The sequence below is a fragment of the Planococcus citri genome, chromosome 1, assembly GCF_950023065.1.
Source record: "Planococcus citri chromosome 1, ihPlaCitr1.1, whole genome shotgun sequence".
In the NCBI taxonomy this organism is placed as follows: Eukaryota; Metazoa; Arthropoda; class Insecta; order Hemiptera; family Pseudococcidae; genus Planococcus; species Planococcus citri.
The window spans coordinates 12,767,649-12,839,737 of NC_088677.1; the positions used below are offsets into that span (position 1 = coordinate 12,767,649).

General features: G+C 35.4%; 3 protein-coding genes across 4 annotated transcripts; all 3 read left to right on the plus strand.

Moving 5' to 3' along the window:
• Positions 1 to 23,376: 23,376 nt before the first annotated feature.
• LOC135847710 (fatty acid synthase-like) lies at positions 23,377 to 35,793 on the plus strand. The gene is made up of 11 exons (XM_065367382.1): positions 23,377 to 25,148; positions 25,318 to 25,455; positions 25,554 to 25,727; positions 33,192 to 33,386; positions 33,466 to 33,704; positions 34,248 to 34,478; positions 34,562 to 34,762; positions 34,836 to 34,964; positions 35,054 to 35,284; positions 35,350 to 35,539; positions 35,706 to 35,793. The coding sequence occupies exons 1-11, from the start codon at positions 25,001 to 25,003 to the stop codon at positions 35,735 to 35,737; spliced, it is 1,908 nt and encodes a 635-aa protein (XP_065223454.1). The 5' UTR covers positions 23,377 to 25,000; the 3' UTR covers positions 35,738 to 35,793.
• A 165-nt stretch (positions 35,794 to 35,958) lies between these two features.
• On the plus strand, positions 35,959 to 46,538 carry LOC135847695 (fatty acid synthase-like). 2 transcript variants are annotated; one of them, XM_065367362.1, is made up of 18 exons: positions 35,959 to 36,092; positions 36,166 to 36,470; positions 38,434 to 38,695; positions 38,829 to 38,937; positions 39,006 to 39,260; positions 39,382 to 39,561; positions 39,907 to 40,058; positions 40,136 to 40,303; positions 40,392 to 40,532; positions 40,607 to 40,759; positions 40,860 to 41,062; positions 41,140 to 41,379; positions 41,455 to 41,584; positions 41,756 to 41,935; positions 42,035 to 42,214; positions 45,748 to 45,946; positions 46,094 to 46,277; positions 46,379 to 46,538. In XM_065367362.1, the coding sequence occupies exons 1-18, from the start codon at positions 35,964 to 35,966 to the stop codon at positions 46,536 to 46,538; spliced, it is 3,330 nt and encodes a 1,109-aa protein (XP_065223434.1). In that variant the 5' UTR covers positions 35,959 to 35,963. The 2 variants fall into 2 exon arrangements, with proteins under 2 accessions (XP_065223434.1, XP_065223442.1); XM_065367370.1 differs by lacking the exons at positions 45,748 to 45,946; positions 46,379 to 46,538 and having other exon boundaries at positions 46,094 to 46,253.
• Positions 46,539 to 46,727: 189 nt separating this feature from the next.
• Positions 46,728 to 49,317, plus strand: LOC135847720 (fatty acid synthase-like). The gene is made up of 9 exons (XM_065367391.1): positions 46,728 to 46,861; positions 46,948 to 47,272; positions 47,362 to 47,511; positions 47,603 to 47,797; positions 47,881 to 48,033; positions 48,113 to 48,237; positions 48,352 to 48,624; positions 48,709 to 48,954; positions 49,050 to 49,317. Exons 2-9 carry the CDS (start codon positions 46,954 to 46,956, stop codon positions 49,161 to 49,163), a joined length of 1,575 nt encoding a protein of 524 aa, XP_065223463.1. The 5' UTR covers positions 46,728 to 46,861; positions 46,948 to 46,953; the 3' UTR covers positions 49,164 to 49,317.
• Positions 49,318 to 72,089: the final 22,772 nt, after the last annotated feature.

Consider the following 72,089-nt stretch of genomic DNA (forward strand, 5'->3'; position numbering starts at 1 on the left):
GATACCCTTTTCTTTGATCTGGAGAACTGAGTGGCCCTGAAAAAGTTATCTCTCTGAAATGCTGGGGATTTGTTCGGGGCACCCGGAAAAACATCTGCTCAAAATTGAAAAAAAAAAGATAAATTACTTACCTAAAATACCTAATAACCAATGTACGTGTATGTTAGTGTTTATAGTCTTCTCTGGATTCAGATCCTTGACAATTTTCCTTATCTCTGGTTCAATGATGTCTGGTATTTGTGTTTGGATCGGCAAGTTATGAAGTACAGTTGGTCCACAAAAATTCCCAACTTTGCTCACAATGCTTGGTTCTTGTACTGTTTGTTTTTTTTTTGACATTTTCAATCGCCATTTGTTTATAACTAGGTCTTTATTTAGCTACAGTAGTTGGTGTGCAGATACTTCTCTTGCACCAGGTAATAAATTCCAGATTTCTTGGTTAATTCGATGAAATTTTGATTTTGTCCCATTTTTGGTTGAAATTTGATTTTCAAACATCACTGAAACATGCGCCAAAAATTGTTAAAATTCTTTTGAGCGCCTGAAATTGTGGTTTGTGATGGATCTATTTTTGCTCTATTCGGCATGGCCTCGTTAAGTTCAAAATTTTCCTGCCTCATGGGATACTTACCATACTTTTCTTTCTTATTGCTAGAAACAAAAAAATCATCTTACCCCAGTTGAAGTCGCACAGGTACTTTACGAGTACACTTTTCTAGACTGTGTTGTTGTCTTCACATTTCTCTTGGTTTTTAAAGCGTATCATTACCGATGGTAATCACTTGCAGTCGTATAATTGACTCATGAATATTACGTTGGTCAGGACCGTGGAGCGAGGGCCTGGGGCAAAAAATTGAGGGCCCTATGTGAAATCTTCACCTCTCCACCACCAATACAATAGATTTGAAAAAGGTATTCATTATTATTTGTATAAAATGATGACAAAGTAATGTGATTTTTGAAGATTGTTTCGAAATTCAAAAACACAAAGAGAAGGTGAAAATATTGCCCGAGCGGAGCGAGGGCGAATTTTTGTTGGTAAATTACGTTTGAAAAATAGTGGTTTTTAACAATTTTGGACACAATTTACAAATTTCACTTTTCAGAGTTGACAGTTCATCACTGAACATTGCCAATTGTCAACTTATTAAGCTTTCTTAAAAAATGAGGGCCTTCTGAAAAACGAGTGCCCGGGGCAAATTGCTTCATTTGCCACCCCCCTCTCTCTACGGCCCTAACGTAAGTTTGAGTGTTTGGGACGCAATGGCATAAAATACTTAGATTTGTTTGAAGAAACAGCGCATTGCACATCTCAAAAGGACAAAGTTGAGAATTAGGGAGAAAAATTCACATTTCCATCTTTTCTTTTTGCTAGGTATCGATTTGAGAGATCGGGAAAATCATAAAAATTGATCTGGAGAACTGAGAATAGCCCAAAAATAGTAATTTCTCGCACATCTTTCCTGCCTCCAAAGTTGAAAGGTTTCCTAACGAGGGAACCTCTTGAGGTGTCCGCCTCCGATTTGAACGGGACCGCGATTTTTTTGAAGGAGCATGGTTTAAAACCCCCAAAAACCAAATTTTCCGCTGTACAACTTCATATCTCGATATTTTGGCGAACATTTGAAAATTCAGAATTGACTGTCTTTGGTGATTTATACTTTTTAAAAAAAAAAGTATACATGATCAGTAAAAATGATCAAAATAAATCCTAAAACTGATATTAATTCGCCAAATCCAAATTTCACCATTTCCAGCCATTCTGGAGCCTCCAACAGGTTTTTTTCTATTTATTTTGAATATTGAAATTTCCATAAAATTTTACCTGGTGGATGTTATTAGAAACCTCAGTTCTCTCTACATATACCTCACTTTCATTAAGTATATGCTGTGTCAATTGGGGGTGCTTGTTAGTGACTTCATGTACTAATTATACAGCACTTTTCCAAAATACTATACGTACTAAGCACCTGTCACATTCTCACTTTCTCACGTCATGCTAATAATGTTGATTTTTACCGTTTTTGAGGGCACTTTTGGAAAATCTGAAATTATCAAAATATATTTGGAGGCTCCAGAACGGTTGAAAACTACTTCCGGGAGGCCCAGCATTTTGAAATTCGAGTATGAAGTAAATTCTACGTAGCTATCCAACTTCATTATTGGTGTAATTTTGGTAAATTTCAATTTTCAAAAATTTCTTTAAGGCTGCAGAACTGCTCAAACTATTTCTTTCCCGTTTACAATTGATTTTAACAGAAGGACAAAAATAGAAAACGCACCGAATTTCAGCTTGCTAGGTTTATTTGATAAAATTTTGATTTTGTATCATTTTAGGTTCAAATTTTATAATCAAAAATGCGTCTGTTAAATTTCACTTCGAACAAATTTTCTCAATTTTGAAAGTAAATCAGCGTCAAAAATCGTAACATGCAGTAGAGCACCTGAAATGTTGGCTGATGAAGTGATGATGTACATACATATTTTGGCTCTATATTCGGCATGGCTTCGCCAAGTTCAAAATTTTGCAGCCGCTTGGGTTACTTTCCATTTATCTCTTGCCTGCTGAGTGTACATACTCGTACGCTTAGGTATAGTACATAAGTATCTAAACATAATTTCGAGATGTCATTATTTTGGCGTGTACTGAAATCTGAGCTCAAGAACTCATTTTGCTATTTGGAAACGTCGATTAAGAATAGTGTACTTTTTGGATTAGAGAAACAAAAAATCATCTTACCTACCACAGTTAGAGTTGCACCGGTACTAAATTATAGAGAATCTATCTTGTTATTTTATCGTCACGTTAGCTAGATTGAGATGCATTTTGCCACGTTCACTTTCATAATTATGTACTGGAATATCAAATTATCAAATTTCATCTTTAAAATTTCGAACACGTAGTCCAGCTTTTATCAACCTAAAAGAAAACGTTATCCGCTGGACAGCAGTGTTGTTGTCTTCACATTTCTTTCGGGTTTTCAAGGGTAACATTACCGATAGTAACCACTTGCAGTCGTACAATTGACTCGTGAATATTACGATTCCACTTAATCTAGGGTGACACATTTTTCTTCTTCTTTTGTTATTTTGCAATTGGTACCGATTTGAAAGATCGGGAAATATCATAAAAATTGATCTGGAGAACTGAGAATAGCCCTAAAACAGTCATTTTTCCCACATCTTTCCTGCTGATCTCCGAAGCTGAAACGTTTTCTAAGTAACTTTAAATTCAAAACTTGAAATGATGAAGGTTACACATGAATCTAACTCAAATCCTTCAACTTTTTTTCACAATCCATCCTTTCCCATAGGATGTTTAGTACCTAAGAAAGTGAATGTCCAGCGGTATTTGCATCATGAGAAATTCTTCAGTCACTGTTTTTCTTCCTCATCGTCTTTGAATTTTAATGACCTGTTGAGTATGAACTTGAGCAGAAATTCAATGACGACCAATGAGCTATAGACGATCGCGACCTTTATTTTGACACGCGCCGTTCAGTTTCGAAATCAAATTTATGCCTAATGATGATGACGATTGATGAATACTTACTTGAAGTTGCTTAAGATGATCTTAAAATTCATTGGAATAGTTCAATAGATATGTGAGGCCCATAGTCGTAACAGCTTTGCGTCTACTAATCCATGGCGTATAGGGTCTCCTATGCACATTACGTGTGCGCGGACCAGCGTTTTGAAATTCGAGTGAAATGAATTTTAGCCAGCCAACTTCATTTGGTGGAATTTTGTGGAAATTTCAATTTTCAAAAATTTGTTTTAAGGCTGCAGAACTGCTCAAAATCGTTTTTTTCTGTTTTCAATCGATTTTAAGAGAGGCAATAATGTACAGAGCGTACCGAATTTTAGCTTCCTAGGTTATTTTGATGATAATTATGTATTTTAATTATGTATAATATTTTGGTTCAAATTTCATTTTCTAACACATGCCAAAAATAGTGAAATGCACTTGAGCACCCGTAGTGGTGGCTGATGACGTACATATTTTAATTTTTGCTCCACTCGGTATGGCTCCTACAAGTTCAAAGTTTTTGTGCCACTTCAGATAGGCACCATACTTCTTGCTTGCCAAATGTACAGTATATTATTAAAAATTTTGGCGCGTATTCAAATCTGAGCTCAAGAACTCATTTTGCTAGTTTATAATGTCGATTAAGAATAGCGTAATACTTTTCAAACTGGAGGAAAAAAATCATGTTACCCCACGTTGTGGGAATTGTTCAAAATTTACTCATCAGCAATGACACTGAACATTTGATGAATAATCGTCAATTTTTTCCTCAATTTTGGATTGTATTTTGCGTAGTGATTTGAATCCAGTTCCGAGCAGCTTTCACTTCGGCTCAAGCTTATATCGTTACGGATGGTAACCACTTGCAGATTTATAACTCGCTGATGAATATTACTGGATAAGACCACGCCTCGATTAAAGCTGTTATAAGACACATTGGCATTGGCATGCGCCAAAAATTCTGACCAACTCAGATTTTTGCTGGTGATGTACATATTTTTGCTCTATAATCGGCGTGGCTCCGCCAAGTTCAAAATTTCGCTGCGACTTTGGATACTTTCCATACTTCTCTGATTTGCTAAATGTACGTACATAGGTACTGGAATATCTACTTGAGTAGAAATTCCATGCTGACCTATGAGCCAGACGATCACGATCTTCATTTCGACACGCGTCATTCAGTTTTGAAATCAAATTTTCTTCACACGATGATGATGATTGATGAATACTTACTTGAAGTTTTGAATATTTGAAACTGGATATCTTCATCGCCTGGTGGTCTATTGCACGTGTGCGCCGCTGCTCCTCAGCACGTTTTTTGGCAACGTTCATGAACTTTAAGATAGACGTACAGGACCTCATAGTCTCGTTAAACGCGAGTTTCCCACGCGAAACAGTACCAGTGGTATTTACCAAAGGATATTACCACTGGTACTTTCGTCAAGAACCACTGGTGACATTTCCACTGGTTACCACTGGTTACCAATGGTAATATCACCATTGGTAATGTCACCATTTTTTGGATTGCGAATTGTTTTGAAAATATATTTACGGCAACCCGGGTATTGTTTTTGATTGCAGAACCACAAAGGATTCTTCCTAAAAAAATTTAAAACGTTAAAAAAAATTTTATGCCTGAGGGTGGATTCGAACCCAGATCCCCTAGTTCTGTAGTCACCTGCCTTACCCATTGAGCCACTGGAGAAGTTGAAATAATGTGTGTTTAAAGCGTTTATATGCGCTTTTCAGCATTCTGGACTTGATAAAAATTTCAAGTTAGATGATTTTACCAAATAAAAACTGCCTGTACAGTGTACACATAATTAAATTTTTCGAATATGAGGCCAAATTTTGAAGGTCGGTAATTTTTTTACTTCATTACAAAAAATCGCATGTGTTACTTAAGAAAAAAAAATCACTTTAAAACATATAATTTTTTTTATTATCCTAAATTTTAAATTTGAAAGAAATTTCTTGAAGTATGATTAGGGGCTTTGTGAATATGCATTTGATTTATTCCCTTTCTAAATTTTTCTGTTTCTCATTAATTACATTGGAAATATCCAGCATGATGAATACCAATATCACCAGACTCGTAATGCATGGTAGACTAGTTAATACTTCACTGGTACCCACTGGTACCGAAATTCAGGGATCATGGAGGGAGGGGGTCAGTGCCTCCACCTCCAGCTCCGGCTCCCTTTGAAAAAAAAATACCTCCGGCTCCAGCTCCGGAGATTTTTTATAAGTACCTCCACCTCCACCTCCGGCTCCACTTGAAAAATTTCAAATACCTCTTGCACCGGCTCCGGCTCCCAGAGCAAGGCCAAAAAAGGGTACCATCCGGGGGGCTTCTGCCCTCCACCTCCGCCTCCGGAGGTCGTGGAGGGAGGGGGGTTAGAGCCTTCCCCTCCGGCTATTTGAAAAAAAAATACCTCTGGCTCCGGGGGTTTTTTGTAAGTGCCTCCGCCTCCACCTCCGGCTCCTGGAGCAAGTCCAAAAACAGGTACCCTCCGGGGGGCTCCTACCTTCCACCTCCACACCGCTCCGCGATCCCTGTCGAAAATCACCAGTGGAATAATAAGTGGCTTTTACCAGTGGCATATTTTCACCACTGGTACCAATGGTATCACCAATAGCAATACCACTGGTACCAGTGGTGAAAATATGCGACTGGTAAAAACCACTCAGTATACCAGTGGTGATTTTCGATACCAGTGGTACCAGTGAAGTACCACTGTTCTACCATACATTACCATTGGTGACCACTGGTACTGTTTCGCGTGGGTTGGCTACTTTGTATTTTGTCCGGTAGCAGCTGTGCTTTTTGAAAATCTGAAATTTTCAAAATTATATATCAGGAGGCTCCAGAATAGCCGGAAACTACCTCCGGACTTTTTAGCCAAATTTTTGTAAAAAATGATGGCTATTGCGGTAGGCCCAACTTTGGATAAAAAGGTCGGGGGTCAAAAATTTTGATAGTTCTCGACGTTTTGAGCTCAAACTAGACGATTCCCGGTGTGTCAGTTTTTATATATATATATATAGATATATATTTATATAGATATAAGTTTCACCGAAACTTGAATTTTTACATTTTATGACCTGGAACCTGTTCTAATTGATCAAATAAGGTCAAACTTGGGAAATGGGGTTCATTTAAGACCTAGAATTGACCCCCGAAGTTTCAAGGGTCAAAGTTGAAAATTACAGAAAGGTCATTTTTTTGGAGGTGCATAAAAAGGCCCCAAATGAACGAAAAGGGTCCAAAATCATACCACAGGTCACTACCTCCATTGTAATCAACATATCCAAATTTCAGCTTCCTAGGTCATCCCCACTCCATTTTAGTTGGGAAAAACCACATTTTACCCCTATTTTTGACCCCCTCACCCCTAAAATTGAGCTAGGGGGTCCAAATTCTCAGCATACAATAAGAGGGTGCCCCTTGAATGCTTTTTGCAGGATTCAACCTTCCAACCCCATTTGACCCCTCTCCAGGGTCAAAAAAGTGGATTTTTGCGTGTTTTTTGACGTTTAGCCAGACCTACAGCCCCTCCAAATTGACCTAGAGGGTCCAAATTTTCACAGTACATTGGGAGGGTGTACCCGAAGTGCCTTTTGCAGGTTTGAACCTTCCAACCCCATTTGACTTCTCTCCAGGGTCAAAAAAGTGGATTTTTTCATCGATTTTACGTGTTTTTTGAAAATTTTGACCTTTAGCCAAGCCTACAGCCCCTCCAAATTGACCTAGAGGGTCCAAATTTTCACAGTACATTGGGAGGATGTATCGGAAGTGCCTTTTGCAGGTTTCAACCTTCCAACCCCATTTGACCCCTCTCCAGGGTCAAAAAAGTGGATTTTTGCATGTTTTTTGACGTTTAGCCAGACCTACAGCCCCTCCAAATTGACCTAGAGGGTCCAAATTTTCACAGTACATTGGGAGGGTGTACCCGAAGTGCCTTTTGCAGGTTTGAACCTTCCAACCCCATTTGACTCCTCTCCAGGGTCAAAAAAGTGGATTTTTTCATCGATTTTACGTGTTTTTTGAAAATTTTGACCTTTAGCCAAGCCTACAGCCCCTCCAAATTGACCTAGAGGGTCCAAATTTTCACAGTACATTGGGAGGATGTATCGGAAGTCCCTTTTGCAGGTTTCAACCTTCCAACCCCATTTGACCTCTTTCTAGGGTCAAATGTGTTTTTTTGACATTTAGGAAAGCCTATAGCCCCTCCAAATTGACCTAGATGGCTCAAATTTTCACAGTACATTTGGAGGATGTACCCGAAGTGCCTTTTGCCAGTTTCAACCTTCCACCCCCATTTGACCTGTTTCAGGGTCAAGACAGGTTTGTTACCACATTTTTTGAAGGAGGAAGATAGGAAGAAGAGAGAGTTGGGCGAAGCCCGAGGGGGGTGCAGGGGGGACGGAGTCCCCCCGCGGATATAGGAAAGAAACAGTGGAAGGACAGAGTTGGGCAAAGCCCAAGGGGGGTGCAGGGGGGACAGAGTCCCCCCGCTAACATAAGAAAGAAATCGCGGAAGGAGTGATTTGGGCGAAGCCCATAGGGGGTGTAGGGGGGACAACGTCCCCCCAAACGCAGGCGAAGCACAGGAGCGAAGCGAGGGTGCGAGTAGTTCAAGGCGTCTTCAAGTGAAGCGCAGAACACGAAAAAAAGACAGCAGCAGGAGGTAATTGGGCGAAGCCCAAGGGGGGTGCAGGGGGGACAAAGTCCCCCCGCTAACACAAGAAAGAAATTGTGGAAGGAGTGATTTGGGCGAAGCCCATGGAGGGTGTAGGGGGGACAACGTCCCCCCAAATGCAAGCGAAGCACAGGAGCGAAGCGAGGGTGCGAGTAGTTCAAGCGAAGCGCAGAACACGAAAAAAAGACATTATGAGGAGGTAGTTGGGCGAAGCCCAAGGGGGGTGCAGGGGGGACAAAGTCCCCCCAAACACAGGCGAAGCACAGGAGCGAAGCGAGGGTGCGAGTAGTTCAAGAGCCCTCAATGTTTCTAGCACAAAAATTTGGCTCTTACGTAGCGGCAGACTGCTACGACTTTTTTTAAATTTGAGAAACAGAAAATTATCTTAGGTACCCCCAATTGGAGTCGCATATGTAGTAAGTCTGAAACCGTCTGAAGTATAATTTCAATCGTTTATGAAAATGTGTGGTTAGCTGGATTCAGATGAGGAATATCAATTTTTCAAATTTCATCCTTAAAATTTCGAACACAAAGTCGACTGACGAACCAGTTGTGTCCATGACTGACGGATTTTGATCCAGTATCATACTTTTCCACAAACTTAGGTTAAATGACGAGTGATTTTTGAAATTCAATTCACGATTTCAATTTTTTTTGAAATTGATTAGTGATTCCGAACCAATAAAATCTCAAGTGTTGAAAGTGCACTTTTCCATTTACTTATAGTGAATTTTCAGGAATAAAGAGTCAACAATGAAACAAAAATCCAAATTTGTGAAATTGACCTTAAAAAACCTAATTTTGATCTGAACCTTATTTTTAACCTGCCGAATCGATTAAAAACTGTTTACAATCACTTTAAGTAGGTTGCTCAGAAGCTTGCAGCAGATTTTTATCTATTTATATTTTAAATGTTGAAATTTCCATAAAAGTTTACCGAATGAAGTTATTAGAAACCTCAATTCACTCTATACCGACCTCAATTTAATTATGCTGAGTCGATTGGGAGTGGTTTCATGCCGTTCTGCAGCCTCCAGCTGTATTTTGGAAGCATGAGATTTTCACCAAGTGTCATGAAAGCTGTCCAAATAAACTTCAGTACTTGTAAACGCTACTGATGCTTGATAGTGAATTACTGTGCTTACCTACTAATTATACATATAAACTTTTCCAAAATAGGTACTAACAAGCATATTAATTTGAATGTCCGAAATTTTCAAAATATAAGTATCTGAAGGCTCCAGAACGGCTTGAAACTGCCTCCGAGTTGGCCAGAGCCAGCATTTTTAAATTCGAGTATGAAGTAAATTTCATGTATCTAACTTCATTTCTTGAAATTTTGTGGAAATTTAAATTTTCAAAAATTTGTTTGAGGCCGCAAAACTGCTTGAAATCGTTATTTTCCGTTTCCAGTCGATTTTAATAGAGAACGAAACAAATTTCAGCTCTCGAGGTTAATTTGATGAAATTTAGATTTTGTCCCATTTTGGGTTCGAATTTGATTTTCAAAAATGCGCCAATAAGTACTTTTTATATTGGAGAAAAAAAAATCATCTTACCTGTGGTAACTTTAGTACTGTATATTTAAACGCATCCTCTCAGCGCATATACTTGATACTCCGCGATGACATACGAGTCATCTGCTAGGTATCCTAGTTTTTAACCATAGAATGAAATTTTGATTTCGTCCCATTTTTGGTTCAAACATGGCCCAAAAATAGTAAAGTGCACTTGAGCACATGAAATTGATGATGTACATAGTGTTGTTGTTGCTCTATTCTGAGTGGCAACGCCAAGTTCATAATTTTGCTACGACTCTTGCTTGCTAAAATGTGCAGTACATAACTTATCAAAAAATTGCGTTATGTCATTATTTTGGCGCGTACAGAAATCTGAGCTCAAGAACTTATTTTGCTATTTGGAAACGTCAATTAAGAATAGCCTAATTTTTAAATTACTTAGAGAAATAGAAAATCATCTAACCACAGTTATAGTGGCACAGGTGTACTTAATGAACACTTATAAATTAAAACTCATGAATTTGTGGTCTATAGAGTTAGGTACATTAGAAGGATTGAGATAGATTTTGCCACGTTCACTTTCATAATTTTAGGTATAGGTACTGAAATATCAAATTTTCAAATTTCATCCTTAAAATTTCGAACTCCATGAGTCGAGCTTTTATCAACCTGAAGGAAAATTTTAGGCCCATCCACTGGACTATGTCCTTGTTTTCACATTCCTTTTATTTTTTAAGCGTATCATTACCGATAGTAACCATTTGCAATTGTATATTTTACTCATGAATATTATATTGGAAAAAACACCATTGCATAACATATAGACTTGTTTGAAGAAACAGTGCATTGCATCTCAAAAGGATAAAGTTGAGAATTAGGGAGAAAAAGTGACAACTTTTTATTTTTATTTTACTATTTTGCAAAATTGATCTGGAGAACTGAAAATAGCCCCAAAACAGTAATTTCTTCCACATCTTTTCTGTCTCCGAAGCTGAAACATTTTTCAAATAACTTTTTACCCTTTCAAAACTCAAAGTAATGGAGGTTACACATGAATTTAATCAAAATCTTTCAAGTTTTTTTTTTCACGATCCATCCTTTCTCCATAGGATGTTCAGTAGGTAAGTGAATGTCCAGTGGTAATTTATTTTGCATGATGAGAAATTCTTCAGTCAGTGAAGTGTTCTTTTTCCTTGTCGTCTTTGAATTCTAAAGAGCAGCTATAGACGATCGCGATCTTTATTTTGTCACGCGTCGTTTAGTTTTGAAATTTAATTTCTTTTTAATGATGATGATGATGATGATGATTGATGAATACTTACTTGAAGTCTTGAATATTTGGAACTGGATAACGGTCTGGTACTATATAACGAGATGTTGGCGTTTTTTTTTTTTTTTTGATATTTTAGCAAAAGTTGTTACTCTCTTTTCAAAATACTATAAGCACCTGTCACATTCTCACATGCGAAATGCGTTTCTCACAGTTTGTATAAGGCACCTGTTTGAAAATCTGAAATCAAAATATGTGCTTGTAGGCTCCAAAATGGCTTGAAACTACCTCCGAGCGGCCCTGCAGCATTTTGAAATTCGAGTATGAAGTGACTTTTAGCCACCCAACTTCATTTAGTGCAATTTTGCGGATAACTTTCAATTTTAAAAAATTTGTTCAAGGCTGCATAAATGTTCTAAACTGTTGCTTTCCACTTCTAAACGATTTTAAGGGAGGAGCATAAGGATGGAGAGCGTACCAAATTTCAGTTCTCTGGGTTATTTTTTGATAGAATTTGGATTTTATATAATTTTTGTTCCAAATTTCATTTTCAAACGTGCGCCATTAATTGTAAAATGAAGTTCGAAATTTTGCTATCATCTTACCCCAGTTGGAGTTGCATAAGTACGGTACATGCACGACGGATTTTGCCATATATGTACATAGGTATCAAATCTTCAAAATTTTATCCTTAAAATTTCAAACCCGAAGTCGAGGTCAAGTATAGGTATCAATCTGTAGGAAAATTTTATCCGTGGCACTGTGTTGTTGCCTTCACGTTTCTTTTGGGTTTTCTCATCCAGTGTATTTTTCCTGATTTCATCGTTTTTATCGGAAACGTTGCGGAAATTGTTCAAAATTTATTCATCACTGAAGACCAAACATTTAATGGAAAATTGTCTATTTTTCCTCAGTTTTGGATTGTATTTTGTGTAGTGATTTATGCCCGGTTTCGAGCAGTTTCAAGCGCATCATTACCGATAGTAACCACTTGCAGTTGTTATGGATAATTGACTCATGAATGGGTAATTGGGTATTTACCATTAACTCTTGAAAACTCAGGAAAATCCTAATGAAGTTATGTAAAAATGATTTCAATTTCCTGAATTAGATCATCTCAAGTTTCACTTTTATTCACAGTTCACCCCCCTCCCCCGCCCCATGAAACCATTTCGGAAAATGATGGACTTATGTATTTGATTACCTTACCCTCCAAAACCTAAAAAGCAAAAAACCCAATTGGGTCAATCTTGGAACTGAATAATATGGTTTCATTAGATGTAATGATCGAATGAGTGAAAGCATACTTCCAATGAATCTCACCCCTTTTTGGGGGTGCATACTTTGACAAACGTTGGGATAAAATACGGTGACCCATGCTCCATTTTTGGATGAACACATTGATGGTTGAGCTTTCATAAAATTAGATCAGGAAAAGAGTGTGCAGAGTAGAACAGAGCGTTTTTTAAATTAAATTCCTTTTTAATCAATGATGATGATTGATGAATACTTACTTACTTGAAATCTTTAATATTGGATGCTACTCTGACGAATGGATCGTGGAATTACGTGACCTCGGCATCTCCTCAAACGCGAGCTTGGTTACTTTGTATTTGTCCGGTGGCAGGCGGCGAGCTCAAGCAGTTACTGGCGAACCAGTTGTTTCGATGACGGTTTTTGATCCGGTACCACTACAAAGCATTTTCATACTATTTTACCACATACTTACTTAGGTAATATGACGATTGATTTTTGAAAGTGAATTCACGATTTTAATTTTGTTGAAATTGATTAAAGTGATACCGAACCAATAAAATCTCATGTGCTGGAAGAGCACTTTTCAATTTATAGTGAATTTTTCAGAATCCATGGCCAATAGGTAATAAAACAGGAATCAAAATTTATGGAATTGACCTATAGAAACTTGAAATTCGATATGAATCCTATATTTTTAACCTCCCAAATCTATGGATAGCAGCTTCGAACTGCTTTGAGTAGCTCGTCTGAATCCTACAGCAGATTTTTCATATATTTATTTCAAATGTTGAAATTTACATGAAAATTCATTCAATGGAGTAATTAGATTCAAGCCATTCTTGAGCTTTCGGCGGTATTTTGGAATTATGAGATTTTCAAGAAGTGTCATAAAAACTGTCAAAATCACAACTTTAGTACGAGTAAACGCAACAGATACCCGTGAGCGACTTATTCTAACGATTGTTCCTAAACACCAAGAAACATTTGTCGCTTTTTTACATGCTATAGATGATTTGGACGGTTTTCTGAAGAAGTAAATTTTAGCTATCCAACTTCATTTAGTGGAATTTTGTGTAAATTTCAATTTTCAAAAATTTGTTCAAGGCTGCAGATCTGCTCAAATTATTTATTTTCCGTTTCCAATCGATTTTGAGGACAAAAATAGAGAACGAACCAAATTTCATCTCTCCAGGTTAATTTGATGAAATTTTGATTTTATTGTCCCATTTTTGGTTCAAATTATTTTGTTTTTCAAACATGCGAATAAAATAGTCAAGTGCACTTGAGCACATGAAATTGTTGATGTACCTAGGTACATATTTTTGCTCTATTCGAAATGGCTCCGCCAAGTTCAAAATTTTGTTGCCTCTTGGGTTTTACCATTTGTCTCTTGCTTGCTAAATGTATCAGTACAAAATCTAAAAATTGCGCGATGTTCTTATTTTGGCGCCTACTGAAATCTGAGCTTAAGAACTCATTATGCATTTGGACACGTCGATTAAGAACAGCGTACTTTTTGAATTAGAGAAACAAAAAATCATCTTACTCCAGTTAGAGTTGCACTGGGTCCTACTAACGAATTGAAGTCGGTGACAGGCGGCGCGGTGAGCTCTGTCAGTGACTGGGACAACCTGCAGTTGTTTCGATGACTGACGGTTTTTGATCCGGTACCACGACGAACATTTTCACCATTTTTCCACACACTTATAGGTTAAATGTCGGGTAATTTTTGAAATTTGATCCACGATTTTGATTTTTTTAAAATTGACTTAAGTGATTCCGAACCAATAAAATCAAGTGTGGGAAGTGCACTTTTTCAACTTATAGTGAATTTTTGAGAATCAAGGGTCAGCAATGAAACAAAAATCCAAATGTGTGAAATTGACCTAGAAAGCCTAAATTTGATCTGAAACTTATTTTTAACCTCCCGAATTAATTAAAAACCCGTGTACAATCACTTTGAGTAGGTAGCTCAGAAGCTTGCAGATTTTTATCATAGGTATTTATTTTGAATGTTGAAATTTCCATAAAAGTTTACCGAATGAAGTTATTAGAAACCTCAATTCACTCTATACCGACCTCAATTTTATTATGCTGAGTTGATTGGGAGTGGTTTATCCAAAATACTAATAAGCATATTTTTTGAGTAAATTTCAGCTATTCAACTTCATTTGTTGATATTTTTTGGAAATTTAAATTTTCAAAAATTTGTTTGAAGCTGCAAAACTGTATAAAACCGTTATTTTCTGTTTCCAGTCGATTTTAATAGAGGACGTAACAAATTTCAGATTTTGAGGTTGATTTGATAAAATTTTGATTTTGTCCCATTTTCGGTTCAAATTTGATTTTCAAAAATGCGCCAAAAAGTACTTCAAATTAAATTGGAGGAAAAAAATCATCTTACCAGTGTTTCTTTTATAGGACGTATGTGGTTCTTTTATAGGACGTATGTGGTTGAACCTACATTATGTAGATATAACGAGACATTTTAACGCTGTAAACGTTCAACTTTCATAATATTATAGACGTTGAATTATCATACCTGTTCAATTTTGTAAACGTGTAATTTCAATCCTTCAATTTTCACCAACCTGGTTAATTTGATGACATTTTCATTTTGTCCCATTTTCGGTTCAAATTATTTTGATTTCCAAACATGCGCCAAAAATAGTAAAATGCATTGGTTATGTAGATACATATTTTCGCTCTATTCGGAATGGCCCCGTCAAGTTCAAAATTTTGCTGCGACTTGGGATACTTTCCAACTGAAATGTAAAGTACATATCAAAAAATTGCGCGATGTCATTATTTTGGCGCGTACTGAAATCTAAGCTCAAGAACTCATTTTGCTATTTGGAAATGTCAATTCAGAATAGCGTATTTTTCAAATTGGAGAAACAAAAAATCATCTTACCGCAGTTAGAATTGCACAGGTGTACTACCTACACGGATCGTAAATCTCGCGGATCTGTAGTCTATAATAATAGTCACGTTAGATGGATTGAGATGTATTTTGCCACTTTCACTTTTATGATTAGGTGTACTGAAATATCAAATTTTCACATTTTATCCTTAAAATTTCGAACACGAAGTACAGCCTTTATCAATCTGTAGGGAAATTTCATACTCTGGACTGTATGGTTGTCTTCACTTTTCTTTTGGTTTTTCAAGCGTATTCATTACTGATAGGTAGTAATCACTTCCAGTCCTATAGGTACCTAACTGATTCATGAATATTCTAACATGAAAAAACATAGGTACAATGACATACTTAACATAGACTTGTTTGAAGAAACACTGCATCGCATCTCAAAAGGATAAAGTTGAGAATTGGGGAGAGGCTGCTTCTAGATCATTGAGTTCCTTTTCAACGAGTTCTGATAAGGTATAGGGTAGCGGACATTCTTTTGGCGCCTTCTCGGAGCTGGTGGTGCACTTTGTAGTCAGGAATGCAACCAACTTTACTTTCGAATAGGTCTTTGAATTGGTCAACGATATCGTTCGAACTGACATTATTGATCGAATCTGGAGTAATATCAAGAGAATTTTTCTCATCGATTTCTTCAAGTTTGATTTTTAGACCTCGGATCCAATTTCGGCCTAATACAGGTGCATACTGGTCTGGTACAATGTAGATATCTTCTTGCATCGTATTTCCATTGTAAGATGCAGAAACAGTGACTTTTCCATCTGGTTTGAACACATCACTAGTGTAGGCTCGAAGTGTCACAGTAGTAGGCTCTAAATCTCGATTAATATTCAATTGATCGTACAGCTGATGTGGTATCAACGTGTATTGTCTTATTTTGAGGTCTTTCTGACGTATTTCATGAGAAAGTTGATAAAAATCACACTTACAGAAAAAAAAATGAAAAGTTTTATTATTGAATTTTTCGAAATTTGATTTTTTTGTGATGAGTTAATTTCACCTTGTGAAGGGGTTTTTCCCAACTTTTTCAGCGGATACGTAAAAATAGGGATCAAATGGGTCAACTTTACCAATCAAAACTTTTTTTCATGATTCAAGTCAAAAAATCGCATTTTTTCGCAAATTTAAAATTTTTTAAATTTAACTTTGCGACAAGTTACCATACCAATTTTTTAATATGTTGTTCAGCATGAACAGTTGTCCATAATATATTTTTTTTTCAGAATTTTTGAGAGTCGAAACGATATAAAAACTACGTTTTGAAACTTTTTCAGACAATTTTTTGTACGAAAAAAAGTGGCAACACTGATTTTTATCATATCACCGCAAAGCCTTTCAAAACCCCTAACTATGCAAAAAAGTTCCATTTTGGTAGGTATCGCGGTTATCGAGTAATCTACTGCTGAAATGGGTGATATTTTTGGTCCACTGAAAACTTTGACACCTCCTGGCTGTCGTTAAAAATGGGCTAGAGGGCTGCGATTTGCGCCATTGGTCATCCCTTCGGAAGGTCTTTCCACAGGAAAAATTTCAAAAAAATCGCCGAACCCACCTACCACTTCTTGGTCCAATTGACGTGGAATGACCCTACATCGACATGGCCCCCCTAAAAAACATCATCCGCGCGTAAAATCGCGAAAACCTTTTCGCAACCCCTAAAAATTGGCGATTTTCATATTTTCTAGGACTTGTCGGAGACCTAAGTGAACCCAAAGAAAAAAATGAACTCCACAGGGAGATTCAGCATCTCAAACTCCGCCGATTGAGTGCTAAGGCTAAATTTTAAAAATCGATTTTGAAGCTTTTAACCTGAAAAACGTGCATTTTTAGCCAAAATGACCCTACTTTGAGGCCACGTGGCTCAGCCCCATATGGTGTCGTGTGGTGCTAAAAATTTTTTTGGGGTGATTTCAACTCAAAAGGAACCACATATGTGAATTTCAGAAAATTCTGAAACCTACGTTTTTTTTCGACCCACCCTAGTACCTACTTGATATTTCTGGGCACCCTGTACGTCCAAAACTATTTTAATAGGTACTTTACCTACTACCCATCTAATTATTGGTGGTGCATACCTATTCGTATGCATAATTTCTGTAACGAAAATTTCGCGATTTTTACTTTCACCTTGCGAGTTTTAACTGCCCCTACCTTACGTTCTTCAATGTTTGACTACAATTGTAAAGGGATAGATAATAATTGATAGGAATAGATAATAGAGATTATAATAAACACCTAATAGAGAAAAGTCAGCTAAAAGACGCCTAATATAAAGAGATTACCTATTGTAAGATTGGGGCTTTAATCCAACCTCTCCTGACATACCTGGATAGCTATTTCGGACTATTAACTATTTCTAACACTTACAAAATTAGGCCCATTTGACCAAAGGGCCAAATGGGTACCAAAGCTAGATATAGACGTAGATACCTGAATTAACTCATTTACGGCGTTCGGAGGTAAATAAATAAATTAAGACGAGACCAACACCTATGACTAGACTCCGTGTATTTTGATATAATTAAAACACACACCTTAAATATGCACACAATTAATGATACATTTAATTAATTGTACCTTAAAGTATAAATAACGAGACTGTACATAATATACGTAAGTTAACAATAGTTAATAATTGTACTTACGACACAATGATGATAAAGTTGACGCGTTCGCGACGAATCTTTATGTAAAGCCCGTGGGTTGTATTATTTTAATTAACCCGATAAATAGAAATACTACGTAATTCCTTTTATGAAGGAATTATTGATTAAATACGTAAACTCGCACATGAATATCTGGACCGTTGAGGCTTTCCGCAAATTGGCCAAATTAGACAGAAGTAAATTATTATATTCAATAATTTACACCACAACGACTATTTTAGGATAAAGAAGGTGTTTCGGCACCGACTGTCTCCTAATTGTGACTAAATAGAGGTAGGTGTTTCGGCACCTACGATTCCCTAAGAAGTGATGAGAGCTGCTCGATCTCCGAGGCTCGATGCTAGCTCGGATGATCGAGTCACTCCCATCGTGAGTAGGGCTTACAAGTAGGGAGTAATTATACACATAGACGCGGACAGATATATGATATGTGGCAACGCCTAAGGAGTTGCAAGGCATATGCTACCTCACACAATTAAAATTATAAATTGCCTCGCTCGTTAGTGGGTAAGTATGTACCCAATTTTGACTAAAGTTTAATAACTATCTTGAATTTCGCGAATTAAAGATCGTTTGTGGGTGAAATATTATAACGATATGGAATTTTCCTGTAGCTACAGTTTAATATTATATCTAACTTACTTTTGTATGTGATGTTGTATGCGTACACCACAGGGTAGTAAATTTATAAACGAAGGTGAATCTTCATTTAAATCATTCAGTATCATAAGTGTCAAATTTGTTTGACGATAATTAATGTTCATCGTTACATCGAGAATAATTAAGTTTGCCTACTTATACATACTAGTAGAAACCGACTGACGTCAACTCTTCCATTTGGGATACCTACTATCTGAATACTTTGTCATTTTTTCAAGGTTTGTGTCTTTAGCAAAGTCTTTATACTTAATTATTGCCATTTTATGAGGGGGGTCTGTGGCCCACTGTGGGGGATTGAATTGAGGCCAACACTAGAAAAGGGATATGGGGCACCGGTAAAAATGATTCCCACTTGAAATTTTCCAAAAAATGATTTTTGTTTTTCAAAATAATGCATATCAAAATTTACCTTTTTTTTTTTTGGAGAATTACCCACCTATATATTGTACTTTAGAAGACTCGAAAATGATGATTTTTGATTCTCAAGACTCTACGGACGATTGCATTGTATAGACCTTCTTAGATGTGGACCCAATTAGCGCGGCTCATTATTATTACAAGTTTTTTCTCGCTTCCACCCTCCGAAAATGTTAGCCTCTCACTTTGAAATTGGGTAAGTAGGTGTATGAAGTCGTGCCGGGAAACCACTCAAACTTGAGTACCTACCAGTTTTAATTGAAAAAAAAAGCATGAGTAATAAATAAATTTACAGAATTTGTTTCGATTAATTACAATAGTTGAACCACCTACTACAGAGCAAGATCAACAACTTTCAGATGAGAACTCTTAAACTTGAATTTAAAACATCAAGAACTCGCCAGATACTTCAGACAACTTTCTTTTTTTTTTTCTTTATTCATCAATTATTAAAGTATTTTAGTTATTTTTCCTCAAATAACTGAGTACCTGATTGATCTTATTATATAGGTACTTGGAGCAATGTATGTTAATTTTAGTTTTAATTTTAAGTTGTATTCACACCTAGGGAAATTAGTCATTGGGGTACAAAATTAAAATTATTTTTTCCTAGCAAAAATTTAAAAAAAAAAAAAAAAACATGAAAATTAATAAAAACTACAAAAAAAACCAAATAAGTTAAATTTTGAAAAAAAAAAATGACATTTTTGATACAGTGGAACATTAATGGTGTTTATAGCCACTCTGGCGAGTTGAAAACTATGATTTATCACCTAAATCCTGAAATTATTGCTCTACAGGAAACACATTTTCGTTCCCATCATTCTTTCAAGCTTAAAAATTATTCATCTTTTCGTTTTGATTTTAATGGTGGAGAAAAAGCTTGTGGAGGCACAGCTATTTTTGTTAAAGACTCAAAAACAGCCTCTCATCACGAGCGTCTCGAGAGCAAATATGTGTAACCAATCAGAAGCGAGTTAGTTTTTATCTGTTGTCTCTCTTTCGTCCGTTGTTTTCGTTTTGGTCTTGTATTTTATTTTATGATGGTGTATTCGTGTATATTTCTATATTTTTCTTTTAAAAAAATAAAAATATATTTTCCAACGTCGTTTTTTTCGTCATATATGTATAAATCATCACATTACAAATAATTCGTGAATCAATGTAACATAACTTTACTATATGTTGAATAATTATTAAAGCAGTATCTTATATCTATTATCTATACTAGTATCAAAATTCAAAACGTGTAGTTCGAATTCTCAATAAAGATGATCGTTATGTGCTTGTGACGATATGGCTAATACAAGTGTCATTTCGAATTCTCGATAAAGATGATCGTTAAGTGTTTGTGTTGTGACGATCATCTTCATTGAGAATTCGAAATAGGTAGGTACTTATTTTATTACGTTTTGAATTTTGATATTGATACTAGTTAAGTACGTATAGCTTTGATATCGTTTAATAATTTAACGTTTACGGTTTAGTAAAGTTATGTTACATTGATTCATTTTTGTTATTTGTAATGACTGTGATGATTTATACACATGTATGACAATAAATATACGAATACACCATCATAAAATAAAATACAAGTCCAAAAACGTAAACAACGGACGAAAGAGAGACAACAGATAAAAACTAACTCGCTTCTGATTGGTTACACATATTTGCTCTCGAGACGCTCGTCTCTCATCTGAATATCACTACTGGAAATATACAAGCAAATGCAGTATTGATAAACTCACCAAATTCTGCCTGTACCAATCTCACAATCTGTAATATTTACGTTCCTCCCCACCAAATTATTTCTACACAAGAACTTGAAGACATTTTCTCTCAACTACCAAACCCTTACATTGTTCTGGGAGATTTTAATGCCCATTCTAAAACTTGGGGTTCCATCTCAACTAATAATCGTGGCAACATAATTGATAAATTTCTCCTAAAAAATGATACCATACTCTTAAATTCTTCAAAGCCAACCCATTTCAATATTTCTACTGGTTCTTTTTCAAATATTGACTTGACTTTTTGCTCTCCAAACATCTCTCATCTCCTCTCTTGGAATCCTCAAGATGATTTACACTATAGTGATCACTTCCCAATTAATATAACTTTTTCTGATCAAATTATAAAACCAAATAGAGAAAAATGCCCCAAATGGATTCTTGATAAAGCAAATTGGTCCAACTTCAATAAAAAAATTCTCCCTATTGATTTTTCAGTTGAGGACCTGGACTCTATAGTCGAAAAATTTACAAATTCTATTATTCAAGCAGCTATACAAAGCATTCCAAAATCTTCCTCCAAAATTTCAAAAAAATCTGTACCCTGGTGGTGCCAGGAATTAAAAAATGCAATTCTTGAACGCAAAAGGTCCTTAAAAAAATTCAAGAAAAATAGCACCATGGAAAACCTCATTGATTTCAAAAAAAAGTGTGCTATTGCACGTAGGATCAATCTATCTAAACAAAGAGAGAGCTGGAATAAGTTCATGTTGAAAATCACTCAAAGCACATCAGTGAAAGAAATGTGGAAAAAAATTCGATTTTTTAAGGATGTTACATACCAACTGAAATTTCCTACCTAACTGATGAAAATTTAACAATTACCTCTCCTCAAGAAGTGGCCAATGTCCTGGCCCAATCTTTTGCAAAGGTTTCCTCTACAAGCTCTTATAGTCCTACTTTCCAAATGATCAAGGCACAAGCTGAAAATGAAACACTTGATTTCTCATCTGAAAACCTAGAGTCCTATAACACCCCTTTTTCTATGCAAGAATTACTATACTGCTTAAATCACAACATAAAAGACTCATCTCCAGGGCCTGATGACATCCACCCTCACATGTTGAAATATTTGGATGAAAATGGAAAAAATGACCTGTTGAACTTATATAACAAAATTTGGACTACAAATTTATTTCCTCAAACATGGAAAAGTGCTATTATCATTCCCATCCTAAAACCAGGTAAAAATCCTCATCTTCCTTCTAGTTATAGACCCATTTCCTTAACATCGGTCCCTTGCAAAATCTTAGAAAAAATGGTTATCAAAAGACTAAATTGGTTCATAGATAGCACAAACTCTCTCAGTTCCTTTCAAAGTGGATTTAGAAAAAAAAGATCTACACTGGACCATCTTTTTAGCCTACAAAATGAAATTAACACTGCTTTTGAAAATAAAGAATATGTACTTTCAGTGTTCTTTGACCTTGAAAAAGCATTTGATAAAGCTTGGCGTTATAAAATTCTCAGAAAATTACACTCCTTTGGAATTCGTGGACACTTAGCATACTTTATTCAAAACTTTCTAACAAATCGTTCTTTCAGAGTTCGCCTAGATAACACTTACTCAAAATCCTTTGAAATTAAAAATGGAGTTCCTCAAGGTTCTGTTCTTAGTACAATCTTGTTTCTGATACAAATTGATGACATTTGTGATGTTATAACTAAACCACTCTCTTTGAGAATTTTTGCAGATGACTTAAACATCTCTCTTAGATCTAAAAACCTCAACCTTATTGTAGAAAAAATTCAGGAAACCCTAAACCAAATTGAAAAATGGGCTGAAACAAACGGGTTAAGTTTTTCAGAATCCAAAACACATTGTGTACTTTTTTCTAGAAAAAATCAAATCAACCCAAAACCCACTCTAAAATTTAAAGGTCGCTCCTTGGAGTTCAAATCTTCTACCAAATTTCTCGGACTTACGTTTGATGAAAAACTAACTTGGACCCCCCATTTTCTAAACGTAAAATCAGAACTCTTGAAACGTATCAATTTATTAAAAATAATAAAAAATCCTAAATATAACCCTTCCCGTAAATTATTAATCCATCTATATAAATCTCTCATACGCAGCAAAATTGACTATGGCAGTCCATGCTTTACAAAAATTTCCAATAAAACCGCCAATATCTTAAAAACTGTTCAAAATTCTTCTTTACGAATTTGCATTGGAGCTCTTTACTCCTCACCCATAGATAGCATCTACTGTGAAGCTGCGGAACTACCCTCAGATTTCAGAAAATCACTAGTAACAAATAAATTCATTACATCAGCCTCAGCTAATCCATCACATCCCCTCCAAAATCTTATCTCAATATTCAGCTTACATCATTTCCAACAAAATGACAACCCACTTGCTAAGTTCATCTCAGAAATAAAAAACCTTGAAATTGATCTCAAAAATCTCATCCAAAAACCCATAACATACCCTCCTTGGCTATTAAAACCCTTACAAATTGATTTTCAACTGAGAAATTATCCTAAAAGAAACCATTCCCCATTAGAAATCAAAAGCCACTATCTTGAACTCATATCAAACTACACCGAATTCAATTTATGCTTTACTGATGGTTCCAAAATCTCTAACCTACATATAGGATATGCTTTTTCAATAAATGAAAAAATTTTCAATTTTAAAATTCATGAGGTCTCTTCAATATTTACTGCCGAACTTCTTGCAATTTACCATTGTCTTTTGAACATATCCACCACTCAACTTGAAAACAAAAACTTTTTAATACAAAGTGACTCTCTTAGTTCCTTGATATCCATACAAAACATTTTTTCAGATCACCCTATTGTTCAAAATATTCACAAAATTCTGCTAGATCTCCAAAATTCAAACCACACCATCCACCTTATGTATACTCCTAGTCATGTCGGCATTGAAGGAAATGAAATTGTTGACACCTATGCAAAATCAGCCACTATCCCCCCTCCCTTCACCATTTTCACCCCTGACGATATAAAATCCTTCTTCAAACAAAATACTCACTCTAAATGGCAAAATTTCTGGTCATCACAGACATCAAACAAACTCTTTCAACACAAAAAAACAATCTACCCCTGGAAAAATCTTAATCACCTAAACAGAAGAGAAGAAATAATTATAACCCGTCTAAGAATAGGTCACTCTAAAATCACACACAATCATCTCTATCAAAACATTCCGAAACCCCCCTGTCAATTCTGTGAAAATGAACCTATATCCACCCAACATTTACTATTCAACTGTCCTAAATTACAGCAAACAAGACTATCTCTCCAAATAGACCCAAATTCAATGACCATTCCAGATAACCCTTCTGAAATCCAAAAATTCATAACCCTACTTAAAAGCACCAACCTAATAAACCAAATCTAAACCCTTCTAGCCACGGGTGTAATAATCGTGTAATTATAAACACCCAAAACAAAAAAAAAAAAAAAAAAAGACATGAAAATCATACTTACTCGTATAATGCTATCAACGCTAAGAGCAACCACTTTGAAAATCAGAGCCACCACGCAGTGTTTGTTGTCAGGAGAGTATGCGCACGAATTGCAAGATTTTACTCCTGAAATCGCACAACGCCGTCCAAAAATCGTGTTGGGATACTCTGATTATCATTTTTCACTATACCGCAAAATCCGATTCCATATCACCAATCAAAAACTTGCCCCTCTCAAAAAAAATCAACTTGATCGACTGAAATTGGAAAAAATCACAAAGTATTCGGTGGTATTAGGCACATATCCTAAATTGAAGATTTTACTTCAGACGGTTACAACGATGAACATAAATTATTGTCAAACAAATATGACACTTATATTGTATGATACTGAATCATTTAAATGAATATTCAGCTTCAATGTCTAAATTTAATACCCGTACGTGTGGTGTACACATATCTATGTAACATTAAGTACATACAAAAGTATAATATGTGCATATTACGTAAACTGTAGCCTCATGAAAATTTCATAGGTATAGAATTAAATTTCACGCGCGAAGGATTTTTGATTCGCAGAATTCACGAAAAACAACGTGATAAATTTTAGTCAAAATTAGGCAGATAAGTCCCCACTAATGAGAGAAGCGATTTGAAATTTTAATTTTATGCAACGTTAAAAGACAATTACCTTACTTATTTATATAGGTACCTAGTACCTACCTACAATTAAAACTCAACAGTGCTTTTCGCGAATGTTGTAAGGTGAAAGTAAAAATCGCGAAATCTTCGGCTGTGAAATTTTCTATTCAAATTGTGCGAAAAATGAAAGAAATGAGTAATTTAGACGATGTTGTTATTTCTGGCATTTCTGGCGTGTTTCCAAAAAGTGAAAATGTGGAAGAATTCAAGAATAATTTATTGGCTGGAAATGATATGATTTCATCAACTTTTGAGAGACACAACAAAAAAGGTAAGTGCGAGGTGCCTTTCTACGACACAGCTTATCTGCATAAACTCTGATGAGTAGGTAATTATTCGAAATAAATGCACGCACTCGAACATATTCCATGTATTACCTAATTTTAAATCTCTATACAGTCTTTCAAAAATTGTAACAAAACTTTTTTTTCAATGCGCAGGGTTGAACGTTGGTTTATTAAAAACAATCGATCAATTCGATTATTCTTTTTTTCGCATGAATAATAGTCATGCCAAAAGCATGACATTTTCGGCGAAAATATTGCTCGAAAAAACCTTCGAAGCGATTCTTGACGCAGGTATGTACGATGCCATGGAATTTATTTTCTTAATGAATACTATATCTAAGTAGGTATAAAAACGATATTTAGAAATCCGAATTTTGAAAATATTGAAGGTTACAATCCTCAAGAAATAAAAGGGAAAAACATCGCTGTTATTGGTGGCGTGTGGGATCTCAATGACGAAGGGGATCCAGCTAAGGATAAGAAACCTGAAACGTATACCGAATTCGGAGGCAAAATGGTATTCATGTTGATGAACAGAATTTCACAATGGTTGGATGTTCATGGTAATATAAACTGACAATGACAGTGCTACGTGTACTGTAGGTATAGTGTATGTATATGTATTCGCCTGTATAGAAGATCGTTGGATTACCTCACTCCTTGAAAGTCACCCCTCAAAAGCAGCCAAAGCAGGACCGTCGCGTCGAAAGGGCAAGCAAAAGGGGCAGTTTGCCCCGGACGCGCGCTTTCTGGTGCATTCGGTATAAAAGAAAGACCGGTGATCAAAGAAAAACATGTTTTTTTACATCTCAAAACACGAATTTTCGAAAATTGTTTTCTTCTCTTTTTTAAAATTAAAATTTCTAAAAAAATATCATTCGGCTTTTAAAATAAAAAAATGATCTTCTCGCATAAAAATTATAAGGAGAATAAAAGATCAATGTAGGTAAAGGTATTAACACCCTGAAAAAAATTCTTCAAATTTTAAAATTATAAAATCCAAAAAATAAACTCTTCCAGTATGATAAAAAGGGATTGGATTTTGAAACGGGTTTATTAATTTGCAGCTAGTTATCGAAATTTACCCGCGGTTGCTAATCAATTGGCCGGTTTCAAAATCTGATTAGCAACAATAGTTCAATTTTTCACGCTCTACAATTTTTGTTCCAAGCTTTTTTGCGAACCAATGAACCGGTTTCAAAATGTGATAAAACAGAATTTGTGTAATTCTTGACGTCCTACAACTTTTGTTTCAAGCTTTTTTCTTCGTCTCCAATTTCTAGGTAATTTTCGATAATTGGTTGCAAATTAATGAACCGGTTTCAAAATCTGAACAGCAAAAATAGTTCAATTTTTCACGCTCTACAATTTTTATTTCAAGTTTTTTTTTCTCCATCTCCAATTTTTAGGTGATTGTCAAAAACATGTTGCTAAATGCGAACCAAAATGAACCGGTTTACCGGTTTCATTATGTGATAAAATGAAATTGTGTAATTTTTCACGCACTACAACTTTTGTTTCTAGTTTTTTTTCTCTGTCTCCAATTTTTAGGCAATTTTTGATAAGTGGTTGCAAAATTAATGAACTGGTTTCAAAATCCGATCAGTGAAAATAGTTCAATTTTTCACGCTCTACAACTTTTGTTTCAATATTTCCCCCCTATCTTCAATTTATAGGTGTTTCCCTATTGACAATTTCAAGTGGCAGAATGCTAGCAACAGTGCTAGCATGACCATGCTAGCACTGGTTGCACCATTTTGAACACCTTTCCTAGCATATCTGCTAGCAAACTGTTGCCAGCACAATGCTAGGAAAATGGTACTAGCACCACGCTAGCAGCATTTTTCTAGCATTATGCTAGCGATGGTTTGCTAGCAGATATGCTAGTACAGGTGTTCAAAATGGTGCAACCAGTGCTAGCGTAGTCATGCTAGCATATTTCTAGCATATGCTGGCATACAATTGGCTTTGCTAGCAGAGATGCTAATGCAGGTGTTCAAAATGGTGCTACTGGTGCTAGCATGATATTGCTAGCTTTTTGCTAGCATATGCTAGCATGTGTATAATATGTATAATATAATGCTAGAAGTGCATTAATTTCCTTATAAAAGAATAGGGTATTTTTAATTATGGTACGTTTCCCAAAAATATCCAAAAATGGGCAATTGCCCTACACTGCTAGTTTAGAACTAGTATTGCACTAGCATCTTGTGCTAGTATAAACTGAGTGATTAGTTTGCCAACTTCACTCTTCTTAATTTAAACAGGAAACTGTATTGAGCTTATATTCGACTTGACTACATACTTCATCTAAGAGAAGTTAAGTATATCATGATAAAGAACAACGCTAGCAATTTGCTAGCATTATGCTAGCACTTGACTGCTAGCACCTGGATAAGAAATCTTTTAACAAAAATCCAGCACCATGCTAGTACTTTGACTGCTAGCTTTACCAAGGTTAGAATAGCGCTAGCAGTAGACTAGTGCAAGTTTACCCGTGATTGTATTTCTAGCATGTAACTAGCAGATTGCTAGCATGCCTTTTGCTAGTTCACCTCATGCTAGCACCATTACAGGGTGCTAGCAATGCACTAGCAATATGCTAGTAGTGACTGCTAGCTGTACTCGGTGGTTATGCTGCTAGCATGTAACCAGCAAATTGCTGGCCTGTCTTTTGCTAGTTCACCGCATGCTAGCATCATACCAGTTCTATGCTAGGATGAATTTTCCAATAAAATGTCTGCTGGCAAAGTGCTAAGTGCTAACACCATTCTAACTGGTAATCTGCTAGTTGATTCCAGGCTAGCACCGTGCTAGTATTCTGCTACTAATGCTAGCATTCTGCTAGTAAAATTGTTCATCATAAGATAATTATTCTGCTAGGATTAACTAGTGTATGGCTAGTGTACTTTTTACTAGCTCATATCATGCTAGCAACATGGTAGCTTTACGCTAGGAGAAACTGCCAGCATCGCTTGGTAATTATGATGCTAGGATATAACTAGCATGTTGCTAGCATACATTGTGCTAGCTCATCTCAGGCTAGTATTATGGTGGAATTTTGCTAGCAGGAGTTGCTGGGATCATTCGATAATTATGGTGCTGGGTTTTAACTAGCATATCCCTAGCATACATTTTGCTATAGATAATCTCACATTAGCAATATGACAGCATCATGCTAGCAGGGACAACTGGCATTACTAGGTAATTATGAGGCAAGCGTTTAACTAGCACATTTCTCGCATACATTTTGCTAGCCACCCCATGCTAGCGATATGATAGCATCATGCTAGTATGAACTGCTAGCATCACTTGAGGAGCTTGGAGTCGAACCGTACATTATCCAAAATTCACTTTTTTCAGGAAATGCGAAAAACCAGCACAGCAAAATCGCATTCATAAAAATGGCTACAAATTGGTACATAACTTGTGTTTAGTGTAAGAAAAATTACCCTTGAAAAATTTTCCCGAATTTCCCTCCCAACAGGGAAATCTACCACCATCAATTTCGATAATGTATGGTTTGACTCCAAGTCTGATTTTTTCCTGTAAAAAGTGTATAAAATCACGAAATTTCTCGCCAAAAGAAGTACAGAGGCACATCTTCGAATGTATATTACCGAAATATAATAATAAATGAATACGAGTACGATTTTACAAATAATGATTAAAGACTAGGGTCAGCTGGATCACTATTTTAAGACTAGGGTCAAACGAATAACGATTAAAAAATAGGTTCAGACGAATAGGTAACCATTAAAAAATAGGGCCAGTCTAATAACGATTAAAAAAATAAGTTCAGACGAATAGGTAACAATTAAATAATAGGGCCAGTCTAATAACGATTAAAAAAATAGGTTCAGACGAGTAGGTAACGATTAAAAAATTGGGTCAGTCTAATAACGATTAAAAAAATAGGTTCAGACGAGTAGGTAACGATTAAAAAATTGGGTCAGTCGAATCAGACAATAAACTCCAGCGACTCTTCCGGTGTTTCACACATCACTTCGCCTTCTGCACTCGGATTATCCACAAGCTCTTCTTCTTCACGTGTAGTGGGTGCAATTTCTTCACCTGCCGAATCTTGTACAACACTGGCATCCAAAATGTAAATAAAAAAGCCCAAACGAGGATCCATTCTCCAATTTTCACCAAAATGTTTGACTAATAACTTTTCGACGTCAGTTTTCTTCTCCTTCTGGACAGAATTACCTTCAAAAATTTCAGAAAGCTTGATGTTCTTGGGAGATTTCTTCCGTAAGAAAATATCAGAAAACTTGCCGGTATCGTGATAATAATACGGCTCGCCTTTTACTTCCACTGACAAATTCGATTTTGGGTTTCTTCTTATGTAGATCCTCTTCATTTTTGAAATTTGGAATGGCCAACTGGAAACCCTTTTAATGACGCCATTCGTGGCATTTTTGAAATTGAAAACAGTTACTCTACTCGCCACATCGATCACATCGCCAAATTCGTTATCACCAATCAAATTGACCATCTCGTTCGGATTTACGATGATTTCTTTACGTTTAATAACGCGTTCAATACGCCCAAATACACGATCAGGTGGTATAAAACTGTGGCCAGTAACTGGAAAAACGAGCATGACTTCCTCAATATTTTTTGGGGCAAAATTTGCGAGCCAGTGCACACACATGGTTACCATAATCGTGTTTTTATTCTGCCCGCCACAGCCATCTGCCACCAGTCGAACTTTTTTATACTTTGAGAGGTTCGTTGTATTCAGAAGATAAAAAATACACGACGAAATCAAATTAGCATTTTTTTTAAACTGATTTTCTGTCCATAAAAAGCATTTCACATTCTCTGGCCGCAATTTGGATTTTGAATGACCTATTACTGCAGTAAAGTTGTGCAGATAAATCTGACGAGAATAATATGCCGCACTATCTGGCACTTTAGGCAGAGGCTGATTTTTTTCACAATCAAAGGAACACAGGAAAAGATCGTCGGAGTCGTCCTGCAAGTACTCAAAAAATGCAGAGGCCTTTTTTTTATGAATGGCCAATTCTGCACGTAATTTTTGCTTTTCTTCTTCATCTGTGAAAGAAAAAAAATCAGAATTTGAAACATTGATGAAAATTCAAAAGACGTAATTGCAACAGTGATCAAAAATCGATAAGAATTTATTCAGAAATAAATTTTATTGTTACAGAAAGAATGTTATTTTTCACCTTTTTCAGCTTTAATTTTTTCAGAATAGCTCAGACAAGTTGAACAGACGTCACTCGCAGGGGAACCAAAGCCAATGTTGTACTCTGTTGTGAATATGAATCGAAAATACGAGCTTTTGGGCACATCTTCTAAATTAGTCCATTCTTTGTACATTCTGTATAACTTTTCGATATTCAAATCGCATGACAAATATTTCCGCATTGATTTTCCTCGACAGTAGTGGCTCTCTTTAAAATTCAATCTCGACATGAACGCAGCTATATCATTTGTCTGAACAGAAGACTTTTCTTTAATTGATGGAACAACACCACCTCTGTTTTCAGCGATGTATCCCTTTTCGTAGTACTCTTTTGCAATTCGATTCAGTCTCGTCTTACTGATGTGCAGTATCTTCGAGAAAGCATTATAACAAATTTGGACCAATTCCTTTGCTTGATTACGGATGAAATATTTCGCGGAGCAGGTGGAAGAAGAAATCAATTGATATTCAGCTTTTACACGACGTCTTTCCACTTTTGATATTTCCATATGTTTCAGCAGAAAATTATCTTGCTTTTGTTTATCTCTCTTCGAGTAAAACAGCTTATGGAAATCGTACACGTCAAAAGCAGTTAATGTGCTGCATTTGTAGACTGATTTCTTAGTGTGGATGCATCTTGGACGAATCGGGGGAAATGCTGGTGCACAGCTACGATAGAAAATACATATTTTAAATAATTAATTACCTCAAAATTTCAAAACCGAATCATTCAACTTTTGTAACCTACCTCATAGCTTTGTCTTTGTTTTTTTTCCAATGTTCTGGCTGTGGAATAATCTTTCGGCTGTTGCTAAACCTCTTATTATCCTTTTTTTTGGTAATTCCGGGCATTTTATTTATCAAAATTATTAATTTTTTGGCGAAACAAACATCAAAATCATATTTCAGATCACCAAAATCACGTTTCCAACTTTGTTTACATATGTTGGCTTTATCACTTGACGAAAATTATCAACTTGGAGTGGAACCGTACATTATCCAATACTTGGAGCGGAACCATACATTATCCATTGGATAATGTATGGTTCCACTCCAAGCCAGTACTTTGAACACGTTTTTCTCCCAGAACGAGACATTCTGGCACCACGATGACATGTTATTCTGATAGCCCATGACGAATACTACCCGAAACGATACTTATCTCATTTTTTTCAAAAATGGATAATGTACGGTTCCACTCCAAGCTCCTCACTTGGTAATTAAGGGGCGAGGGTTTAACTAGCATATTGCTAGCATGAATTGTGCTAGCTCATCTCATACTAGATATTTGATAGCATTTTGCTAGCGGGAAATGCTAGCTTCATTCGGTAGTTATGTGGCTAGCATGTTGCTAGCTCATTGCTAACATACTTCTTGCTAGTTTGCATCATGTTAGTAATAAGCTGGCATTTTGCTAGCATGTTATGCTAGTTCATTTCATGCTAGCATAACGCTAGTATCATGCTAGTTTCCTGCTACTCATGCTAGGTGGGTGCTACTAATGCTAGCATTCTGCTAGTAAAATTGTCAATAGGGTTGTCGAAAACTGGTTGCTAAATGCGAACCAACGAACCAGTCCAGTTTCAAAATATGATGAAAGAAAATTGTGTCATTTTTCACGCACCACAACTTTTGTTTCAAGCTTTTTTCTTTTCTCAAATTTTTAGGAGATTGTCAAAAACTGGTTGCTAAATGCGAACCAACGAACTGGTTTCAAAATGTGACTGCACGGAATTGTGTAATTTTTCTCGCCCTACAACTTTTGATTCAAATTTTTTTCCCATCTTCAATTTTCAGGTAATTTTTTGATAACTGGTTGCAAATCAATGAACCAGTTTCAAAATCCGAACAGCGAAAATGATTCAATTTTTCACACTCTACAATTTTTGTTTCAAGCTTTTTTCTCTATCTCTAATTTTTAGACGAATAAACTTTTGTTTCAAATTTTTTTCTCCATCTTCAATTTTTAGGTACTTACCTAATTTTTGATAACTGGTTGCAAATCAATGAACCAGTTTCAAAATCCGAACAGCGAAAATGATTCAGGCTATTGTCAAAAACTGGTTGCTAAATGCGAACCAATGAACCGGTTTCGAAATCGCCAAATGTGATTAGACAGAACTGTGTAATTTTTCACGCCTACAACTTTTGTTTCAAGCTTTTTTCTCTACTCGTATCTACAATTTTTGGATATTTTCTGATACCTGGTTGCAAATTATTGAACCAGTTTCAAAAAAATTCATATCACGTTTTTGTCGACTTAGTGCGCGGAATACATTACGCCAGTAAAAACCAGCTTGAATTTATTGACCAAACCGGTTTTTCAATTTGTGGACACCCTGAGCATGGGCCTGAAATTTCCAAGGTCGCTTTTGAAAGCCCTTATTTTTTGCTACTCAACACCGCTTCATTCATTTCGCTAGTTTTTCCCACTTGGAAATTAAAACCAACAGGCACTACTTTTGTGTCATAATGTATACAAATTTTGAAAAACTCTCACCCTTGTTTTGCTCGGGCCAAGTTGTTTCTTGTTTTAAAATTTAAAAATTCATAATTTAGGCCCTCAAAAATCCAAAACAGAATTTATGAAAATTTTTATACGTCATATCCCTGAATTTTGGAGGTCAAACATTTTCAAATTGTTTTTGCAGACAGGCACTTGTCATACTGATCGTTTCTCGTTCGTCTATTCAAATCATATGTATTTAAGGTTGAAATGACTCCAACGTTTCAATCAACGCCCTTTCAGTACATATATTACACTTCCAGCTAACTGCAACACTAATACTTTGATTAACTGCCTCATCAGGACCAAGCTACTCCGTAAACACGGCTTGCTCATCTTCAATATACGCCATTGATGACGCAATTAAAGCCATTCAACGAGGACAATGCGAAGGAGCAATCGTATGCAGTTCAAATTTTTGCTTAGCCCCCATGGAATACTCGACCTCTACCCCATTTCTCAGCCCAGATGGGACAAGTGCGCCTTTTGATGCAGATGGTACCTATTTATTTACGTACTCGTATCTGTCAAAATAAAGCAAATTGCAGAAAATTCACTAAAATGTACCCTTTTCCAGCAAACGGTTATGTGAGAGCTGAAGCAGTAGTCGTAGTTTTTTTGCAAAAAAGAAAACATGCGAGACGGATTTACTCAACCATCATTCATTCATCAACCAATTCCGACGGATTTCAAGTTAATGGAACAGGTTTTCCATCAACCAAAGCACAAATAAATCTATATCAACAATTTTACCAAGAAATTAACCTGGATCCCCGAAAGATTTCTTATATCGAAGCTCATGGTACTGGAACTCGGGTAGGCATAAAAATTCAATCACCAATAAAAATGTGCAAAATTACAGCCAGCATAAATGTAGGTACTGAACACGGGTGGCAACTTGAATTTTTTCCGTGTGTAGCACAAAAATTTTGACACAAAATTACTGTAATAGAACCCTAACCCCCCCCCCCCCCCCGCTTGAGCCAGTAAAAAGACGATACGTTGAACTTCTTCCATTTTTGGAAATTCATTCATTAAGGTTAGTAGGTAGGTATTCTTGAAAAGAAACAGTAATTGTACAAAAATGATTTTTTTTTCCAAAAAATATTAAAAACCAGTCGAAATTGTGTAGAAACATTCAACAATGCATTAAAACACCGATAATTTTTAATTGAGAAATTTTTTTAGAATGTCCAAAATTATTTCATCGACTAGTTTCACTCCAAATTTTTGGGGCCATGTGTAGCATGCTACACACGAAATCGGCTCGTGTGTAGCCGAAGCTACACAGGCAACAGGATAATTGCCACCAATGGTACTGAATAATATTTTTAAAAATATCGTTTTTTTCTGTCATAGGCAGGAGATACTGCGGAAGGAACATCCATAGATGAATTTTTCTGTACAAATCGTACGTCTCCATTAAAGGTGGGATCAGTCAAGTCGAACATGGGACATGCTGAGGCGGCAGCAGCCTTATGCAGCATAATCAAATTGATCATAGCTTTCGAGACTGGAACGATTCCTGCGAATCTACGATACAATAAACCAAATCTCGACATTAAGGGTTTCAGTAATGGACATCTTGAGGTTATTTTACAACGAGGAAATTACGTTTCAGCTACCATCGTGATTTTGTGTCACACTAACTGAATTCAATTTTCATTTTCAAGGTCGTTACAAAACCAATTCCCTCGGAGGGGGATTACTTTGCGTTAAGTTCTTTCGGACTTGGTGGAGCTAATGGTCATATTGTCCTACAACCTCATAAAAAAGTCCAAAATAAACAACGTTCATCGATCGATGAAAATATACATTGGCTAGTTACAGCATCTGGAAGAACAGAGGAAGCAGTTGACTGCATTTTGAATTCTGTAAAACTAGTTCATTCACTCACACGACAAAAAAAATGTTGACATTTTAACTCATTCGTCGCATACTTGATAGGTTGAGAAAAATAGAAACGCCGAATACATTCGATTATTGCATGAAATTTTCAAATACGGAATTCAAGGTCATCCATATAGAGGATACATAATTCTGCAGAAAAATAATTTACCCAAAGTGTCTAAAAAAGTAAGCTAAAATATTGCAGGAAGATAAAATATTCATTCTAAAAACAGCACAATTAAATCGAAAAAATATATATATTTGTATATTTTCAGTTCTTTTCTGGTGAAGAACGGCCAATATGGTTTGTTTTTAGTGGTCTAGGATCGCAATGGCCTGCAATGGGAAAATTGTTAATGGAAATCCCAATTTTCGCCCAGTCTATACGTAAAAGCCACGATGCGCTACGATCAAAGGATCTTGATGTAATAAAAATCATTTCAAACGACGATCCTCAAATACTCGACAATATTCTAAACATATTTGTAGGAATAACAGCTATTCAGGTAACGTACATTGGTATAAATTTGGAGCTAAGAATTTTTCGAACGAAAATTTACCTTCCCAACAGATTGCTTTAGTGGACGTATTGAGTCAAATGAATATAAAACCAGATGGAATCATCGGTCATTCAGTAGGAGAAGTAGCATGTGGATATGCCGACGGTTGTCTGACAGCCGAACAAACGATTTTAGCAGCTTATTACAGGGGTTTGGTTTTGATGGAAAATGGTTCCATCAACGGAACAATGGCAGCTGTTGGTAAGTGAAATTGCAAAAATGTGTCATTGAAAATTTTGAAACAGAGACAATTCAATTATTTTCTTTTCACATGCCATCTTTCATCCACTTTTCAGTGTATGTAGAATAAATAAAAAAATTAGGTAAAGACTTCTGCCATTAAAAAATTCAATTATTATTCACTCAGGTGAAAGCTCGCAGTATGGTACCGAGTTCTAATTGTCTCGCGAACGATTCGTTCCGAACTTGACGAAATTCTCACGGCAACGCCGTCGATATCGTAAGTTCCAGTCCAGCTCTCAGGACAGTGTTCATTTGCGCGGGTGTCCCTGTTCACCTCGCAGTATTTGTGCATGACACGATAAAAAATCTTATACCTCAGGAAATCGATATCGCATGTCATAATGGTCCCAAGAGCTGTACTTTATCAGGACCAACGGATATTATGCAGAACTTCATCGAGACATTGCAAGAAAAAAATATATTTGCACGCAAAGTGAATTCTGCAAACATTCCATCCCACAGTCGTTACATCGCTTCGCGGAAATTGCCACTTTTATCCTACCTCAATAAAGTAACTCTCCATCCTGAAAAATAACCAGTGAAATGCTACATAGGCTTAAGAACTTTTTTATCTTTCCCTTCAGGTTATTCCGGAGCCGAAAATTCGTTCAAAAAAATGGATATGCACATCTGTACTCGAGCACAATTGGGATAACGAAGAAGTCAAATATTGTTCTGCCGAATATCAATCGAATAATTTCGTAAATCCGGTATACTTTGAAGAAGGCTGCCGCCACATACCTGATAATGCGATAACTATTGAAATAGCACCTCATGGTCTCCTAAACGCCATTTTAAAGCGTTCTTTACCAGAAACTGTACACAATATTCCATTAACTCGGAAAAATAGTGAAAACAGCGTAGAATATCTACTAAGTGCCTTCGGACAGTAAGTATTCTATTTCCATTTGTTGAAATTTTGGGGAATTTCAAGTTTCAAAAATCTACTGGGGGCTCCAGTAATTTTCAAAAAGTTGCCGGAGTCTCCAAAAAACGACTTGAAATCCACCTGCAGTCGACTTCGTAGCATACTGAGATTAGTTTGCAGAGTAAATTTCGGCTTTCCAAATCCATTTTTGATGAAATTTTGTGGGAATTTCGAGTTTCAAAAATCTGCTGAAGGCTCCAGAACTGCTCAAAACGGTTTGTAACAGTTTCCAATCGATTTGGCATGTCGAAAATAAGGTAGATCCCAAATTTCAGCTTTCTTGATTAATGTGGTAAAATTTTGATTTTTCCCTCATTTTTGCCCTAAATTTAATTTTCAAAAATTCACCAAAAATCGCAAAATGCAATTTAGCACTTGAAATTTTGGCTTGTGATGAATTTTTTCATACTCTTTTAATCTATAGCTTTGTCAAATTCAAAAAATTTCGACCGAGTCCATATTGGAAAGCAAAATCTGTGATTTTGGCTGCCTCGCCAATCAACATGGTCGCCATATGGTTAACTAAGGCCAACTTTTTTTGGCAAGTTGTTATAAGGGGGATTGGAATTACTGATATAGAGGAATAGGGCTGACATCCCTCTATAAGGTGTTTAGGTTAAGAATTATTCCTTACGTGGGGAATACATGATTGCTTGGTCCAGACTAGCTCAAATTCGGACACTGGGTAACTCCAACCCTCCAAATACATCATACTAGAGAGTATAAAACAACAAATAAAACGAGTCATATTCGTAAGGTGTACGTAATATGTTTAATCGTCGTAATATACAGTATTTATAAAACAGAGTCTTTCGGCAATCACACACATATGTGTGTAATTCCGAGATTATGCATAATTAAGAATAGCGTGAACATATTAAATGGGAAGCATAACATATTCATGTTATTCACTGGGGTCAAAGCAATATTATTAAATCTACATAAATACATTAAATGAGAACATTGAAAATATTCGTGCAGACTTACTGAGATTTGCTAATTGCAACTCATTGCATTAAGTAGCGATATGCAATATTTACTGACACTGTCACTGTCACTGTCCAGCCGTCTCTCCGTTGCACTCCTAATACTTGAGGCATTCGACGACAATCAAGAGTTGTTCGCGTTATTTCATCAAAATGATAATTTAATTCAGCATCGTTTAGCAGAGATATTTAAATTACGTTAATGCGTTATTTGAATGATTTTTTAGAGTTATTTATTTAGTTTTCACGAGTTATTTATGAGTATTTTCACGAATTCACGAATTATTTATTGAGAGTTATTTAGATGATTTTACAATCAATACCGCGGATATCCAGAATAAAACCAATGATCGAACCAATAATAGATATTTTAAACAGCTATTGTCATGGTTAAATTTCCACGCTAGAAGTGGTACAGACAGATTAAAGAAAGACACAGGCAAGATGCCTGTGCGTTTGTGCATCTGATGTGCCAACGGATCGACACACCAATCGAGGTGACTTAACTCCAGAGAGCTCGAGATTCCGATGCTAAGTCAAGATCTTATTTTTCGCGATGTACCTGGTAGCTACCAGAAAACATCGCGTCTATTAGAAACGCCCACTTTACCACACTTCCAGTATAAGGGTTGTTCTTTTAGAAGAAGGAGAACAGCTCGCACTTTCTCCTCTCAGGGATGATTATCATCATTTCCCCTACTGTGATTATTACGAGAATAACTGCTAGGCAGTTGGGCCATACTTGTACCTTACAAAGTTTGCTTTAAAATGTTCCTTAGGATGTTCCCTTTAAGAAAAAAGTTGTTTTGGTGGATTGGTGGGGGGGGGGGGGTTGCAATTAAATTATTCCTGTTGTCATATGCCAGGCTATAAAAAATCTTGAATCAAAGTTCAAAATCGCGTAGTTTTACAAAATAATGAACTAAAAATAATCGTAGATTGTACGAAGCTGGTAGCGAGATGGAGCTGAGTCACCTTTATCCGGAAATCGAGTTTCCAGTAAGCAGATCAACTCCGATGATTTCTCCATTAATTAAGTGGAAATACGAAAAACAGCAAAACGCTTATAACATGAGTACCGCAAATACGAATCAATCATATGAGAGGCATTATACCGTTGATCCCAATAGTGAAGAATATAATTATCTTCGAGGTCACGTCATTGGAGATAGGAATTTGTTTCCTGGCAGTGGTTATTTGGTAAGGACGCAAACATGATTCCACTATAATAAGATTTGGGTTTCATATTCAATTTCAAGAAAATTTTCCCTCAAAAAATAACCATAAAAATGTATATTATGGAAACTGAGACACCTATTATGATTTTTTTCAGTGGATGGTCGCTGAAGCCATTTCTATGATAAAGAAAAAGCCACTGACGCGTTTTCCCATAATTTTTGAAAATATTCATTTTGAACAAGCGGTAACCATCCCAAGTAAAGGTATAGAAACGAACATTTCACTTCAAAATAAAACCAAATAAATTTACAACCTAATTCATAAATTTCAGGTAGTTTGTATTTTCACATCGTTATTCAAGATCACAACAATCAATTTGAAGTGAAATACGACGAAGCTGTAGTAGCACAAGGAAAAGTTCGAATTTTGGAAAATACTTATAAAGATGTGACCAACATAGAACCATTTAAAAATGAAATATCCAATTCAGATATTTTACCATTGAATATCGACGATTTTTACAAAGAACTGCGATTAAGAGGTTACCAATACGATGGATTATTTAAAAACGTTCAATATGTCAACGGTAATCGTAATGTTTAAACTTCACATTTGCTTGGTTTCAGTTTTCTACTGGTTTAGGATTTAGTTAAGAACTCGTAAGTCTTAGTTTTATCCGCATAATTCGACTACATTTTTTTCAAAAGGTACATATGGAGAATTATCCTGGAGCAAGAATTTCGTAACTTTTATCGATACGATGTTGCAAATCACCGTAATGCACGTGGACACTAGAGTAACTCTTGTTCCTACATTCATACGCAAAGTTGTGGTAGACTTTCAGAAACATTTTGAAATCCTAGAATCCTTGGATAAAGAAAATCCTAGTTAGTATTTTATATTTTTGTTTTTGTGATCCATATTTTTAAGATGTCGGATTATAAAGTAGGTAAGTAGTATTGATATGTGATTTCAATTCAACTATAACAAAGAAGGTACCTCAATTGGCAGAAAAATTTTTGAACCGGAAAATATTAAATCAAAAGAAATGTCCAAATTTGACATCCAAAGATCCACAAAAAAAAAAATCGAAAAATGCACCCTAACAGCTAATATTCTGACTAGTGAAGTCTTTTTGCATGTTCTTCCAATTTAGCTTTTGTCTAGTTGAAAAATTTTTCTGCTGGTGTGGATACCTCCCTTGTACCTTCGTAAATATACCTATCCCATAGAATTTCCTGTTCTTTACCACTCCTATCACAATTCATTGAGTGCCGGAGGGATTCAGATGAGCGGATGGAGATGTGCTGAGATTAGTCGTCAGAGAAAACGAGCAGATCAAATACTCCAAAGATATTACTTTGTTCCAAATATCAGCAATGAAGTAAGCAAACGCGATTTTCACCAAGAGTAACGCTCTGGTTATTTGAAGAGAAATTCACAAAACAATAATTCTATCAGAAAATGGATTTGAATACAGCAGTTGACATTTGCACTGAAATCGGTACACAGAATACTCTAATTATCAACGCCATCACCTACGAATTAATTGATCAAGATTACAGTCGAACTGGGCCTTCCATATCAGTAGCAGTTTTACAAGCTTTGCATGATAGACCAGCATACAGGGTATAACACTTTGAGACTCATTACTTTGATCAATCACCTGACCAACGCAGCACCTACTAATCAATAACCAAACCACTCAATTATTTAGGCAGACGTTAACATTTTAACCAATTCAATAAAACCAGAGGAAACAGAGGCATCCAGCGAAATAACAGTATCAAATGGAAAATTACCAAACAACAAAACTGTTTTAATGGTGATTTTGTCACACATACAAAACAAAATCGAGGTTTGTAAAAAATTTTAGCACATGACAATAATCATCTAAGACTAACCTTCTTGATCAAATGCAATTGATTTTAGAGCATCGAATCAATTTTGGAAGCACTGAGAGATGATGGCTTTATCCTCACAAGAGAACCAGTCGCTGAAAATGTTCCATTTGAAAAATTGGGCTTTAATGTCTGCTTTAGTCGAATTATTAACGATACTGAGAAAATTATGCTCCTTAATAAAGTAAGCTCTCCGAAATAGAATTATGTATCAAGACAGTCCGACTCGACTACGACTCTTTGATCCAATAAACTACAATTAATATAAACCCTTCATTGCACAGTTGACAAAAACCAAACCAATCAAACAAACAATCCAAATAAAATATGGTTCGTATTCTTGGGTACCTGAAGTCCAAACTGCTATTTCAAATCTCGATTCCGAGAAAGATGAAAAATTGATATTGTACGCGGAAAAACAACCAAATAACGGCATACTGGGCTTTTTCAACTGTTTGAGGAAGGAAGACAAAGGAAAACATATCAGGTACGATCTGATACATATATATTCTCATTAATATGCTCATTTGGAGTCAATTTATACCAACAAACGTCATTTTCAAGGTGTTTTTTCATCATGGATGACAATGCGCCTTCTTTCTCCCTGGATGATCCATTTTATAAATCTCAATATGATAAAGATCTCTCTTATAATGTATATAAGGATGGAAAATGGGGCGGTTACTGGCATTCATCGCTCAACGCATTGGCTGATGTAGAATCCAGTCATGCATTCTGTACGTTGGAAGAACGTGGCAATCTTTCCTCTTTCAAATGGATTGAAGGCTCGTTGGATCCTTTAACGTAATCTCTCAAATCCGCCGCTCATATTACTTACAATTTCCCAAAAGTTCATGTCTTTTGAAAAACTGATTTCAGATATGAAGGAATTTGCGATGAAAAATTTCTCGTTTATGTTTATTACTGTGGAATCAATTTCAAAGACGTTATGCTATCAACTGGAAGAATTTCTCCAATAGACTTATTGTCTTATAGTCGTCTTTCAGAGGTCAGTTACTATAGAAAACATCTTGTGGCGAGGCGGAGGCATAGGCAGAAGGCATTCCTCTCATTCCCTAACATTTTATCATAAGTTGAATTGAATCTACCCTATATTAACTTAACGATTTCTAGTCACTGTACCACAATCTCATAATTATAATGATCAAAATCATTCAAGGGTTACATAGGAGGCGAATTTTCTGGTAAAGATAAAGATGGAAGAAGATTGATGGGAATTTTGCATGTGCAAGGCAAGGGAATTTCTACAATGGTCGAAGCGTCGCCACTCATTACATGGAATGTACCAGACAGTATGACATTAGAAGAAGCAGCTAGTGTTCCTATTGTATATTCTACAGTTAGTTTAAAATTGACTTATCAATTTACAATCTCAGATTTTGATATAGGTAGGACATAGGAATGATTTCAATGAGTCGAATTATGACATTATTTACAGGTCATATTTGCCTTCTTTGTCAAAATGACACTGAAAGAAGGACTTTCAGTCCTCATACATTCTGGTAGCGGTGGAGTTGGCCAAGCAGCCATAAATATTTGCCTGCATTACAAATGTAATATTTTCACAACTGTTGGAACTGCAGAAAAAAGGGAATTCATTAGAAAAGCATTTCCTCAAGTAAGTTTTCTATAACTAACCCCTTATGGTTCAAAATAACTGATACAGGGCGCCCACACAGGAAAAAAATTATGGGTATAATTTTTACTATTTCGCATGGTAACCGGATCCCATTCAAAAATACATATAGTGATTTTCACTATGAGATTAGTAAATTTTACTATGAGAGTAATAAATAACCAATTCTAGGTAAAATGTATTTTTTGGCTGTGTAAAAATCACTATTACTTTTGAATGGGATCCAGTTACTGTGCTGAAATAGTAATTTTTATTTAAAAGAATTTTCCATGCAGAAGTATTGTGAACCCCAAAGAAAGTTTTTTATTAAAAATATAGGTTGGTAACATGAAATAGATGCATATCATTGGTGAAATATTATCACCTTAATCTAACAACCAATCGTGTGTTTGGTGTGCTATCATTATTATCGTTCAGTGTGATCAACCAAAACTGGCAAAACATTTAGCAGAAAACTTTTTTTAGGAGTTCACAATATTTCTGGGCACCCTGTACTTAACATGAGTCACTAGGGTGAACCTATATGGTGAGATTTTTTTCTTCGTTTTTTTCCACTCCCGCCTCCTAAAGTTGTTACCAGGGGTGAGAAAATCACATCATCAGATTTTCAACCCCCTCGGTGAAAAACAATAATTATCAGACAAAATTCACATGTGCTTGGTTAATCTGGAGAAGGTGTTCAATCGTAGTATGAAGAAAGAAGTTGTACAAAATCTTGAGGAAAATCAAAGCGAATGAAGAAATAGTACACTTGATCCGGAAACATGTGATGTTGTGTGGAGGTAGATTCTGCACGTTCGTGCATATGCAATAAACCTCGTACATAAGCTCATCAAATGAGCTTCACCTAGCTTCATTGAGCTTCGTGAGTACCTGGCGATTTACCGCCTCAGTACCTACTTTTCGGTTACAAACAAATAGGACAAACATTTATCTTAATGATAGCTGTCTTACGAAATAAGAATTCCTTCAGTTATTATATTTTGTATCGTTTATTTATCGATTACAATATAATAACTTACTCAAGCTAATTATTATACTGGCCTGTACAGTATTACGGAAGAGATGGCATTTCATGCCTTAGAAAGTGCAGAGCACATCACCACGGGGAACGGGAACAATAAACGGATGTGGGAAGGTCCATCTACGTTACTCTTTAAGAAGAGATTTTAGATAAGGATGAACTTGAAGTTTTACGTAATAACCAAGCACCCGAGTCCATTTGACTTCTCCATCAGCATAACAGGAACACAGCACATATTACGGAATAGATCACTTGATCGCAAGCTTCACCAGTTCATATTTCGTATATGACTGGACTTATGCTACTAATTTATCCGATTAGATTTACGCAAACAGCATGATGTAGGTATAAGCCTACATCATCTCGGGAACACTGATAACCGATGTTAGGCATCGGGAGTCGCCAAATGACTGGCGTTTAGCTCGTTGCTCTCACAACTCGTTGGTCATGAGAGAACTAACTCACCAGATGGCGCTTTTACGTAATTAATCCGCCAGATCGCGTATTTATGGAACTAAAATGCGTTGCAGCTGAATGCAGAACAATTTTCTGTCACACCAGTGACAGAAAATACTGCAATTCCTATCGTTACAGTTGGAAGCAAAGAAGATAGGAAGAGGTGTAAGAGGGATGCCCAATGTTGTGTAGCCTGTTCAACATCTACTTCAACGACATGATTAAAGAATGGTTGAAAACCAAGCCAAAAAGGCTAGACATCAATGACACCAATGCCAATACCCTACTATTCCCTGATGATCAGGTGGCCTTTGCTGACAATAAAGATGACTTACAGAGAGTTATGTACAACCTTCAGAAAGTAGCAGATAAAGACATATTATGGAATGAGAATCTCATTGTCAAAAAAAAGGTGATGGCCTTTGAGGGAAAACAGCCAATACACAGTAAAATTGTTGTAACTGGACTGCCAGTAGTAAAGTCAGAAGCTTTAAATATCTCTAATGCAAGATATTTTATGAAGATGAGGTTGACGCACAACTTAAGATCAACAAATTCCTGAGAGTAGGCGGGGTAATAAACCAAGCCATCCCTCTAAGAACAGTCAGAGCTGAAACGCAAATAAGAATTTACAATACACTGGCAAGACCAATGCTGCTGTATGGAAGAGAAACATGGACAATGAGAAAGGATATAAAAAGCAGAGTAACTGCAGCGGAAATGAGATTCATGCGGGCCACAGCAGGATATACAAGACACATGACACAATAGGAAAAGGAATGAAGACATTCTGAAGGAGCTAGAAGCAGAGCCAATCATTGGAGATTACAGAAAGAAATGGTGAGGCATCACTTTTTCTGCAAATATGGAGAAAATAAGAAATAAGGAATCGTTTTCTCACACGAGATGATAACTTTGAGGGGTTGAAGGTGGAAAATTCCAACTTTGCAAAATAAAGAAGGTACACCCTGATGAGTCACTCACTACAGGGCCAATTCGACAAAATTTTGAAGCATTAATTCATCCTCCTTTCAAACACCTTCACGTCCTTCACCTTACCCTTAGCATAATTCTCTTTTATAGAGGAGAAGGTACAAATATGGACCCCCTCTAGCTTTTTGGCTTTAAAGGGTAGAAAAAATTATCATATTTTTTTTTCAAATATAGGTACCATTCGAAAGGCTAAAGACTCTAGTATATTGTGTAAAAAAATTTGTTTTTTTTTGTTGAAAACTCACGGAGAAATTTGAAATTTAGAAAAGTGACATAAAATGGTACAAATATGGACCCCCTCAAAAAATGTATAAAAATTTCAGAAAATTGAACAAAAAATTATTTAAAGATGTTTTTCGATGCTTTGGACTTGTCTTGTTTATTAATAACACTTTTCTCGGTATTCTAAAAACCATTGAATCAAAATTTGATGAAAAAAAAATTTAGGGGTCCATATTTATACCCATGTAAAAATTGACCAAATTTATGAAAAATAAAAATCATGGTTCCATTTTCGACACTTTGGACTTGTCTTCTTTGTTAATAACACTTTTCTCGACATTCTAAAAAATATTGAATCAGAATTAGGTAAAAAAATTTAGGGGTTCATATTTATACCCATGCAAAAAATCGGCGCAGTTTATGAAAAATGAAAAAAATCATGAAAATCAGTTGGAGTACAGACAATTATGAAAGTATATTTTGAAAGTACACATTATTGTAAGTGTAAGCTACTATAATTTTTTTTCCAAACTTTATTTGAAGTTGGTGAATTACCGAATGAAAAACTTGTAAAATTTTCCATTGTCAAGAAAATAATGCGTAAAAAAAAACAAATGCTGATGAGAGACACCCAAGTTTGCATGGATCCGAAATAAGTACATGGATCATCGATACTACACTACTAGTATAATTTTTAGTACCCAGCATGACCATAGCGCTAGTGGTTGTACACTAAACCATGGGGGGGGGTCCATATTTGTACCCGGGTCCATAATTGTACCTTCTCCTCTATGTAATTATAAGTTATCAAAATGACTAGATTCCAGAAACTCATATCGGCAATACCAGGGACCTGTCATTTGAAAGCATGATAATGAAACAAACAAAAGGTAGAGGAGTCGATGTAGTCTTGAATAGCTTAGCTGAAGAAAAGCTTCGAGCTTCAGTACGCTGTGTCGCAAAAGGTGGACACTTCTTGGAAGTGGGAAAATTTGACATGGTTAAAAATAATCCATTAGGTAATTAATGAGTAGGCATATTTTGGAATCAGTTACCTATACCCAAATTTGATGAATGTCAGGTGTTTGATGGGATACCTTATCCAACAGTTTGGTCATTTTTCCTTTCCCTTGCTAATTAATTCACTAAATTTTTATTTACTTTAGAATTGGGACATTTCTTGAACGATATCACATTCTCCAGCGTGCAATTAGATGTTCTACAATTAAACCTCAAAGATCCAATAGTATTTGATATATTCGAAAAAATGCAAAAAATGCTCCTGCAGGGAATTATAAAACCTATTTACAGAACAATTTTTAAAAATGATGAAGTGGAATCGGCTTTTAGGTAAAAAATAGCTGTTACTTAAATGCTTGACTATGGTTGTCTAAAATAAATAATGATATTTCACAACACCACTACTTTAAAAAAAAATACAATTAATCCAGATTTATGGCATCTGGAAAACATATTGGAAAGCTGATCATCAAAATTCGAGATGAAGAAGAAAATATCAAATCAATACCAACACCGATACACATGAAAGCGAAACCAAGAATATCTTGTCAAGAAAATAAATCGTACATAATTTTAGGAAAGCACTTATAGTTTTGGATTTTAAATAAGATAACTAAGTATGTAATAATGAAGTTTACAAGTGATTATTGCATGTTCTTCTTACAGGGGGATTGGGAGGATTTGGGTTAGAACTGACAGACTGGCTAATAATAAGAGGAGCTCGTAACATCATACTAAGCTCACGAACCGGTATCAAAAATGGCTACCAATCATACAGAATAAATTTATGGCGTTCTTACGGAGCTCGTATTATTATCTCCACTGCTGATATCTCCAAAGAATCAGGCATCGAGAATTTAATTCAAACCGCAAATTATTTAGGTCCAGTGGCTGGAATATTTAACCTCGCAGTGGTAACGAAAGCAAAATCAATTCAGGGCAAACACTATCCCAATGCCAACCAAAAAAAAAAAACACCTAACGTTCCTCTCATTTATAGACTTATATGGACGATCCATTTTTAAAACAAACCGAAGAAAAATTCAACATCGTTGGTGATTCAAAAGCAGTTGCAACTTGGCATCTTGACCAACTGAGCAGAAAAATGTGCCCAAATTTGGAATATTTCGTGGTATTTTCCAGCATAACTTGCGCTTATGGAAATATAGAACAAACCAACTACGGTTTTGCCAATTCTGTTATGGAAAGAATTTGTGAAAAGAGACATTCGGATGGTTTGCCAGCGTTAGCTATACAATGGGGGCCTGTAGGCGGAGTTGGTGTACTTTCTGATGTATTTGAGAGTAACCCGTCCGCTGTTGTTGGTAATTTTAAGTGCTATTTTCGCCAGTTTTAAATGCAAATAAGTATTGATAGTAATTTCCGCAATTTTTTTCCTTGACAAATGTTTCAGGAGGATGTGGTTTTCAAGAGATCAAATCCTGTTTGGAAACACTAGACTGCTTAATGAAACACTATTATTGTGTGGTTAGCAGCATAATTGTAGGTGAAAAACAAACAACTGCAGATTCTGACATTGTAACTAAAATATCCAATGCAATGGGTAAAAATTATGGCAGATAAATGAAATTCGGTTCGAATAATAGACCTACACAAAATCTCACTAATTTCGTTGTCATTTCATTTTTGAATAGGTATTAAGGATCTTGAGGCTATATGTTTAACGTGGACTTTACCAGAACTAGGAATGGATTCGATTTTAGCACTGGAAATAAAACAAATTCTTGAAACAGAGTTCAATACTTTCTTTACAACAGAAGAACTACAATCCATGAGCTTTGCAAAATTGATTCGTTTGAAAGAAAATAAACACAGCACTTCAGTTCCAGGTAATGTCAATGCATGGGAATTATCAAACAAATGTGTAAGTAAATCGAGCTTTAAAAACCCCGAAAATTTTGATTTTATGCAGTAATTCACGAACAATCATTACAATTGCATCATCTTAATAATGAAGAAGTGTGGGTTCAGCCGATTTTGCAAATACCATTTATCGACGGTAAAATTCAAGAGCCAACTTTAGTTGATGAAAAACCTACTGTTTTTGTATTCCCTGGAATAGAAGGTCAGTTGGTAATAAGTAATAGGTACCTATTCAACTCATTTGACGTAAAAATGAATAAATTAAATGACCACAATTGCAGGGTTAGCTCTAGCTATGGAATCACTAGCTAAAAATTTACATTTCCAAGTACTATGTTTCCAATATTATTTTGATACTGACAAAAGACAAAATGTTATTCAATCTATGTGTGAATGGTTTTCATCTGTAAGTAGCACTTTTAAAAATAAATATTATATTTTGTAACGGCGCAATTAAAAATTTACATTTCAAACTTCACAAAAGTTGTGCATACCTATAAAAAATAAATCAAACTTTCAGTTCATTTTGAAAAAACTTCGTCCCGAACAAGAGTTTCATTTCATCGGCTACAGTTTGGGTGCATTGATCGCCATAGAAACAGCCAAAATATTAGAAAATCGAGGAAGGAAAGGACATATTTGGCTAATCGATGGTTCTCCTAAGGTGATCAAAATGCAAGTTCTGAACAGAGATAAAATAGAAGAAAATATCCCCTTAGAAGATGATGAAATACAGAATCGAATTTGCTTCGTATTCTTACAAACATTCTTACCAAAACTACCTAAAGAAAAGGTAAATGTTAAATTTTGTGAATTTATTTTCTCAACACTGCAAATTGAAAATATAATTCTAGATGGATTTCTTTTTTCATTATAGTATTCCAAAAATATAGAAAAATCTGTTGACTGGGAATTCAAAAAGAAAATAACTTCGTCGATGTTTTCAAGCATGATAGAAAATGAAAATCTTATGCATCGATTTTTAGACAAGCTATTTAATATAGTAAAAGCGGTACATAATTATGAAATATCTCCTGTTTCCTTGAATTCATCCTGCGTTTTGATAAGATGCGTCAAAAATGTAAACGGTTTACCTTTGAACGAATCGTTTAGCTTGGCAGAGGCAAGTTATCTAGCACTATACACAATTAATTGAACATTTTAACTACCTATTTCATAACGGCAATAGTTTCTGTTTTCATTTTTTCTTTCTTTTAGCACTTTATAAATCCAATAGAGGTTTATAAAATTGATGAAGTAGAACATTCTTCAATTCCATCACATCCAAAGACGGCTGAAATTATTATGAAATCTCTGGTATGGAAAAGCTAAACTACTGCTAGACACTCCTGCCTAAATTTTGTACTTACGCAGTATTTTTACCACACCTATGCTTCCTTTAAAAAGTGGTGATTGAATGTTTTGTTTTAAATGAAATGTAAATTTAATAAATACAACAATAAAAGTGATGATGCAAAGAAATAAACATTCGATTTCTCTACTCGAAAATTGTTGGGCAGAGGGGAAAAGAGAGGTTCCCATCATCAGGTACTATTACACTACACCTTCCTCTTCAAGATACGCTATGTCGCGACTCCATGACACGCTTGCTTCGCACACTGACGGGGATAATATGAGGTGAAGTGGGTTGAAATTCATAATTTTGAGTTGTTTTACTTTTGAGCTCAAATTAGGCCCCTGGGAGAGGTGCTGAAATTCGAAATTTTTAAGAAAATTATTCTGACCAGAAATGAACAACTTTGAAAAAAAAAAATTACGATTTTTAATTACTTTCCTCGCCCTGCTCGGGAAATAAACCTCAAAAATCGTAAAAAATCACTTTTGTGGATGAGGGTAGCATAAAATTGGACTTCATATTCGTGTTCAAGGTGTTCGAGTCATATGAAAATGACACCAACACTATGAAAATAGATCAACTTTCAAAATTGTAAAAATTGAGGCGGGGGCATGCAGAGGCACTGGAGGGGTGTGGATGAGGGTAATACAAGATTGAACGTCATATTCGTGTTCGGGGAGTTCGATTCATATGGAAACTACACTTCGTTCATCAAAAACAATAATTTACGCCAGAATCCATTTTTACCCCCTCTGTAAGTTTTTTCAATTTTTAACCACGGCCCACCTCGGGGAGAGGGGCGGTAAATGGTAGGTTTTTTGAGCTGAACCGCCGCCGCCGAAGCAGGGGATGTTTAAAAAGCTACCTGCTCGATACAGTATGTGGTACGTATAGGAATGTAGAGGTACGTGTGTATGGGTATGGGTATTAGGGTTGATGTGGCTCACCACACATGTACCTGTAGTGTGTGCCTTACTTATATGTACTTGTTGTGTTCACTTTTTCTTTGTATAGTGGAGAAGTTTTTGAGCTACGAGTAGAGAGAAAAGTAGATACACACGTTAAGCTAATGTTTTCCAAGTACCTAACTTTCAACTCAAAGTAATGAAGGTAAAACACGAATTTGATCAAAATCCTTCAACTTTTTTTCACAATCCATCCTTTCCCATAGCATGTTTAGTATAGGTAAGTGAATGTCCAGTGGTATTTGCATAATGAGAAATTCTTCAATCACTGTTTTTTTGCCTCATCGTCTTTAAATTTTGATGAACTGTTGAGTATGAACTTGAGTAGAAATTCGATGAGCTATAGACGATCGCGAACTTTATTTTGACACGCGCCGTTCAGTTTCGAAATCAAATTTCTGATTATAATGATGATGACGATTGATGAATACTTACTTGAAGTCTTGAATTATTGGGAATCTGATTCCTGTGATAATACTTAGTTCTATGGATTTGACGTCCATAGTCGTAACAGCTTTGCGTTGCCAGTCAACGCAGTATCTATACTTTACTTACTAATCCATGGCTTATAGAGTCTCCTATGCATATTACGTGTGCGCGAACCAGCATTTTGAAATTAAAGTGAAGTGAATTTTAGCCAGCCAACTTGATTTGGTGGAATTTTGTGGAAATTTCAATGTTAAGAAATTCGTTGAAGGCTGCAGAACTGCTCAAAATGGTTCTTTTCTGTTTTCAATCGAATATAAGAGAGAAAAAAATGTAGAGAACGTACCGAATATCAGGTTTCTATGTTAATTTGATAACATTTTAATTTTGTCCCATTTTCGGTTGAAATTTTTATTTTCAAACACATGCCAAAAATTGTAAAATACACTTGAGCACCCGTAGGCCGTATTGATGGCTGGTGATGTACATGCTTGTTAATTTGAATGGGATTGCAGTGCTAAATAACTTACTCCATCTTATGATGGGATTACCTGCTTTTTCTGTTAGAATTTAAATTTGCAGGATGTTATTTTGTACTGATGTTTGCAGAATATTTATCCTATACTCGGGTATGGCTCCTACAAGTTCAAAGTTTTGGTGCCATTTGGGATAGGTGCCATACTTCTTGCTTGCCAAATCTACAGTGAAAAAAAATTTGGCGCATATTGAAATCGAAGCTTAAGAACTCATTTTGCTAGTTTAAAAGGTCGATTGAGAATAGCGTACTTTTTGAATTAAAAAAAAAAAATCATTTTACCCCAGTTGAAGTTGCAGAGTATGTAGGTACTAGGTACATACTTTTTCAAAAGGTTTACCTTTTGATGCTGTCTTCACTTTTTTTTTTCATACAGCGTTTTTTTCAAAATTTACCTATAAGTGAACCATGATCATTTGATGGATAATCGTCAATTTTTTCCTCAATTTTGAATTGTACATATTTTGGGTACTTGATGATTTGAATCCGGTTTTGAGCAATTTCCAATTCGGCTCAATCGTATCATTACCAATTAGTAACCACTTGCAGTCATACTCGTATAACTTCGCTCGTAATAATAATAATACAATTATCATCTTATATTTTGTATCAGGAAACGATTGAAAACTGTCATAAAACACGTTGGCTTAATATAGACTTGTTTGAAGAAACAGTGCATTGCATCTTGAAAGGATGAAGTTGAGAAATAGGGAGAAGAATTAACACATTTTTCTTTTCTTTTTCCATTTACAAATTGTTTCGTAAAGATCATGGAAATCGGAAAAATTGATCTGAAGAACTGAGCAGCCCTGAACTTCCGAATCGATTGAAAACCGTTTCGAACCACTTTGAGCAGCTCTGAAGCCTCCAACAGATTTTCATCTAGGAATTTATTTTGAATGTATAAATTTGCATAAAAAGTTTACCCCAAGAGTTATTAGAAACCTCAATTCACTCTACACCTCAAATTTGTTATGCTGAGACGAATGGAGACGGTTCTAAGCCGTTCTGAGTCTCCAGACGTATTTTGGAAAAACATATCCGATTTCCATGAAATATCATAAAAACTGTCAAAATCTACTTCAGCAGTTGTACAACACTTTTACAAAACACTAATAAGCAGATCTATCGTATTCTCGCATGCTAAAGATGATTTTGACCGTTTTTGGTCACTTTTTGAAAATCTGAAATTTTCAAAATATATATGTATTTGGAAGCTCGGGAACAGCTGGAAACTACTTTTGGACTTTTTAAATTAGAGAAACAAAAAAATCATCTTACCCCAGTTGGAGTCACATGAGAGTTTATCCTCCAAACTTCCCATTTTCCTTAGTTTTTCTCATCCGGTTTATTTTTCCTGATCTCATTATTGTTGTCGAAATGATGTGGAGAGCTGAGTAGCCCCGAAAAAGTAATTCTCTGAAATGCTGGGAATCTGGTCGGGGCACTCGGAAAAATATCTGTTCAAAATTGAAAAAAAAAGATTACTTACCTTCTTAATATTATGTAGGCCTACCTACCAATGCTCAAATATTTCGTAAAACTTCGTATCTTTCCTACTGAAATATTTACGTTTTCGATAAGGAAACTTTGATTTGGACGGTTTTGAAGGCACTTTTTAAATACTTATCTGAAATTTTCAAAGTAGATATGTATATATCTGGAGGCTCCGGAACGGCTGGAAACTACCTACGAGCGGCCCAGCATACTTAAATTCGAGTATGAAGTAAATTCTATCTACTTACCTTAATTCATTTGGTAAAATTTTGTGGAAATTTCAATTTTTAAAAATTTGTTTCAAACTCCACAAAACCGTTCTTTTTTGTTAGCAATCGATTTTAATGGAGGGGAAAAAATATTATAGAGAACGTACAAATTCTTAGCTTCCTAGCTTTATTTTGATAAAATTGTGATTTTGTCCCATTTTTGGTTCAAATTGTAGATATTTTCAAACATGCGTCAAATATCGTAAAATGCACTTGAGCCCCTGAAATTATGGTTGGTGATGTAAATATTTTGTCTGTACTCGGCATGCCTCCGCCAAGTTCAACATTTCGCTATCGCTTGGGATACTCACCATACGTCTCTCGCTTGCTAAATGTACAGTTACCTACCTATAAAAAAATTGTGTGATGTCATTATTTTGGCGCCTACTGAAATCTGAGCTCAAGTTCTCGTTTTGTGAAAATGTCGATCAAGAATTGCGTACCTATTTTCTGAATTAGAGAAACAAAAAATCATCTTACCCCAGTTGTAGTCGCATAGGCATTTTACATCCACGGATTTCGTTCACGTTCATAAAGGTACTGGAATATTCAATTTTCAAATTTCATCCTTAAAATTTCGAACCAGAAATCCAGCTATTAAGAGAACATTATTTGAATACCATAGACTTATTTGAAGAAACAGTGCATTGCACCTCAAAAGGATAAACTTGAGAATTAGGTAGAAAAATTAAAATCTTCTCTTTTTCTTTGCAATTTTGTGAATTGGTTAGTACCTATCTGATTGTCATTATTTTGGCGCGTACTGAAATCTGAGCTCAAGAACTCATTTTGCTAGTTTGAAACGTCGATTAAGAATAGCGTACTTTTTAAATGAAATTAGAGAAACATAAAAATCATCTTACCCAAGTTGGAGTCGCATGGGTACTGTATGCATGTGCTTATTAGGATTTGCACATTCACTGTCATAATTGGGTACCTACAGGAATATAAAACTTTCAAATTTAATCCTTAAAATTTCAAACACGAAGTCTAGCTAGTATCAATCTGTAGGCTTACACCCTCGATCCACAGTTCCCCCTTTGACATACCTCTAGTTTTGGGACTGGTAGGTAGATCCATTTTTCCCAAAACAGGATAGGCATGAGGTAGAGTGAAAGTAGGCGATTTTTTAACATCTTTCAGAGGGGGAGGGGAGAGAGTTATTCATTTTGCATTTGGACACGTCGATTAAAAATAGCGTACTTTTTGAATTAGAAAAAGAAAAAATCACCTTACTCCAATTAGAGTTGCACACTGCACAGGTACTTACTAAATCATTGTGGCATAGATCTTGTAATTCTATTTATAGTCACGTTAATAGACAGATTGAGATGGATTTTGCCGCGTTCACTTTCATAATTAAGTACTGGAATATCAAATTTTCAAATTTTATCCTTGAAATTTTCGAAAACGAAGTCCAGACTTTATCAACCTGAAAGAAAATTTTATCCGCTGGACTGTAGTATTGTTGTCTTCACATTTCTTTAGGGTTTTCAAGCGTATCATTACCGATAGTAACCACTCGCAGTCGTACAATTGACTCATGAATATTACGTTTCTACTGTATGCTACATAATTCAACACAAGGGCCATAAAGGATAAAGTTGAGAATCAGGGAGAAAAATTTGACACCTTTTTCTTCTTCTTTTGCTATTTTGCAATTGGTACCGATTTGAAAGATCGGAAAAATCATGAAAATTGATCTGGAGAACTGAGAATAGCCCTAAAACAGTAGGTAATTTTTCCGACATCTTTCCTGTTGATGATCTCCGAAGCTGAAACGTTTTCTAAGTAACTTTCAATTCAAAACTTGAAATAATGATACACACGAATTTAATCAAAATTTTTCTACTTTTTTTCACAATCCATCCTTTCCCATAGGATGTTTAGTAAGAAAGTGAATGTCCTGTGGTATTTGCATCATGAGAAATTCTACAGTCACTGTTTTTTTCCCTCATCGTCTTTGAATTTTAATGAGCTGTTGAATATGAACTTGAGCAGAAATTCAATGACGACCAATGAGCTATAGACGATCGCGATCTTTATTTTGACACGCGCCGTTCAGTTTCGAAACCAAATTTCTGCTTAATGATGATGACAATTGATGAATACTTACTTGAAGTCTTGAACTATTCGAAACCTGATTGTTGTGCAGTATTTACTAATCCATGGCTTATAGCGTCGCCTATGCACATTACGTGTACGCGGACCAGCGTTTTGAAATTCGAGTGAAGTGAATTTTAGCCAGCCAACTTCATTTAGTGGAATGTGGAAATTTCAATGTTGACTGTTTTGCCCACCCTGGGGGCCCTCCTTCGTCCTTAGTCTCACGAGGGCACCACTAGCTTCGGGGTCTTAACAGGCCAAAGGTGGCGTAGGCCTTATACAGTCTCCAACCAAAGCACACTACCAATAACAACCCAAATAAGGAGACCAACATACTGCTTATTAAACTGGTTTATTATTAAGCAGTTAGTTATTCTGCTGAGGCGTTATATCTTAGGCTAAGCTCACAACATCAAACATGCTAGGTCAAATAGTAAGATGAAACTGCACCGAGGCAGGGATCTGCGGCTCCAGCTACCTCTGGATGGAACTAATCCACCAGAGGGCACTGGCACAATCAGTGTAGCCTCCGCCTGGGCATAAATTTCCATCTAGGTGGGTAACTTGGAGTACCTAGTCCCCTCTACATTAAAAAATTCATTGAAGGCTGCAGATCTGCTCAAAATAGTTCTTTTCTGTTTTCAATCGATTTTAAGAGAGGCAAAAACATAGAGAACGTACCGATTTCCAGCTTTTTACATTGAGAAACATTTTTTAGTATAAATTATCATAATTTATAGTAAACGTGCTCCAGTTTTGGCATTATAGTCGAAATTACTATAACTATAGTAAATTAAATACTATTACGTATGGTAATATTTACTATATTATAGTATTTTTTATTATAATTATAGTATTTCATTTACTTACTATAGTTACAGTAATTTCGACTACAATTCCAAAACTGGAGCACGTTTACTATAAATTTATTGTAATTTATACCATACATTTTTCTCAGTGATGTTAATTTGATAAAATTTTAATTTTGTCCCATTTTTTGGTTCAAATTTTATTTTCAAACACATGCCAAAAGTTGTAAAATGCACTTGAGCACTCATATTGATGACTGGTGATGTACATATATTTTTGCTCTACTCGGAATGGCTCCTACAAGTTCGAAGTTTTTGTGCCACTTGGCATAGGTTTAGGTACCATACTTTTGCTTGCCAAACTTACAGTGTCAAAATTTTGGCGCGCATTGAAATCTGAGCTCAAGAACTCATTTTGCTAGTTTAAAATTCGATTAAGAATAACGTACTTTTTGAATTGGAGAAAAAAAATCATCTTACCTTAGTGTTGAAGTTGCATACCTAAATACTTTTTCCGTGGCATGCATTGTCGCGTCGGTCTGTGTCCAGTGCATTTTTCTTAATTTTATAATTTTTGTCTAAAACTTTGCGGAAATTGTTCAAAATTTACCTATCAGTGAACACATGAACATTTTATGGATACTTACCTAATCGTCAATTTTTCCTTGTAGGTATGTTGGACTTATAATTTACCCAATTTTGGGAAATTTATCCCAAAAATTCTCAACTTTTTGCCAACATTTTTCTATTGATGGGGTGGGGGGAATAAACACACCGCCTTCACAGTCTCCAACCCTTCGACGCGACTCTAGGATTGGGACTGGGTCATTTTTCCCAAAACATGATGGGGCAGGAGGTGAAGCGAGTATCCTCTCCCATAGGATGTTGATACGAATAGTAAGTAACAATATTTACCTACATTATAAAAAATGATTCGGTCGCAGATTTTTTTTAAAATTTCCGTCGTTGAAATTTAAAGAGCTACTGAATATCAACTTGAGTAAATTCAGTGACAACCTGTGAGCCAGACGGTCAGTCTTTATTTTGGTCCGCGTCTCGTTATCTCTCGATAGGTGGTAGATACATGGATCAGTTTTGAAATCAAATTTCTATTCAATGATGCTGATTGATGAATACTTACTCACTTGAAGTCTTGAATATTTTTGGAAACGAAGTATTGACGAAGTCGAACTTTTATCAATCTGTAATCCTATATACTAAAATCCTATATACTAAAATGATGTCGGTTTTTTTGTTCCCACGAGATCTCAGCAAGTACTCAACCGATTTTAATAAATGACCCCTCAATAGAAAGCCTGTGAAGTGTAGATTTGCAGGCTACTCTTGAAAGTTAGAAAAGTTTGGCCAAAAGCTCAAAAAGCTCAAGAAATCATTTCGGCCAATCACAACGCAGCATTCAATGTTAGTTTTTTTATTACCATGAGATCTCAGTAAGTACTCAACCGATTTTCATAAAAGACTCCTAGATAGAAAGCTTATGAAGTGTAGATTTGCAGGCTACTCTTAAAAGTTTGAAACGTTTGGCCAAAAGCTCAAAAACCTCGAGAAATCATTTCAGCCAATCAGAACCCAGCATTTGGCGATTAGAATGATGTTGTTTTTTTGTTCCGATAAGACCTCAGTATGTACTCAACCAATTTTCATGAAAGGCCCCTCAATAGAAAGCTTGTGAAATGTAAGTATGTAGATTATTCTTGAAAATTTTAAAGGTTTGGCCAAAAGCTCAAAAAGCTTGAGAAATCATTTTGGCCAATCACAACGTAGCATTCGGCAATTATAATTCTCACAAGATCTCAATAAGTACTCAACGGATTTTCATCAAAGACCCCTCAATAGAAAGCTTGTGAAGTGTAGATATGCAGGCTATTATTGGAAGTTCAAAAAATTTGACTAAATGTTCAAAAAGCTCGAGAAATCATTTTGGGCAATCACAACGCAGCATTCAGCAAAGTTTTTTTGATTCCACGAGACCAGTGATGGCGTGATTAACACAAAAATTAATTGGGTTCAATTGGGGCAATTCTCCCAAAAAATCGTGATTTGCTATTCAATTTTTGTTATTTTTGCTACCTACTGCTGACTAGAAAATAAATCAAGTTTTGATGCAAAATGAAATCAAAAAATATTTCGGACAGATTTTTGTGACGTTTTTCAAAAAATAGAAGCAAAGTGGATTGAAATGGCCTGCAATTCACTTCGGAATAATGTTAAAAATGGAATGTCAACTGAATTTTTGTCTTTCCTCAAGCAGAGGCTGAAGGATAATATTTCAAATTTTCAAAGAAGTATGAAATCGATGTACAAGAATATATTTGAGACTAGAATACACCAATTTTGAAACAAATAACTGGAACCTTATCTGCTATGAAAATCCAAAAAAGTATCTGAATGTTTCAAAACGACTTGAAATCCGCCTGCAGTAGACTTCATGGCGTGTTGAAATTATGTTACAGAGTGAATTTCGGTTATAGAACTCCATTTTGACGAAATTTTAAACTTTCTAAAATCTGCCGGAGGCTTTGGGAATTTTTAAAAAGTTGCTGGAGGCTCCAAAATGACTTGAACCCACCTACAGTAGACTTGATAACGCGTTTAAATTCTGTTTGGTAAAAATTTTATGGAAATTTTCGAGCACTGAAAAACCTGCTGGAGACTCCAGTAATTTCCAAAAGGTTGCTGGAGGCTCAAAAACGATTTGAAAACTACCTGCAGTAGACTTCATGCTGTAGTAGGTACTTACCTATAGCTGCAAATTTGTGTTTTCAATTTTCGAAATGAACGGTGCTCAGTGCTCAAAAAAATTGATGACATTTGTATCAAAAACACTCCTTGAAGAGAAAAATTGGAAGAATTGGTGAATTGCAAAAAACATGAATTGTGACGCTGTGATTCAGATACAGTTGTGAGTAGGATTCAATTTTCACGCTTAATTTTTGTTTTGAATCTAATTCTGATTCCGGTTCATACATGGTATATCTAACGGATTTTTTTTTTTTTTGTTGAAAAATCAATAATTTTTCACTACTTTTTTCACTGCCTTTTATCAACCAAATTTTCAGAAAGCTATCCATTCGAACCCTCTCCCCCCCCCCGCAAACACTCAAAAAATAAAAAAATTGGAATTGGAAGAAAATTTGTATACAACGTATTTTTTAATTTCAATCAAAATAATTTTAAAAAGTAATACAAATGAACATATGTTATAAGACAAGGTGTTTTACAAAATTTCAAAACAAAAAAACAGGACTCAAGCAGGACATTTTTTAAACACTTACGATTTTATAAGAAAAAGGAGCCGAGGAGAAGGGGCAGAATTTTACATTAAAATTGTTTACTTTTCCAATGTCTTCAAACATCCCAAGATTTTTCTCAAGCAAGCGGATGTCAAAAATATAATTTTATCATTTCAATTTATGATTTTATTTTCAACTTTAAGGTTCGTGCTAATGTAATGAAACGGGGCGAATAAAAAACTTTTTTCAATGTAAAAATTTTTCAAAAAATATACATGCATACTTACAAAAAATTTATGGAAAACTTGAACGACATTTAGGGGGAAAAATATACCAATTATTCGAAATGAAACGGCGAGTTTTAAAGTAAAATAAGTAGGAGATGAAATAACAATTTTGTCATTTGAAAGGTACAATTTTGCCTAATATTCATACAACGTAGGTATACAAATTTCGATTTCCCCTTCAAGTCTGGAATTTTTCAATTGCGGATAAGAGAAACAAACCGGCCCTGACGAAGCGAGGGCAAAAAAGCTCTCAAAAATCAGTATTTTGAGAGGTACATATTTTGAAAAACTCGAAATTGAAAAAAACGAGCCTGAGCAAAGCGGGTGCAAAAAGCTTTCAAAAATTCATGTTTTGAGAAGTAGGAGTAATCCTAATAAAAGTTTCTTCATGCAGGAAGAAGAGCAAATAGCTCTCAAAAATGTGTAATTCAAGCTCTAAAAAAGTCAAAAAATGAGCTCTTTTCTACGGAATGAAGATTGAGAAAAAGGAACGCATTTGAATTTTTCATTTTTTCACACCTTTTCAACAAAATTTACTACTTTTTCACCACTTTCACTACTTGTTAGATACCCTGTAAGTACTCAACCAATTTTCATAAAAGACCCCTCAATGCAAAACCTGCGAATGTGTAGTTAGATATTCAGGCTATTATTAAAAGTTCGAAAAATGTGACCAAAAGTTCAAAAAGCTCAAGAAACCATTTCGGCCAATTACAACGCTGCATTCAGCAATGTTTTTTTGATTCTATGAGATTTCAGTAAGTACTCAACCGATTTTCATAAAAGATCACTCAATAGAAAGCTTGTGAAGCGTAGATTTGCGGGGTATTCTTGAAAGTTTTAAAAGTTGGCCAAAAAACTCAGAAAGGCCGAGAAACAATTCGGCCAATCACAACGCGGCATTTAGCAAGTAGTCCATCAGCGTTGGTGGCCGAACAGGTCAAGGCGACGGACAAATTATTGATCTCGAGTTCAACTCCTAATTTTACCAGCTCAAAAAGCTTGACACTACTTTTATTAATTGTTGATCTCTAAACAACATTTTAAATCGCAAAGCTTTAATTTTTTGATAAGTACTGCTTTTTAAAAGAATATGAAAATGCTCAATCAGCTTGATATTGCTAAACACACATAATTACATTTCTCATAATTATATTTTCAAATTTTATACTTCCACGCTCTAGGAGAACCGCGCAGTATGCGCGGTTTTAACGGGTTTTCTATCTGTAGGAAAATCATGTCCACTAGACTGCAGTGTTTTTGTCTTCACATTTCGTTTGGTTTTTCATTCGTATAATTATTATCGATATTAACCACTTGCAGATAGAAAACATTGGCATTAATATAGCCTTGCTTGATGAATAAACAGTCAACAGTGCATTGCATACCTATCAAAATGATAAAATTGAGAATTAGGTAGAAAAATTGACACATTTTTCTTTTTCTTTTGCTACTTTGCAATTGGTACCTACCTGAATGATGGGTAAAATCATAAAATAGATCTGGAGAATTGAGCAGCCCTGAAAAAATAATCTCTCTGAAATCCTATAGGAATCTGGTCGAAGCATTCTGGAAAAATATCTGTTCGAAATTGGAAGAAGAATAAATTACTTACCTTCTATTTCTAATTTTACTGAAATATTAAGTGCTTTTGGTCTTTACGCGTAGTGATCTTTCGATAGACAGTACCTAGTTGATATTTACTGGATCAGTTTTGAAATCAAAATTATTTTTAATAATGATGACTATGACGATGATGATTATGATGATGGATTGAATACTTGATACTTTCCTAGAAAAAATCTTGAAATTTGGTAGGTACTTAATGGTTCTCCCAATCTAAGCATTTTGTTGATGAAATCAACAGTATTAAGTATTGATCATTCTGTACAAATATGTATTAAAACAAATGCGATTCGAAACTGTTATTTTTTAAGACCATGTCTGAACCTATTGCAATTAAGTTGTCGTCTTCACATTGTCTTTAGGTTTTCTCATTAGGTTTATTTTTCCTGATTTCATCATTTTTGTTGGAAATGATACGGAAATAATTCAAAATTTATCTATCAGTGGAGACTGAACATTTGATGGAAAATTGTCAATTTTTTGTTCGATTTTTGATTCTATGTATTTTGGGTGGTGATCCGGTTTCGAGCAGATTCCAGTTTGGCTCAAGCGTATGATTATACCGATAGTAACCACTTGCAGTCGTATGAATTGACTCATAGGCAGATTTGTTTGAAGAAACAATGCATTGCATCTCCAAAGGGTAATATTGAGATATAGGGAGAACAATTTATACAGTTTTCTTTGATTTGGAGAACTGAGTGAAATGCTGGGAATCTGGTCGGGGCACTCGGAAAAATATTCTGTTAAAATTGAAAAAAAATTACTTACCTCCTAATCTACAAATTGGTTGTACATTAATGTACAAAATAAATTTATAACTTTCGTCTATTGAAATATTTGTGTCCTCGATATGGAAACTTTGATTTGGACGGTTTTGAAGGCACTATTTAAATACTTTTAGTTTTTCTCATCCGGTTTATTTTTCCTGATTTCATCATTTTTATCGGGAACCTTGTGGAAATTGTTCAAAATTTATTCAAAGACCGAACATTTGATGGATAATTGTATATTTTTTCTCAATTCTGGATTGTATTTTGGGTATTGATTTGAATCCGGTTTTGAGCAGTTTCCAGTTCGGCTCAAGCGTATCATTACCCATAGTAACCACTTGCAGTTGTAAATATAAATTGGCTCACGAATATTAAGAGCACAATATGGCTATTAAAATATGCATAATAGACTTATTTGAAGAAACGGCGCATTGTACCTCAAAAGTATAAACTTGAGTATTAGGAAAAAAAATTGAAATCTTTTCTTTTTCTTTGCTATTTGGCAATTGGTTGGTACCTATCTGAAAGATCGGGAAAATCATGAAAATTGATCTGGAGAACAGAGAATAGTCCTGAAAAAGTCCTCTCTCTGAACTGCTGGGAATCTGTTCGGGGCACTCGGGAAAATATCTGATCAAAATTGGAAGAAGAATAAATTACTTACCTAATATACCTATTTCTGTCTTACTGATATATGGACTCGCAGTTCTTCAATTTTCAAAAAAAAATTTTGAGGCTGCAAAACTGCCTAAAATCGTTATTTTCCGTTTCCAGTCGATTTTAATAGAGAACGTTACGAATTTCAGCTCTGGTTCAAATTCGATTTTCGAAAATTCACCCAAAAGTACTTTTCAAGTTGGAGAAAAAAAATCATCTTACCTCCGCCCGCGTTGTGTTTTTATTATACAACGACGTACTATATGTGATTAGAATAGTGACATTAATCTATGAAAATGAGACTACTCTACTATTTTTCAAATTGGAATCGACTCAACTTTTTAATTTAGAAAAAGAAACGCTTTCAGTTCGAGTTGAAAGTCACCCAGAAAACATTTATGCTCCGGAACTCCGTAAGTGCACAAGAAGAGGAGAAATGGGCTCTGAAAGAGAGGGGATTTTCGAAAAAATCGTGTTTTTTCACTCATGTCGCTAACCAACTTGTTTATTCGTGTTTTGAAAATTTGTGTTCTACATTATGTAGTTCGCATTAATCATACCAAAATATCGAAAATTATATGTAATTTCTGGAACATGGGAAATATTTTGGAACGGAGGAGTGCGAATTTTTGGACCATTATTGCCAATTGCAAAATTCAGAAAAATAGCCAACATTTTTTCGATTACTAGAAGTTTTCAGTAATGAATAAAAATTTGGTGTCAATGCCTTTCAAAATATCTCCCCAATTTCAGGAATGATGAATTTCGATACTTGGCTTAATCAATGCGAAATATTGGAGAAGAACAAAATTTTCAATACAGAAATTCGTCCACAAATAAGCGATTTACAAATTTTAAATTGATCATGGTACGAGTGGAACCCCAAAAGTCCCAAAACAGGTTGGGTATAGCTACAAATTCCCTTTTTAGTTTTCTAGGGGCACCTCTGAAGCTTAAATTCTTTCAACTGGGATGGTTTCAAGCCGCTCTGGAGCCTTCAGCTGTGTTTTGGAACATCAACGTAAACGCGACTGATGCTTGTTAGTGACTTACACTACTAATAATATAACACTATTCCAAAATACTAATAAGCACCTGTCACATTCTAACATGCCAAAGGTGTTCTTCACGGTTTGTAACGCACTTTTTGAAAATCTCAAATCAAGTGTATTTGGAGGCTCTAAAATGGATTGAAACTACCTCCGAGAGGCCCAGAATTTTAAAATTCGAGTATGAAGTAAATTTTGACCATCTAACTTTATTTGGTGAAATTTTGTGGAAATTTCAATTTCCAAAAATTTGTTCAAGGCTGCAGAACTGCTCAAAATCGTTCTTTTCTGTTTTAAATCGATTTTAAGAGAGGCAAAAATTGTAGAGACGTACCGAATTCCAGCTTGTTATGTTAATTTGATAAAATTTTAATTTTGTCCCATTTTTTGGTTCAAATTTTATTTTCAAATATGTGCCAAAAGTTGTAAAATGCACTTGAGCACCCGTATTGATGGCTGGTGATGTACATATATTTTTGCTCTACTCGGTATGGCTCCTGCAAGTTCGAAGTTTTGGTGCCACTTGGGATAGGTTTAGGTACCATACTACTTGCTTTCCAAACGTACAGTATCAAAATTTTGGCACGTATTGAAATCTGATTGTGAGATCAAAAACTCACTTTGCTAGTTTAAAATCTCCATTAACAATAGCGTACTTTTTGAATTGGAGAAAAAAAAATCATCTTACCCCTGTTGAAGTTGCATAGGTACTTTTTTAAACTCCGTTTTGTCCGAGACGTTGCGGAAATTGTTCAAAATTTACCTATCAGTGAACACATGATCATTTGATATATAATCGTCGATTTTTTCCTCAATTTTGGATTGTACCTATTTTGCGTAGTGAATTGAATTCGGTTTCGAGCAGTTTCCAGTTCAGCTCAAGCGTATCATTATTGATAGTAACCACTTGCAGTCATACTCGTATAACTTCGCTCGATAGCAGCGTTGTGCAAATCTGTTGCGTCAGAAAACGATTGAAAACTGTCATAAAACACATTGGCTTAATATAGACTTGTTTGAAAAAAACAGTGCATTACATCTTGAAAGGATGAAGTTGAGAAATGGGGAGAAGAATCAGCACCTTTTTCTTTTCTTTTGCCATTTGCAATTGTTTAGTACCTATCTACCTATTTCAAAGATCAGGCAAATCGGAAAAATTGATTTGGAGAACAGAGCAGCCCTGAACTCCCGAATAGATTGAAAACCGTTTCGAAGCACTTTTGAGCAGCTCTGAAGCCTCCAGCAGATTTTTATCCATTCATTTTTTGAATGTTGAAATTTCCATAAAATCTAAATCAGTCGAGTTGGAAACCTCAATTCACTGTATACCTCAATTTTATTATGCTGAGTCGATTGGGGGAGTTCCAAGCCGTTCAGGGACCTCCAGCTGTATTTCGGAAACATTTTATTTTCAAGAAGTGCCATAAAAACTGTTATGCAACACTTTTCCAAAACACTATAATAAGCACCTGTATGTCGCATTCTCACATGCTATAGTAGATAATTTGGATAGTGTTTACAGTACTTTCTGAAAATGTGAAATTTTGAATCTGGAGGCTCCAAAACGGCTGGAAACTGCCTCCGGACTTTTTAAATTGGGGAAACAAAAAATCATCTTGCCCCAATTGGAGTCGCGTGTAGTCTATCGGTTGTTCAGGTTTATGGCTATTTTAACTAAAATTATTTTCCAAATAATTGTCTTTGATGCAGAAAGGAAACTGAAATGAGTCCATGATTTCAGTTTTTGATTTTTGGAGTGCATACTTACCTACATTAGCCCTTTCGCTCCCGACAGCTGAGATGGTAAAGCTTCCTGTGGCCCAACCCAGTTTTTTACGTTTTTTGCCCTATAATGGTGTATAGAGATAGGATAATGTGAAATTTGCTCGAAGCGATGCTCCCCACCCCTTTTTTGACCCATGTCACACATGTGTGACATTGGGCAACCATAACCTAAAATTTGAGTCACAATAATTACATTTTCATAAAAATAATAATTAATTTCAAGTTGAAACAATTTTATTTATGAATATTTTAGTACTGTAAATTCAATTTTTGCAAAACACTTCTGTTTTACACATAATTCAATCATTTTCTTTTTTTTTTCAACACGTATGTATGAGAAAATGATACGTTCCCAGCTGTTATTATCAACTCGAAAATCAAGCTAAAATCACTAACAGCTGTCTTGAAACATAAAAATTACCATTCGGATCAAAATTGTAACCAAAAAAAAAAAAAATCTGCAAGAAAAAATTTTTTTTGACTGGATGTTGGTAACACTGCGTCGACCCAAACCACAGGAAGTCTTGTCTGACCGATGGTGTGCAACTTGAAACGTTTCGATAGCCCACTACAGATAGAATCGCCCTAGAAGAAAATGAAAAAGATATCACATATATGTGACGTCGGGCAGTTGAAAGATTTCTAAATGTCACACATGTGTGACTTCGGGAGCGAAAGGGTTAGTCTATAAAATGTGTGCTGAGCTAGATTGAGATGGATTTTGTCACGTTCACAACTTCCGAATTGATTGAAAACCATTTCGAACCACTTTGAGCAGCTCTGAAGCCTGCAGCAGATTTTAATCTGTTTATTTTAAATGTTGAAATTTCCCTAAAATCTTACCCAATGAAGTTGGAAACCTTAATTCACTGTATACCTCAATTTTACTATGCTGAGTCGATTGGAGGAGGTTTCAAGCCGTTCTGGAACCTTCAGCTGTCTTTTGGAACATCATATTTTGATTTAAAATATATATCGGGAGGCTGCAGAACGGCTGGAAACTATCTCCGGACTCCTTAAATTGGAGAAACAAAAAATCCATCTTACCCCAGTTGGAGTCGCACATGTAGTAAGTACCTGACATTCGATATATTGCACATTGGGAGTAATAAGGTTAGGTACATCTAGAAAAAAAACGATTTTGACATTTCTGCATTTTTGGGCTTTGTATGCCTCCCCCCAACCAAAAATAATTCTTCGAGTTGGCTGGAAACTACCTCTGGACTTTAAATTAGAGAAACAAAAAACCATCTTACCCCAGTGGGAGTCACATAGGTAGGTGCTGCATTCGCTGTGGTAGATATATGATCGGATGAATACGCTTCGACGTGTGACTGCCTCTATGAATTGATTCACGGATTAGCACACCCAGCGGTCATTGGTATCGCCAGTTTCTGCACGTCCTCATTTCCTCACTTCCTACCTCAGCGTATATTGTCTGATCGTATAATTCTGGCAACTGTTGATTGTATGTAGCGAGGGTTTGTTTTTTCTTATTACGATTGCGGATCAACAGGGTCATTAAACACTTTGGCATAATATAGGCTTGTTTGAAGAAACAGTGCATTGCATCTCAAAAGGGTAAAGTTGGAAAATATAAATGTAGCCCTGAAAAAGTTATCTCTCTGCTCTCTGAAATGCTGGGAATCTGTTTGGGACACTCTGAAAAATATCTACTCAAATTTGAAAAAAAATCTTCCCTGGATTCAGATCCTTGACGATTTTCCTTATCTCATGGTTCAATATGATGTCTAGGATTTCTGGATCGGCACGTTAAGAAGTACCAATCGATTGTCATTTACACCTTTCTTTATTAGATATCAAATTTTCAAATTTCATCTTTAAAATTTCGAACGCGAAACGAGCTTTTATCAACCTGTAGCAAAATTTCATCCGGTAGACTGTGTTGTTGTCTTCACATTTCATTTGGTTTTTAAAGCGTATCATTACCGATAGTAACCACTTGCAGTCGTATAATTGTAATATTTTTTCCCCATAATTGTAATATTTTTCCCCATTGTCTTTGAATTCTAATGAGCTAGGTACTGAATATCAAGTTGAGGACGACCAATCAGCTACAGACGATCGCGATCTTTATTTTGACACGCGCCGTTCAGTTTTGAAATTAAATTTCTTTTTATTGATGATGATGATGATGATGATGTTTGAAGAATATTTATTTGAAGTCTTGAATATTAGATTTTCTCTGACGTCGTTCGGGAATGCTCAAAACCGTTCTTTTCCGTTTCCAATTGATTTCAAGAGAGGCAAAAATAAAATGAGAACGCACCGAATTTAAGCTTTCTAGGTTATTTTGATAAAATTTTAATTTTGTCCTATTTTTGGTTCAAATTTTATTTTTAAAAATGTGCCAAAAGTTGAAAATGCACTTGAGCACCCATGTTGATGGCTGGTGATTTACCTACATATTTTATTTTTGCTCTACTTGGTATGGCTCCTTCAAGTTCAAAGTTTTGGTGCCACTTGGGATAGGTAGCTTATCATACTTCTTGCTTGCCAAATGTAAGTACAGAGACAGACCTATTAATACTTTTGGCGCGTATTGAAATCTGAGCTCAAGAACTCATTTTGCTAGTTTGAAATGTCAATTAAGAATAGCGTAGGTACTTTTTGAATTGAAGAAAAAAAATCATCTTACCGCAGTTGAAGTTGCATAGGTACTTTTGTTGTGGGTCTTTTCCTGATTTCATCATTTTTGTCGAAAACGTTGCGTAAATTGTTCAAACATTTGTTGGATATTAATCATCAATTTTTTCCTTAATTTTGGATTGTACCTATTTTGGGTACTTAGTGATTTGAATCAAGTTTCCAGCATCTTCCAGTACGGCTCAAGCGTATCATTATCCATAGTAACCACTTGCAGTCATACTCATATAACTTCGCCTGTAATAATTATGCTTGTTATCTTTTATTTTGTATCAGAGAACGATTGAAAAATGTCATGAAACACATTATAGCTTAATATACTTGGACTTGTTTGAAGAAACAGTTCATTACATCTTGAAAGTATGAAGCTGAGAAATAGGGAGAAGAATTAACACCTATTCCTTTTCTTTTGCTATTTGCAATTGTTCGGTACCTAGCAAATCGGAAAAATTGATCTGGAGAACTGAACAGCCTTGAAATCCCAAATCGATTGAAAACCGTTTATTCGAATCACTTTGAGCAGCTCTGAAGCCTCCAGGAGATTTTCATCTGAGTATTTATTTTGAATGTTGAAATTTACATAAAAGTTTACCCAAGGAGTTATTAGATACCTCAAAGTTTGAAATTTTCCTATCGCTTGGGATACTTACGTAGGTACATACTTCTCTTGCTTCCTGAAACTACCTATCAAAAAATTTCATGATGTCATTATTTTGACGCGTACTGAAATCACGGAGCTCATGGACTCATTTCGCTACGAGTGGTTTCGAATGTCGATTAAGAATAGCGTACTTTTCGAATAAAATTGGAGAAACAAAAAAAATCATCTTACCCCCAGTTGGAGTCACTTAGGTTCGGTTCTTGCGCGGTTCCTGTCTTACGTAATTAGGTACTGGAATATCAAATTTTCAAATTTTATCCTTACAATTTCGAACAATAAGTCGATCTTACCCATATCAATCTGTAGGAAAATTTTATCCTCTGGACTGTATTGTTGTCTTTACATTTTCATTTAGTTTTTCTCATCCATTGTTATTTTACCTGATTTCATTATTTTTATCGGGAACGTTGTGGAAATTGTTCAAAATTTATTTATTAGTGAAGACCGAACATTTAAAGGAAAGATTATATACTGGGTTGTGATTTGAATCCAGCTTCGAGCAGTTTCCAGTGCGGCTGAAGCAAATCATGACTGATGGTAACCACTTGCTGTTGTATAAATTGGCTCATGAATATTAATTAATACTCTGGTATTATAACTATACATGAATGTACCTAGACTTGTTTGAAGAAACAATCTGCATTGCATCTTAAAAGGATAAACTTGAGAATTGGAGAGAAAAACTGAAACCTTTTCTCTTTCTTTGCTATTTTGCAATTAGTTGGTACCTATCTGAAAGATAAAGAAAAACATAAAAATTGATCTGGAGAACTGAGAATAGCCCGGAAAAAGTAATCTCTCTAAAATGCCGGGAATCTGGTCCGGGCATTTGGAAAAATAGAAAAATAAATTACTTACCCAATATGTGTATTTCTAATTTACTTAACTAACAGGCGAGTACTGGCTCACCCGAAAAAATTAAGGAGAATTGGTCAGTTTTCGTGAAACTTACCTGCTTCAGTTTAAATTTCCATGGAGACTATTTTACCATCAATCACTTCCGGAATGCGACAAATCGACTTGGAGCAAATCGAACAAAAATTTGTAATTTTAAATCTTCATCGTTGAGATCGCGGCGGCATAACACAGTTTCAGTGATTCTTCACAACTAGATACAGCAACATTATTTTGGATTCGAGAAGTGAATTTGTTACTCTTTACCAACTTTGGTCAGAGAAATGAAAAGAAAACCGATCAAGCTTGAGCGAAGCTAGGTCGAAAGATGTAAAAAATTGACGTGTGGAAACGCAAAACAACATAGTTATCATTCTTGATGAAAAAAGTTGATTTTTGTGGCTTCAACATTTTTAGTTGTCAAAAAATTACAGAATTTTTAAAAATTGGAATAAAGCTCGAGCGAAGCGAGGGCCAAAAGCTCTCAAAAATTCAAAATCCATAATGTTTTCAGAACAAAATTTTGTTTTCAAAAAGAATTTGGGATAAGTTTTGAAATCAAGTTTCTTTTCAATTATGATGATGATTGATGAGTACTTACTTCAAGTCTTGAACATTTGGAACTGGATGAGTTATAACTAGGGCTAGGATTTTTATGATAATGCTTTTTTTTTTGTAGCAACACCCTGTACGGCATAAATATATTTTCTTTGCGTTTCATTCCATTCCGAGGCGAATGGTGGAAGTTGATACCGGTGCTTTTTTTTTGCTTTTTTTTTGGGGTGTAAATGCATGCTTATTTTGGGCCAAAAAGACGGAAATTTTGCTTTTTTGGGGCTTTTTTCGTCGTTAGCGCTTTTTTTTTGGTAAAAAATAGGTAAAATTGAAGAAATTAGTTCCCAAAATACAAAAATTTATCAACTTTTGCCCATTTTTGAAAAAAAAAAATTTTGAAAAAAGATCAGTTTAAAAAAACAATGGAGAAAAAACTAAAAACTAACAGATTCAGTTTTCATTTTTCAATTTTTGTTTTATTTTTTTTCCTAATTTTTAGTTTCAGTTTTTTCCTTTTTTTCCCATTTTCTTCATTTTGTTCATTTTGGTTCATGTTGTACATATATTTAAAGGAGGTATCTTGCTGGGTTTGAAAAAACCTTCATTTTGATATGTAACATGGTAGGATTTGATAGCGCTTTTTTTGCTTTTTTCTTACATTTTTAATGCTTTTTTATAGCGCTTAAAAATCATAGCCCTATAGTTATAATACTTGACACTATTTTTTTACACAATTGGGTGACATGACGAGTGATTTTTGATATTTAATTCGCGATTTCATTTTTTAAAAAATTGTTCAATGTGTAACCGAACCAATAAAATCTCAAGTGTTGGAGGTGCACTTTTCGATTTCTGGTGAATTTTTGAGAATCGAGATCCAAAAACGTAAATAAAATCAGAATTTATTTAATCGTCCCAGAAAGCTGAAATTCGATATGAACCCTTTTTTTGAATTTCCGAATCGGTTGAAACCAGTTTCGAGCCACTTTGAGGAGCTCTGATCCCTCTTGCAGATTTTTATCTACATACATACCTGTTTGTATTAAATGTTGAAATGTCCATAAAAGTTTACTCAAAGTAGTTGGAAACCTCAACTTACTTTATACTCAAATTTTATTATGCTCGATTGGAGGGGGTTCCAAGCCGTTCTGGAATCTCCAGCCATATTTTGAAAAAATTCGATTTTTAAGAAGTGCATGTCATAAAGTCTGTATCCAAATCAATTTCAGCACGTGTAAACGAGACTGATGCATTCTTTACACTTTTCCAAAACATCAATCAGCATCTAGCTGTCGCATTCTCACATGCTATAGATGATTTGGATGGTCTCTTGGGCACTTTTTGAAAATCTGAAATTTCCAAAATATGTACCGAGAGGCTCCAGAATGGCTGGAAATTACTTCCAGACTTTTTAAATTAGAGAAACAAAGAATCATCTTACCCCAGTTGGAGTGGCGACGCTCATGAACTTATACATCCAAATGGTTTGGCCAAATCAACTTCAGCACGTGTAAACTAGACTGATGCACTCTTTACACTTTTCCAAAACATCAATAAGCATCTGTCGCATTCTCACATGCTATAGATGATTTAGATGGTCTTTAGGGCACTTTTTGGAAATCTGAAATTTTCAAAATATATATCTGGAAGCTCCAGAACGGCTGGAAACTACTTCCAGACTTCTTAAATTAGAGAAACAAAAAATCATCTTATCTACTTGGAGTTGCTTAGGTTGTAGGTACTTTTTACAATCAAAGGTAGTGATATTTTTATGAAATGTGTGCTTAGCTGGATTGAGATATTTCTTTTCAATGATGATGATGATGATTGATGAATACTTACTTGAAGTCTTGAATATTTTCAACTGGATAGCTTTTTACTTTTCTTATTCCATTTCTACATTCATTGCTCATTAAGCTGATCACAACATGTGCAGCGCCGCTCCTCACCAGGTTTCTTGGCGATGCTCATGAACTTTTGGATGGACGCGCAGCACCTCAGCATCTCCTCAAACGCGAGCTTGGCTACTTTGTATTTGCCCGCTGACAGGCCGTGGGCTGTGACAGAGGAACCAGTTGTTTCAATT

Coding starts and splice junctions, on each gene's coding strand:
- LOC135847695 (XM_065367362.1), top strand. CDS start 35,964: ATGCAGAACTTCATCGAGACATTGCAAGAAAAAAATATATTTGCACGC. Junction 38,696..38,828: donor TTCCTGGCAGTGGTTATTTG/GTAAGGACGCAA, acceptor GATTTTTTTCAG/TGGATGGTCGCTGAAGCCAT. Junction 41,380..41,454: donor GGCTCGTTGGATCCTTTAAC/GTAATCTCTCAA, acceptor AACTGATTTCAG/ATATGAAGGAATTTGCGATG.
- LOC135847710 (XM_065367382.1), top strand. CDS start 25,001: ATGAAAGAAATGAGTAATTTAGACGATGTTGTTATTTCTGGCATTTCT. Junction 34,479..34,561: donor TCAGTAATGGACATCTTGAG/GTTATTTTACAA, acceptor TTCATTTTCAAG/GTCGTTACAAAACCAATTCC. Junction 35,540..35,705: donor CGGAACAATGGCAGCTGTTG/GTAAGTGAAATT, acceptor TTATTCACTCAG/GTGAAAGCTCGCAGTATGGT.
- LOC135847720 (XM_065367391.1), top strand. CDS start 46,954: ATGGACGATCCATTTTTAAAACAAACCGAAGAAAAATTCAACATCGTT. Junction 47,798..47,880: donor ACACAGCACTTCAGTTCCAG/GTAATGTCAATG, acceptor GATTTTATGCAG/TAATTCACGAACAATCATTA. Junction 48,034..48,112: donor TGTATTCCCTGGAATAGAAG/GTCAGTTGGTAA, acceptor CCACAATTGCAG/GGTTAGCTCTAGCTATGGAA.